Raw genomic sequence first — 72,089 nt, 5'->3', positions numbered from 1 at the left:
GACATCAGAGGTAGGTTCTTTACGCAGAGAGTTGTGAATGCATGGAATGCTTTGCCAGCGATGGTGGAAGCAGAGTCATTAGGGACATTTAAGTGACTGCTGGACATGCACATGGAGAGCAGTGAACTAAGGTTTGCGTGGGTTAGGTTATTTTATTTTAGATTCGGATTAATCCTCAACCCAACATCGTGGGCCAAAGGGCCTGTTCTGTGCTGTGCTTTTCTAGATTCTGTGTTCTATAAAGGTATTCTATTCATATTGTTTGCCATGAGAGATACCCCAAATGAATCTGCTCAGTTTACTCCCTTTGAGTTAATTTTTGGGCATGTCATGAGAGGCCATTTGAAATTATAAAATCATAGAGTCATACAGCATAGAAACAGACCCTTTGGTCCAACCGGTCCATGCTGAAGATAATTCCAAACAAAACTGGTCCCACCTGCCCATTTCCTTCCAAACCTTTCCTAGTCATGTCTTTTTCCAAGTGTCTTTTAAACGTTGTAGTTGTGTCCACATCCAGAAAGCTGCCTGGTTTTAAAATGTGATTTGTTTTTGTAAATCTTAGTCGAGATTTTTATCAGACTGGTATTGTTGAGTGGGAGGTAAAAGATAGATTTAAGACGAAGGTATTGTAAATATTTGTTTGCTCTCTGTTGGATGTAAGAATAAAATTGTTAATTTTTACTTTAAATAGAGAAATCTGGGATAATTCTTTGCCTCTCAAACTGTAACAGATTACGGTTTGAGGTGAGCTTCTCTGTGTGTCCAGATTAAATTAGCAGAGAGGTTCACCCTGTGTCGTAACAGTATATAGGGGTTTAAGAAGAGGGCTGGAGTTTTCGTTAGCAGAATTAAATGTAGACAATGTGTAGTTTTGTTTGTATGTGATCAGAATTTTCTTTTGTAATAAGTAATAGTTTTGAGTCAAGTACAGAAACTTGGTCAGTGATTGATATTAACCTGAGTTCACCACATTGGAAAGCCGTGCCTTTGAGTAACTTGATTAAATCTTTAACTCTTGGGACAACCCTATGAATGGTGAGGCTTGAGAATCTGTGCACATCCCTAGATAGTCATGACATTGTTTTATTTCATCATCAGCATTTTGCTTCCGTGAGCCATTCAGTTACTATTTATATCTTATTCAAAGATGTTGGAACACCCCTTTATGTTGGCTGCCAGTCTTTTCATATAATTCCTTTCTGATTCATTTCTTTGTTTTTCACCTTCTCTCTGATCTTTCTTCATTCCTCCCAGCTCTTAATTGAATATTCTCCCTAAACACTTTTTGAATCAGACATTTTCCTTTGTTATCTTAGTTTCCACCCATTTTATCATTTGGATTTTTTTTATCCAACCTTTTCCTTGGAGAGAATGTAGCTGGATGTCACTGGAACCATTTCCTCTTTGAAAGTGGCCGATTGCTCACTTATGGTTTATTCCACCAAGCTTGGTATTTGCCCCAGCCAGCCGCCCCCCCCCCCCCCCCCCCCCACCCCTCCCAGTTATCTCTCCACCACCGAGGCTCCCAGCCTCATTCCTGATGAAGGGAATGTTGATTTTCCTGCTCCTTGGATGCTGCTTGAGCTGCTGTGCTTTTCCAGCACCACTCTAATCTTGACTCTAATCTCCAGCATCTGCAGTCCTCACTTTCACCCATTGAAGGTACTGCCCATTTGGCAGTGTAGCCCTCACTCACTGCTGCACTGGATAATCAGCTCTGACTTTGCAAGCAAATCTCTGGTGTGTGACATGAATCCATGATGTTTTAACTTCACTGCTCAAGGATGCCCTATTGAGCCAGAACTGTCAGACATTGGAAAATATGAGTGATTTTAATTAAAGTCAATCTGGGCGACACGGTGGCTCAGTGGTTAGCACTGCTGCCTCCCAGTGCCAGGGTCCCAGGTTCGATTCCAACATCCAGGGTGACTGTCTGTGTGGAGTTTGCACATTCTCCCCCTGTCTGTATGGGTTTCCTCCCACAGTCCAACACAATTCAATCTGGGTGGCATGATGGCACAGTGGTTAGCACTGCTGCCTCACAGCGCCAGAGACCCGGGTTCAATTCCCGCCTCAGGCGACTCTCTGTGTGGAGTTTGCACATTCTCCCCATGTCTGTATGGGTTTCCTCCCACAGTCCAACACAATTTGGCTATGCCAAATTGCACATAGTGTTAGGTACATTAGTCAGAGGGAAATGATTCTGGGTGGGTTACTCTTCGGAGGGTCGGTGTGGACTTGTTGGGCCAAAGGGCCTGTTTCCACACTGTAGGGAATTTAATCTAATCTAATTAACATTGCTTGGGTAGAGATGGGTTTTGTGAGGCTCCTAATGAACTCCATATCCCTAATGCACAGATCTGGGGCTATATGCGACCAATGGCAAACATCAAACAAAAAAACCCTTGCACTGACTTTGAGGCGACTTTGTGTGGGTGAACCGTATTTTGTGACTGCAAAGAGATTCTCAGAACAGAATGATTTTGATTGCCTTTGCTCAATGCATTACGAGGTGAAACTAAGAAGTGAAACCATGGTTATGTATTTATTTGTATTGCTCCCAGGGAAGAAACAGCCAGTTTATAAAACAAACAGTTGGAGTTAATTAAATTTATAATCTATGTCCTTGTATTCAATGTAAGAAAAAGTCTTATTTGTCCCTAGAGTGTGACTTACATTACTCTATTCTACACGCCAAACACTTTAAATGTGTTTTTTTCTTTCTCATTGTAGACGTCCATTCTGCATCTTATGGCTGTTAACTTCCCCATATTCCGTCTATTTCATTTTGAACTTTTCTCAGATTCACTCACAATTTGATTTTGTTTTAAAGATTCATTTGCAAAGGGTCATTCTGACTCTAACTGTCCTGACCACCCCAAGCTGACTGTGCCCAAACCCATCGACTGGTATCAGAGGCTGCTTCACACTTTCTATGCTAAGGCCCCCTAACAGAAGGTAATTCTCTTTGTGTTGAGTGAACCCTCCTGGTAACCCTGAGACATGTCCTGGTTATGTATGTACTAAACAACACAGCAAGACAACAGAGCTCTGAACCTACTATCGCTGGCTGCGGAGGCAAAGCACAGACAGTACAAGACAAAGATACTTCGGGGTAGGCTCGGGGAAGTGAGTGAGTGAGTGAGTGATCTGACGGGGAGTGAGGATCCTGGATGGAGATACAGCCTGGGGCAGTCCCTGAGCTGGGGGTGGTGGGGGAGGGGGGTGGTGTGTCCCTGAGCACACAGGGTCCTTGCTGCAGCGTTACAATGAAAGATCCCAGGGCAGCTCGAGGGGCACCATCGAAGGGCAGAAACATCCTGTTAGTGGATTGGGGAGGGACTATGAGGGGTCATCGAGGCTGGCACATATCAGAGGAGAATGTAGGGCGGGAGTGGCTGGTGCCCAGGTGCATGATATGAGATTGTCTGCAGTAGGTAGTGAACTGAAGTCAGCAGGTACCTCCTCTGATTTCCACATCAGGGATTCTCAATGTCTCGGCTGGGTTGACCTGTTTGGTCAGATGGCAAGCTGAATATTAAAGAGGTACGTCAGAGCTTTAATAAACCATTTAACAAGCTATATTCCTCCTTAATGAGCAACTTTCCACAGCCTAGTGAGAAACTCATCACTTGACCAAGTCATAGAGAGGCAGAGAGTGAAACTCGCGACATCAACATGAGACACGTTGGCCTACTCAATCAATCCTGCCACAAATCTCAGCACAGTCCTTCTCACTTCACCTCCTGTAAGATTCTGCCCAAAGATACTATTTACAAGACCAAGAATGATTCCAAAGAGATGTAATTATCTGTTATTTGGGAAACGCACATATTTTGCAACAGGAATTTCTTGCAGACAGAATATTTTCATCTTGACACTGATAGAGAATGATGTAGGTTCAATATTTCTGTTTATAGTTTGAAATTGTTGGATCCTATTTATTTTCTTCCTATCTCTGTGTTTTATTTCTCCCTGATGAGGTTAAGCACAATACTGGCTTCGACATTTGAATATATCTCTGCAGATGGGGTAGATTAGATTAGATTACTTAGAGTGTGAAAACAGGCCCGTCGGCCCAACAAGTCCACACTGACCCGCCAAAGCGCACCTACCCAGACCCATTCCCCTACATTTACCCCTTAGCTAACACTACGGGCAATTTAGCATGGCCAATTCACCTGACCTACACATTTTTGGACTGTGGGAGGAAACCGGAGCACCCGGAGGAAACCCACACAGACACAGGGAGAATGTAAAAACTCCACGCAGACAGTTGCCTGAGGCGGGAATTGAACCCAGGTCTCTGGCACTGTGAGGCAGCAGCGCTAACTAGCCAACTAGCAGTGGTAAACACATCCTTTCTGGGATGTTATTATTGGCCTGTTTTGCAATCAGGTAGGTAAAAACAATGATTGCAGATGCTGGAAATCAGATTCTGGATTAGTGATGCTGGAAGAGCACAGCAGTTCAGGCAGCGTCCAAGGAGCTTCGAAATCGACGTTTCGGGCAAAAACCCTTCATCAGGAATAAAAGCAGTGAGCCTGAAGCGTGGAGAGATAAGCTAGAGCAGGGTGGGGGTGGGGAGAAAGTAGCATAGAGTACGATGGGTGAGTGGGGGAGGGGATGAAGGTGATAGGTCAAGGAGGAGAGGGTGGAGTGGATAGGTGGAAAAGAAGACAGGCAGGTAGGACAGGTCTGGACAAGTCATGGAGACAGTGCTGAGCTGGAAGTTTGGAACTAGGGTGAAGTGGGGGAAGGGGAAATGAGGAAACTGTTGAAGTCGACATTGATGCCCTGGGGTTGAAGTGATCCGAGGCGGAAGATGAGGCGTTCTTCCTCTAGGCGTCTGGTGGTGAGGGTGCGGCGGTGAAGGAGGCCCAGGACCTCCATGTCCTTGGCAGAGTGGGAGGGAGAATTGAAATGTTGGGCCACGGGGTGGTTTGGTTGATTGGTGCGGGTGTCTCTGAGATGTTCCCTAAAGCGCTCTGCTAGGAGGCGCCCAGTCTCCCCAATGTAGAGGAGACCACATCGGGAGCAACGGATACAATAAATGATATTAGTGGATGTGCAGGTAAAACTTTGATGGATGTGGAAGGCTCCGTTAGGGCCTTGGATGGAGGTGAGGGAGGAGGTGTGGGTGCAGGTTTTACAGTTCCTGCGGTGGCAGGGGAAAATACCAGGATGGGAGGGTGGGTTGTAGGGGGGCGTGGACCTGACCAGGTACTCACGGAGGGAACGGTCTTTGCGGAAGGTGGAAACGGGTGGGAAGGGAAATATATTCCTGGTGGTGGGGTCTGTTTGGAGGTGGCGGAAATGTCGGCGGATGATTTGGTTTATGCGAAGGTTGGTAGGGTGGAAGGTAAGCACCAGGGGCGTTCTGTCCTTGTTACGGTTGGAGGGGTGGGGTCTGAGGGCGGAGGTGCGGGATGTGGACGAGATGCGTTGGAGGGCATCTTTAACCATGTGGGAAGGGAAATTGCGGTCTCTAAAGAAGGAGGCCATCTGGTGTGTTCTATGTTGGAACTGGTCCTCCTGGGAGCAGATCCAGCGGAGGCGGAGGAATTGGGAATACAGGATGGCATTTTTGCAAGAGGTAGGGTGGGAAGAGGTGTAATCCAGGTAGCTGTGGGAGTCGGTGGGTTTGTAATAAATGTCAGTGTCAAGTCGGTCGTCATTAATGGAGATGGAGAGGTCCAGGAAGGGGAGCGAGGTGTCAGAGATGGTCCAGGTAAATTTAACGTCAGGGTGGAATGTGTTGGTGAAGTTGATGAATTGCTCAACCTCCTCGCGGGAGCACGAGGTGGCGCCAATGCAGTCATCAATGTAGCGGAGGAAGAGGTGGGGAGTGGTGCCGGTGTAATTACGGAAGATCAACTGCTCTACGTAGCCAACAAAGAGACAGGCATAGCTGAGGCCCATACATGTGCCCATGGCTACCCCTTTGGTCTGGAGGAAGTGGGAGGATTCAAAGGAGAAATTGTTAGGGTGACGACCAGTTCGGCCAAACGAATGAGAGTGTCGGTGGAAGAGTACTGTTGGGGACGTCGGGAGAGGAAAAAATGGAGGGCTTGGAGGCCCTGGTCATGGTGGACGGAGGTGTAGAGGGATTGGATATCCATGGTGAAGATGAGGCGTTGGGGGCTGGGGAAACGGAAGTCTTGGAGGAGGTGGAGGCCGTGGGTGGTGTCTCGAACGTATTTGGGGAGTTCCTGGACTAGGGGGGATAGGACAGTGTTGAGGTAGGTAGAGATGAGTTCAGTGGGGCAGGAGCGTGCTGAGACAATGTGTCGGCCAGGGTGGTCAGGCTTGTGGATCTTGGGAAGGAGGTAGAACCGGGCAGTACGGGGTTCCTGGACTATGAGGTTGGAAGCTGTGGGTGGGAGATCTCCTGAGGTGATGAGGTTCTGGGCCTCCTTCACCGCCGTTCCCTCACCACCAGACGCCTGGAGGAAGAACGCCTCATCTTCCGCCTCGGAACACTTCAACCCCAGGGCATCAATGTGGACTTCAACAGTTTCCTCATTTCCCCTTCCCCCACTTCACCCTAGTTCCAAACTTCCAGCTCAGCACTGTCCCCATGACTTGTCCAGACTTCTCCGACCTGCCTATCTCCTTTTCCACCTATCCACTCCACCCTCTCCTCCTTGACCTATCACCTTCATCCCCTCCCCCACTCACCCGTTGTACTCTATGCTACTTTCTCTTCCCCCCCACCCTCCTCCAGCTTATCTCTCCACGCTTCAGGCTCACTGCTTTTATTCCTGATGAAGGGCTTTTGCCCGAAACGTCGATTTCGAAGTTCCTTGGATGCTGCCTGAACTGCTGTGCTCTTCCAGCACCACTAATCCAGAATCTGGTTTGCAATAAATTAAATCACACATCCATGCAATATTATGTGAGTAAAATGCATATATAAAAGGCACAGACGATTAAGCTGCTCATAAAACTAAATCATCAGTCAAATGATGAATTGAATTCCTGATTTGTTCAGTTTTGGGGTTAGAGTTAGGATTTCAGGTTTGTATTATACTTACAGATTGCTGAAATTTACAATATTGGATGAAAACCCCAACAAATGCCTCTCACTGGGAAAGACAGAATATTTACTCATAAATTCATCAAGGCTCCTTAGATAGCACTTTCCAAACTCACAACTACTTCCATCGAGAAGGACAAGAGCAGCTGACACACCTGCAAGTTCCCCTCCAAGCCATTCACCATCCTGACTTGGAAATATATTGTCGTTCCTTCACTGTCACTGGGTCAACATCCTGGAATCCCCTCCCTAGGGGCATTGTACGTCAACCTACAACAAAGGGACTGCAGTGGTTCAGGAAGGCAGCTCACCACCACCTTCTCAAAGGACAACTAGGGACGGGTAATAAATGCTTGCCCAGCCAGTGATCCCACATCCTGTGAATAATTATTTGAAAGAATCAGATGAAAAGAAAATAGTGAAACAGTGATCTATATTAAAATTAAAGCTCTACCTTTCATTTCATTGATTCTCATGATGCAGTTTTGATGGCAAGACCCATATTTATTGGCCATTCCTAACTGTCTTTGAACAGCTATTGGTGAGACCCCCTTCTCAACTCACTGGAGGTAAGGAGTTCCCGATTGTGGTCCTGCATTGATATATTGCCAGGTCAGGTTGGTTTGCAACCTTTTGATTGAATTGGATTCACTGGTTTGTTTTTTCTTGCACCTTGTGTCCCTGTCCTTGTGGGTGGCAGAGTTTGTGAGCTTGGGAGCTTTCGTCAAAGAAACTTTGGAGAAGTACATCAAACTCTGCATCATTTCACATCAATTTATGACCGTTTGTTATCAAAACACAACGGTGTGTATTTGGAAATTCTTGCAAGAGTTAAGTAAACAAAAGCGCACAGTTTCTAAGCTGTGTGAAGAGCTGTATCGCCTTTGAATACAGTTCTTTCTGCTCTGACAGGTCTAATTATTACTGTTATCCTTGGATACATTGCAAGTTGTGGATTTAGTTGAATTTTCTGCTTCATCTGGCAACCATGCGATAAACTGATAAAACTCAAACAGCAAAGGTGGCAGGATTTGAATTGATTGGCAGAACTAATAAAATTTATATCAAAGTTAAGAGCTTTTGAAGTAGTGACAGTGGGTGCGGCAATCATTCAGCCAGATGTTGGGATATGATTGATAGTGCATCCTTATCCAACAGGACTGAAGTGGGTAAGACAGAATGCTCAGCGATGTTCTTCAATTCAATGATTGTAATGTGGTCAGAATGATTTCTGCACAGCCTCACTTTCTGTTTTACTAGAGGCCTCCTCTCTAAGCACCAGTATCTTCGTCATGCCAAGAAGAAGCTTCACTTTTCAAAGGAGTATTGTTGCAGTAAGAGCCAGTGAGTGCTGGAGAATTGTCCCCTGGTGGTAAAGCGGGAGCTGTGACACAGTAATCAAAGGACAGTACCCCGTTCCCAGTATCAGTGACAGCACAAAAAGGAAACAAAGATCATGGCTACTGCATATCTGAAACAAAACCAGAAATTGCTGGAGAAACTTAGCAGGGCCAGCAGTATCTGCAAGAGAAAAAGCTGATGAAGAGCCACCCAAATGTAAGTGCTTTCTTCCCACAGGTGCTGTCAGACCTGCTGAGATTCCCCAGCATTTTGTGGTTTTATTTCAGTGACAACACTCTGATTCCCAGAGATGCATCGTTACAGGCAGGATGAACCCCAAGTTTCCACTGGAGAAGCCATTGCGATGAACTCTGTAAAGGGGTGGGAGTCGGTGGTGGAGGGCATCACAGCCTTGAGTATGTCACTATGGACAAGGCAAGTGGAGCTATAAGTCCATAAGACATAGGATAGTATAACGGGGGCTGAAAGAACTTTTGATGAGGACTCGTCTACTGAGGTAGTGTGGGCTGAGGTTGGAAACAGGAGAGGAGGTCCCACTGGTTGGAATTTTTTATAGGCCTCCACAGAGTTCCAGGGATGTGGAGGAGAGGATTGGCAAAATGATTCTGGGTAGGAGTGAAAGGAACAAAGTGGTCATCGTGAGAGACTTGAACTTCCCCAACGCTGACTGGAAATGCGAAAGCTCTGGGAAGTCAAATGGATCAGTTTTTCTCCAGCGTGTGCAGGAGGGTTTCCTGATACAATATGTCGAAGGGCCGACAAGAGGGGAGGCCAGTCTGGATCTGGTGCTTGGTAATGAACTAGGCCAGGTGCTGTAGGTGAGCACTTTGGAGACAGTGACCATAATTCAGTTAAGTTTAGTTTAATGATGGAAAGGGATAGGTACATGCCACAGGACAAGAGTTATCGATGGGGCAAGGGCAATTATAATGTGATTAGGCAAGAATTAGGATGCATAGAATGGGGTAGAAAAATGCAGGGGATGCAGACAATGGAAATGTGGAGCTGGTTTAAGGAACAGATATTGCGTGTCCTTGATAGATATGTCCCTGTCAGGCAGAGAGGAAGTGATAAGGTAAGGGAACCGTGGTTTATTACAAAAAGTGCATGTTTTGTTAAGCAGAAGAAGGAGGCGCATGTGTTAATGAGGCAAGATGGTTCAGATGAGGCGATGGAGAGTTACAGATCAGCTAGGAAGGATTTAAAGAGAAAATTAAGAAGAGCAAAAAGAGGACACAAACAGTCTTTAGCAAATAGAATAAAGGAGAACCCTAAAGCTTTCTATAGGTATGTGAGGAATAAAAGGATGATTAGGGTAGGAATAGAGTCGTCAAATTCAGAAGTGGGAAGTTAAGTGTCGACTCTGTGGAGATCGGAGAGGTGCTAAATGAACATTTCTCATCTACTTTCACTCAGGGAAAGGAGAATATTGTAGAGGAGATGAATGAGGTACAAGATATTAGACTAGAAAAGATCGAGGTTAGTTATGAACTGGAGTGAAAGTAGACAAGTCCCCAGGGCCAGATGGGATTTATCCGAGGATTCTCTGGGAAGCTAGGGAGGAGATAGCAGAGCCTTTGGCTTTGATATTTGAGTCATCATTTTCTACAGCTTTAGTACCAGAGGACTGAAGGATTGCAAATGTTTTGCCTTTGTTCAAAAAGGGCAGTAGAGATGACCCAGGTAATTATAGACCAGTGAGCCTTACTTCTAGTGTAGGAAAGGTTTGGAAAGGATTATAAGGGATAAGATTTATAATCATCTAGCAAGCAACAATTTGATTTCAGATAGTCAACATGGTTTTGTCAAGGGCAGGTCATGTCTCACAAACCTCAGAGGTTTTTGAGAAGGTGACCAAGCATGTAGATGAGGATGGTGCAGTTGACGTGGTATACATTGACTTCAGTAAAGCCTTTGGTAAGGTTCTACATGGTAGGCTGTTGGAGAAAATGCAGAGGTATGGGATTGAGGGTAATTTAGCAGTTTGGATTAGAAACTGGCTTTCTGTAAGAAGGCAGTGAGTGGTGGTTGATGGAAAATATTCAGCCTGGAGTCTGGTTATTAGTGGTGTGGAACAAGGATCTGTTTTGGGACCACTGCTGTTTGTCATTTTTATAAATGACTTAGATGCAGGCATAGGTGGATGGGTTAGTAAGTTTGCAGATGACACTAAAGTCAGCAGAGTAGTGGACAGTTTGGAAGAATGTTACAGGTTGCAGGGGGACTTGGATAAACTGCAGAATTGGGCTGAGAGATGGCAAATGGAGTTCAATGCAGCTAAATGTGAGGTGATGCACTTTGGGAAGAATAACAGGAAGGCAGAGTACTGGGTCGAAGTAAAGATTCTTGGTAGTGTCGATGTGCAGAGGGATCTTGAAGTCCATGTACATAGATCCCTGAAAGTTGACACCCAGGTGGATAGTGCTATTAAGAAGGCATACGGTGTGTTAGGTTTCATTGGGAGAGGGATTGAGTTCCGGAACTGCAATATCTGCTGTAACTACACAAAACGCTGGTGCGGCCACACTTGGAATATTGTGTACAGTTCTGGTCGCCATATTTCGGGAAGGATGTGGAAGCATTGGAAAAGGTGCAGAGGAGATTTACCAGGATGTTGCCTGGTCTGGAGGGAAGGTCTTATGAGGAAAGGCTGAGAAACTTGGGTCTTTTCTCATTGGAGAGAAGGAGGCTAAGGGGGGATTTGATAGCGACATACAAGATGATCAGGCGATTAGATAGGGTAGACAGTGAAAGTCCTTTTCCTAGGATGATGACGTCAGCCTGTAAGAGGGGGCATAACTACAAATTGAGGGGTGATAGATTTAAGACAGATGTCTGAGGCATGTTCTTTACTCAGAGAGTGGTAAGGGCGTGGATTGCCCTACCTGCTAATGTAGTTAACTCAGCCACATTAGGGAGACTTAAACACTCCTTGGATAAGCACATGGATGATGATGGATAGTGCAAGAGAAGGAACTGAGAATAGTTCACAGGTTGGCACAACACTGAGGGCAGAAGAGCCTGTTCTGCGCTGTATTGTTCTATGTTCTATAGGAGCAGAAATTAGGCCATTCAGCCCAATAAGTCTGGTCAGCCATTCGATCATAGCTAATACCATTTTCAACCTCCTTTTCCCACTTTTCCCCTGTAACCTCTGATCCCCTTGGCAATCAAGAACTTATCTATCTCTGTTTTAAATATACTCAATGATCTGGCCTCCACAGCCTTCAGTGGCAATAAATTCCACAGAATCATCATGCTTTTGCTGAAGAAGTTTCTCCTTATCTCTGTTCTAAAGGGCCTTCCCTTGACACTAAGGCTGTCCTGCCAAGGGACGGACCTGGTCAGGGTTGGTGTCTGCATCTAGATGTCAGACCCACCATTACCTCCAAGCTCCCATTCCGCTTGAAAAGTAACTCCTACTCTGCACCCAGCAACACAGTCTGATATCCAGGTCTCTCCCCCAATATCCTGATCCACACCGCACCCCTTGTGTATCTGACTATGTATGTTTGTTTCAGGTTATTTTGTAGAGAGTAACCATTTATAGATCCAAATCATCCACTGTGCAACTTCTATTTTGATGATAAAAACAATTCTTATTCATAAATAAACAGAATCTCTCTTTTGTCAGAAGTTGATTAAATAAGGTATTTAATTGGTCACCTCTAGAACTGCAAAATGCATTTTCATTTCATGCTGTGACTCATGGGGTAGGATAACACTGCACTCCAGCCTTGGGGTAAGAACATGGTACAATGTTATTAAACTGTCACAATATCAACAAGTAATCACTTTACAAACTGATCTTTCACTGAAGGAACTTATAAAATCATCGCTGAAAATTACACATTGATCAGGCTAAAGCTAGTAATCCAATTTCTGTAAGTAATTTTTAATTAAATAGAATGAAAAAAAATCCAAGAAATAATAACAATGCAATAATGGTTTACACATAATTGTAATCTGTCTTGAGATGAATAAAGATTATGACATACTGGAGTTCTGTTGTGAAATTTCAATTAAGCTTTTAAAGATCACAGCATTTGTGTGAATCTGTCCACAGAAACTTGCTTTACTGCAATGATGCAAAAAAGAGTCTCACAAAATGGAGACTTAAAACAAGTCCGTTCATGTTATTCCAGACAAAGGTTTACATAGCATTTATGAATAAATCCCTTTTTCTCTACTCTGTATGTCACATAACAATTGGGCATACCATAGAGAAAGCTAAGCTGGAGCAACTGCTCTGCTGTTGGGTATCTGCTGTGGGTGGCTCTTTGAGAGAGGTCAATGTTCAACATTTACCAAAAGCTCTCCTTCAACTTATCTGGGAGCTGGAATATTTCATTCACTAGGTCTGGGAACATCTGTAAATTTGTTTTACAATGTTTAAAGATAGGCCAAGGCTCCTATCTGTCAAAATCAACAGATCAACAGTGCCTTGCAAACTCAGCTTAGAGTTCACAAAAACACTGTCATCACCTGTAAACCCCAGACCATGTGTGTCTGTGCTGTAAATCTATAGATCATGTGTGTCTGTGCTGTAAACTATAGTCCATGTGTGGCATTTAATGGGAGAGATCATTTGCTCTTTGACGAGTTGAACAGCCATTATGATGGTAATTTAAAATATTCTGGAGGCGGTCATATAGCCAAGCTTTCCATTGGTCTGGAATTTGAAGGCATCTGTTTCAGATCTTTCTTCAGGGGAGTCAGAGTTAGGGAGAGAGGGAGGGTGGTGCAGTCCTTTATCCTCCTAAACGCACACAAGGTAGTACTTTTTTTAATCATTCACAGGATGAGGACATCTCTGGCTAGGCCAACATTTATTGCCCAGCCCTAATCACCCAGAGGACAATTAAGTGTCAAACAGATTGCTGTGGGTCTGGAGTCACATGGTGTTCAGACCAGGTAAGGATGGCAGATTTCTTTCCTTAAAGGACATCAGTGAACCAGGTCGGATTTTCCAACAGTCAACGATGGATTCATGGTCATCATTAGACACTTAACTCAGCCACATTGAATTCAAATTCCACCTTCTGCCATAGTGGGATTTGAACCCACAACATTTTCTGAGTTTCAGGATTAATAATCTAATGATAATACCACTAGGCCATTGCCTCCATCTCTTCATCAAAGAACAGCAGAAACTGGAAATTTGAAATCCGTTAACAGAAATTACTGGAGAAACTCAGCAGGTCTGGAAGAATCTGTGGAGAGAAAGCAGAGTTAACTATAAGACAGAGGAGTGGAGTAAGGCCATTCAGCCCATCAAGTCCACTCCGCCATTCAATCATGGCTGATGGGCATTTTAATTCCACTTACCCGCATTCTCCCCGTATCCCTTAATTCCTTGCGAGATCAAGAATCTATCAATCTCTGCCTTGAAGACCTTTAACGTCCCGCCCTCCACTGCGCTCCGCGGCAATGAATTCCACAGGCCCACCACTCTCTGGCTGAAGAAATGTCTCCTCATTTCCATTTTAAATTTACCCCCTCTAATTCTAAGGCTGTGCCCATGGGTCCTAGTATCCCCGCCTGACGGAAACAAATTCTCAGCGTTCCCCCTTTCTAAGCCATGCATTATCTTGTAGGTTTCTATTAGATCTCCCCTCAACCTTTTAAACTCTAACGACTACAATTCCAGGATCCTCAGCCGATCCTCATATGTTCGGCCTACCATTCCAGGAATCCTCTGTGTGAATCTCCACTGGACACTCTCCAGAGCCAGTATGTCCTTCCTGAGATGTGGGGCCCAAAACTGGACACAGTAAACATTTCAAGTTTCAGTTAACATGTCAAGTCCAGTGACCGGTCTTCAGGACTGACACCAACAGAGTCCTGTCAACATCAGCCGGAATAACATGGCTGCAGCCTTTGCTTTTTACCCACCTGTTGAATTGCTTGTTGCTGCTCTCTGATTGCTGAAGTTCCACATGTGACTCCACCACAGGGTGGTGGTGGACAGCCTGACAATAACCAACTTCAGTCAAGGCACTAGTGCCAGCTGTAGAGCAAGGTCAAATAGTTAAATGCTTTTCAATTCATTACAAACCAAATGAAGAATTATATAAAGCTATCTTATTGCAAATATTAGAAATACAGATTCAACCCTTTTACTCTCATAAATAATGTCAGTGAAGGGTCACCCTCACTCCATATCAAAGTTTCCTGCTCAATTGACATATTCGGAATTGATTTCTGGATATTCCTTCCTATTTTAAACTGCAAGAGGCTATCAATAGCCTGGTCAGTGGGCAGAGCAGTGCCAAATGGAATTCAAACTAAGAAACATGACGCAATACAACTGGGGAGGGCTGACAAAGCAAAGGACGACACGCTAGGATTCCATCAATGGTAGGGCTTGGGAAAATACTGAAGATCAGAGGATCCTTGATGTTTATATCCACAGACCCATAAAGGCAGCAGGGCAGATTGAGAATGTGGTTGGAAAGGTATATCGGATAGGTAAAAACAATGACTGCAGATGCTGAAAATCAAATACTGGATTAGTGGTGCTGGAAGAGCACAGCAGTTCAGGCAGCATCCAACGAGCAGCGAAATCAACGTTTCGGGCAAAAGCCCTTCATCAGGAATAAAGGCAGTGAGCCTGAAGCGTGGAGAGATAAGCTAGAGGAGGGTGGGGGTGGGGAGAGAGTAGCATAGAGAACAATGGGTGAGTGGGGGAGGAGATGAAGGAGGAGAGGGTGGAGTGGATAGGTGGAAAAGAAGACAGGCAGGTCGGACAAGTCAAGGACACAGTAACTGAGCTGGAAGTTTGAAACTAGGATGAGGTGGGGGAAGGGGAAATAAGGAAGCTGTTGAAGTCCACATTGATGCCCTGGGGTTGAAGTGTTCCGAGGCGGAAGATGAGGCGTTCTTCCTCCAGGCGTCTGGTGGTGAGGGAGCGGCGGTAAAGGAGGCCCAGGATCTCCATGTCCTCGGCAGAGTGGGAGGGGGAGTTGAAATGTTGGGCCACGGGGCGGTTTGGTTGATTGGTGCGGGTGTCTCGGAGATGTTCCCTAAAGCGCTCTGCTAGGAGGCACCCAGTCTCCCCAATGTAGAGGAGACCACATCGGGAGCAACGGATACAATAAATGATATTGGTGGATGTGCAGGTGAAACCTTGATGGATGTGGAAGGTATATCGGATGCTTGTCTTGGTTAGCCAAGGCATAGAATACAAGAACCAGGAAGTTATGCAGATTTCCTTCTTTCAAGCCAATTAGTGAACCAGATGGGAGTTAAATGTTTCCAACAATCAATGATATCATCACCATCACTGGGGTTCCCTGTTATTTCTGGATTTCATTGAGATAATTTAAATTCTGCCTGTTGTCATGGGGGCAGGGAGGGATTTGAACATTTGTGCTCAAGGCATCAGCCTGTGTCTCTAGATTGTTGGTCAGGTGATATTAGCACTACACATCAATCACTCCTTAAAGTACATCTTGAGGGATAGGTTTTGGCCAGAGCTTCTGTTTTGTAAGATATGTAAGGATTTTTCACATTCACATTTGGGGAGGCGGGGAGGCATGGTGACACAGTGGTTAGCACTGTTGCCTCACAGCATCAGGGGCCTGGGTTCAATCCCTGCCTCAGGCAAATGTCTGTGTGGAGTTTGTGCATTCTCCCCGTGTCTGCATGGGTTTCCTCTGGGTGCTCCGGTTTCCTCCCACAGTCCAAAAATGTGCAGGTTAGGTGAATTGGCCATGCTAAATTGCCCGTAGTGTTAAGTGAAGGGGAGTGAAGTATAGGGGAATGGGTCTGGGTGTGTTGCTCCTCTTTGGAGGGTTGGTGTGGACTTGTTGGGCTAATGGGCCTGTTTCCACACTGTAAGTTATCTAATCTAATCTGGAAGGCCTCGAGAAGAAAGAGCTTCAGGTTAATGGTTCTTATCAAAGATGGTACATTGAACATACAGGCTACCCTCAGTAGTGTGTGAAGTGTCAGTTTGATTTGAATCCTGCAGCTCCAGGAATAATCATTTTAACTTTGCAACCATTGGTCTGTTTTGGTCTTTAATAGAAATATGTTGATAAAGCTGCAGACTGTTGAACACCCTGAGGACTGGGGTTCCTCTGATGCAATTATCATCATGCTTTATGTAGATATTGGGTGACAAGATTCATTTTCCAAGGAGTGTGCTTGGATTGACAAAACAATTTATGAAATTATCAAAACTATTTTGATCAAAAGAATAGAATGAGCAATCTTAATATCTAAAGTTTATTGTTGCAGAGCATTTTGTCAACACGATTGAAGGTCACCAGAAAATCAATTCGAGCTGTTTTCAATAATAGAAGATGAGTATTTCTAAAGTTGTCTGGTTATTAACTATTCTCGTTTTTTTGAAAAAGATGGGCATTAAACAAGAGGAGGGAGGATGAGTTCATTTTCATAACATAATTTCCAGCAAATCTACACAGACAACATTGATCCCCTGGGATGTGAGATGACAACTACACTGCCACAAGGGACTCTACAATGGGAAACACCTCAGTCTGCTCACAGGGAATTACCTTCTGTCTGTTCAGCTTCACTTCAGCTATCTTGAGGCAGGATAACTTTCTCCTAAGATATGGAGGTGATGCAAAAAATGGTTGTGTAAGTTGGTCATGAAAAGAGTGGTTATTGGATGTTGGAGGATATTGAGTTTGAATGATTGGAAAAGTGGCAAATGGAATTCAACCTGAAGAAAGCTGAAGGTTTAGATTTGGAGAGAGTGTACAAACTGAGAAACTGCAAGAAACAGGGAGGAATAAGAGAGGTAGAGAAAGTGAGAGCGATTAGCTCAGGTTCATGGAGATGGTCGAGAGAACAGGTGGATAAGAATGTGGGATAGTTTTTTTTCAGTGCACGAGATACTGACTGGACAGCAGGGATGAAATGCTGGAACTGGAAAAGACACCAGATCAGTCACAGCTGGAGATTTGTGCACAGTTGTTTGACCATTACAAAAGGATATAATTACTCTGGAGAGAGTACAGAGGAGATTTGGAAGAATGTTGCCAGGACTTGAAAGCTGCAACTAAGGAGTGGCCAAGGCACTTTTCCATCGACCACAGCAGGCTGAGGAGTCAATTCATCAAAATACTTTAGCTCCCCCCCCCACCCCCCCCACCCCCCCCTCCCCCCCCCCTCCCCCCCCACCCCCCACCCCCCCTCCCCCCACCTCCCCCACCCCCCCACCCCCACCTCCCCCCCTCCCCCCACCTCCCCCCCACCCCACCCCACCCCCCCCACCCCCCCTCCCCCCCCCCACCCCCCCCCACCCCCCCTCCCCCCCACCCCCCCCACCCCCCCCCACCCCCCCTCCCCCCACCTCCCCCCACCCCCCCACCCCCACCTCCCCCCCCCCACCTCCCCCCCTCCCCCCACCTCCCCCCCACCCCACCCCACCCCCCCACCCCCACCTCCCCCCACCTCCCCCCCCACCCCCCCACCCCCCCTCCCCCCACCTCCCCCCCACCCCACCCCACCCCCCCACCCCCCCCTCCCCCCCACCCCCCACACCCCCCCTCCCCCCACCTCCCCCCCCACCCCCCCCAGCCCCCCTCCCCCCACCTCCCCACCCACCCCCCCCACCCCCCCCTCCCCCCCCTCCACCCCCACCCCCCCCACCCCCCCTCCCCCCCACCTCCCCCCCCCCCCCCACCCTGTACCAGGAGGGAATACATTCCAAGGCCTTCTGCAGCAGCCTGACAGTGCAGATAGTCGTGAACACATTTATTTCAATGGGAAACCTACCTTCCCCGCAGCCCCCTGGGCCCTGGTTCTGGAATGTTCTCTACAGTATGTTTGGGCCGTGATAACTCATGGGTAACTGAAACTGTGGATACGGCAGTCGGCCTGTCCACATAATTGTGAGGGACTTGGATAGAGACTTACCTCCTCCCCCAACAGAGAAGTTCATTATCAGGGCAGGCAGCAGGTGGAAGAGCATAGATTTGAGTTGATTGATATAAAGGTTAGAGGACAATGAGGAAAAACATTTTCTCCCAGAGAGTGGGGCTGTTTAGATTTCACTGCCCAGTTTGTGGCTGAGGCAGAACCCTCAACTCATTTAAAAGGAACCTGTATCTGTGTCTTTCACCCTGGTACCTGTCAGGCTGTGATCCAGGTATTGGTGTGTGGGATTTCAATGGGCTGCTAGTTTATTCAGCAGGTGCAGATGGACTGGGCCAAAAGACCTCATTCTGTGCAGCAATGTTTCTGAAGTTTTATCTCCAGTTTCAGTGTGACAGCCTTTGACGCAGAATGAATTGTTAGCAGTCATTATCTAATACCAGGTCTGTGGAATGCCTTGTGACATCAAGTACCGGTCACTGGCTCAATGTTGAGTTTTGGGACAATTTACCAATATTCCTTTTCTTTTCTGAAATGGAATCCAGCTGTTCTTTTCTCATTCAGCTTTGGAATGCTCGAAACCTTGAAACTCGACCCAATAAAAGTTTGCACTTTGTTTCTTGGTCTCAAATTTCATCCAATCAGAAATTTTTGATGTACAGCACATTGGAAATGTTTCTATTGAACTGAAAATGTCATTGTCTTTATCTGGTCAATCTGCTAATAATTTACAATCCAACCCCATTCTATTTCTGAACGGCTTTGTCTTTTCATGAGTAACAGGTGGACTGTGGATAATTGTACCCAGGGAGTTTTCCGTAAGTTCCTTATCATGTCACCAACAGGAATTCAATCACCATGAGCTGCTTCAGCTTAATCATGTAACACATTAATTTATTCAGACTCTGGTAGAAAGGTAGAAATCAGTGACCCGTGCTGTTGCTTACCCATGTTAAACTTCAGCAATCCATTTTTATTGAATGTATCAATGAACCAAAACTTCTCAACTTCCTTGAGATTTTTAATGGGTAATTTAAAGAATACAATGTCTGGCTCACATATAGGAAACATCTGGACCAGTGCTGCTCACATCAGAATAGAACAAGAATGAGGTTTATTGTCACACGTGCACTCAAGTATAGAAGGATCTGGGATTCCTTGTGGATAAATTACAAGAAATCAGAATCAAAGGAATGATATATAGGCATTGGAAGCAGTATAGTACAGGTTACTAAAGCAGTGCAGTAAAGATTTACTAAGATAGTGTAGTAAAGGTTTACTAAGGCAGTCTCGTAAAGGTTTATTTAGGCACTATAGTACAGGTTACTAAGACAGTGTAGTAAAGGTTTACTAAGGCAATGCAGTAAAGATTTACAAAGGCAGGACAGTAAAGGTTTACTAAGGCGGCAGAGTAAAGGTTTACTAAGGCAGTGCAGTTAAGGTTTACTAAGGCAGCGTAGTAAACGTTTACTAAGGCAGTATAACAAAGGTTTACTAAAGCAGTGCAGTAAAGGTTTACTCAGGCAGGACAGTAAAGGTTTACTAAGGCAGCAGAGTAAAGGTTTACTAAGGCAGTGCAGTCAAGGTTTACTAAGGCAGCGGAGCAAACGTTTACTAAGGCAGTATAACAAAGGTTTACTAAAGCAGTGCAGTAAAGGTTTACTAAGGTAGTACAGTAAAGGTATAATAAAGCAGTAGAGTAAAGATTTACTAAGGCAGTGCAGTAAAAGCCTTACTAAGGTAAAACAATAAAGATTTACTAAGGCAGAATAGTAAAGCTTTACTAAGGCAGTACAGTAAAGGTTTATTTAGGCAGTACAGTAAGGGTTTACTAAGGCGGTACAGTAAAGATTTACTAAGGCAATGCAGTAAAGGTTTACTCAAGTAGGATAGCAAAGGTTTACAAAAGCAGTGCAGTAAAAGTTTAGTAAGGCAGTAGAGTAAAAGTTTACGAAGGCTGGATAGTAAAGATTTACAAAGGCATGGCAGTAAGGGTTTACTAAGGCAGTATTGTAGAGATTTACTAAGGCAGCGCAGTAAAGGTTTACAAAGGCAGAACAGTAAAGATTTACTAAGGCAGCGCAGTAAAGGTTTACAAAGGCAGAACAGTAAAGATTTACTAAGGCAGTATAGTAAAGATTTACTTAGACAGTACACTAAAGGTTTACTAAGGCAGTGCAATAAAGATTTACTAAGGCAGCACAGTAAAGATTTACTAAGGCAGTATAGTAAAGTGCAGTAAAGGTTTACGAAGGCCGGATAGTAAAGATTTACTAAGACAGTATAGTAAAGGTTTACTAAGGCAGTACAGCAAATGTTTAGTAAGGCAGTAGAGTAAAGGTTTACTAAGGCATGGCAGTAAAGGTTTACTAAGGCAGGACAGTAAAGATTTACTAAGGCAGGACAGTAAAGGTTTAGTAAGGCAGTAGAGTAAAGATTTACTAAGGCAGTATAGTAAAGATTTACTTAGACAGTACACTAAAGGTTTACTAAGGCAGTGCAATAAAGATTTACTAAGGCAGCACAGTAAAGATTTACTAAGGCAGGACAGTAAAGATTTACTAAGGCAGTATAGCAAAGGTTTACTAAAGCAGTGCAGCAAAGGTTTAGTAAGGCAGTAGAGTAAAGATTTACTAAGGCATGGCAGTAAAGGTTTACTAAGGCAGGACAGTAAAGATTTACTTAGACAGTACACTAAAGGTTTACTAAGGCAGTACAGTAAAAGTTTACGAAGGCCGGATAGTAAAGATTTACTAAGGCAGTACAGTAAAGGTTTACTAAGGCAATGCAGTAAAGGTTTGTTAAGGCATTATAGTAAAGGCTTACTAAGATGGTGCAGTAAAGGTTTATGAAGGCTGGATAGTAAAGATTTACTAAGGCAGTTAAGAAAAGGATTAGTAAGGCAGTGCAGTAAAGGTTTAGTAAGGCAGAACAGTAAAGGTTTACTAAGGCAGCGCAGTAAAGGTATATGAAGGCCGGATAGTAAAGATTTACTAAGGCAGAACAGTAAAGGTTTAGTAAGGCAGTACAGTAAAGGTTCACTAAGGCTGTGCAGTAAAGGTTTACTAAGGCAGGATAGTAAAGATTTACTAAGGCAGTACAGTAAAGGTTTAGTAAGGCAGTACAGTAAAGGTTCACTAAGGCAGTACAGGAAAGGTTTACTAAGCTGATGCTGGGATTGGAGGGATTGTCTTTTGAAGAGAGTTTTGTTTTTCACATTGAGGTGTTACTTTCGCCATTTCCTCTATTGACTGGGACTTTTCCAGTATTTGAGGACTCCTGGAAGATAACGACCAGTGTATCCATTGTTTCTGTCGCTACTTCTTTTAACATCCCATTAATTCCAGCTCTTGGTCTTTAGTCCACTTAATTCCCTAACATTTTCCTCCAGTGATAGTTATTGAATATACTTCCGGTCCTTTTGCTCCTTAAATATTTAGTAATTTGTGGAATGCTGTTAGTGTCTCTCCTGTGAAGACAAGCATGTTGTACACCTTCCTCACCACCTTCCCTCCTTGTGCTGTCACTCTCAGGGAGCTATGGACTGCACTCCAAGATCCCTCTCTATACCATTGTTCTGAAGAGTCCTGCCATTTACCGTATACTTTCCTGTTGCATTTGACCCACAGAAATACAGGAACATAGAACAATACAGCACAGAACAGGCTCTTCGGCCCTCAATGTTGACTGACCTGTGAACTATTCTAAACTCATCCCATCATCATCCATGTGCTTATCCAAGGATAGTTTAAATCTCCCTAATGTGGCTGAGTTAATTACATTGACAGGTAGGGCATTCCACCCCCTTACCACTCTCTGCATAAAGAACCTGCCTCTGACATCTGTCTGAAATCTATCACCCCTCGATTTGTAGTTATGCCCCCTTGCACAGGCTGATGTCATCATCCTAGGAAAAAGGCTTTCACCCAACCCTACATAATCCTTTGATCATCTTGTACGCTTGTGTCAAATCCCCACTAAGCCTTCTTCTCTCCAATGTGAACAGACCCAGGTCCCTCAGCCTTTCCTCATAAGACCTTCCCTCCAGATCAGGCACCATCCTGGTAAATCTCCTCTGCACCTTTTTCATTGCTTCCACATCCTTCCCGAAATATGACAATCAGAACTGTACACAATATTCCAAGTGTGGTCGCACTAGCGTTTTGTATAGTTGTAGAATGACGTCACGGCTCTGGAACTCAATCCCTCTACCAATGAAACCGAACACATTGTATGTCTTCTTGTGGCAAGAACAGGAAGGCAGATTGCTACCTAAATGGAATCAATTTAGGTAAAGGGGTGGTACAAAGAGATCTGGGTGTTCTTGTACACCAGTCAATGAAGGTAAGCATGCAGGTACAGCAGGTAGTGAAGAAGGCTAATAGCATGCTGGCTTTCATAACAAGAGGAATTGAGCATAGAAGCAAAGAGGTTCTTCTGCAGTTGTACAGGGCCCTGGTGAGACCACATCTGGAGGACTGTGTGCAATTCTGGTCTCCAAATTTGAGGAAAGACATTCTGGCTATTGAGGGAGTGCAGCGTAGGTTCACGAGGTCAATTCCTGGAATAGCGGGACTACCTTATGCTGAAAGACTGGAGCGACTGGGCTTGTATACCCTTGAGTTTCGAAGACTGAGAGGGGATCTGATTGAGACATATAAGATTATTAAAGGATTGGACACTCTGGAGGCAGGAAACATGTTTCCGCTGATGGGTGAGTGCCGAACCAGAGGACACAGCTTAAAAATACAGGGTAGACCATTTAGGACAGAGACGAGGAGAAACTTCTTCACCCAGAGTGTGGTGGCCGTGTGGAATGCTCTGCGCCAGAGGGCAGTGGAGGCCCAGTCTCTGAATTCATTTAAGAAAAAGTTGGATAGAGCTCTCAAGGATTGTGGAATCAAGGGTTATGGAGATAAGGCAGGAAGAGGATACAGATTAAGGATGAGCTGAAAATGTGTGGCTGGAAAAGCGCAGCAGGTCAGGCAGCATCCAAAGAGCAGGAGATTCTCTTGCTCCTTGGATGCTGCCTGACCTGCTGCACTTTTCCAGCAACACATTTTCAGCTCTGATCTCCAGCATCTGCAGTCCTCACTTTCTCCGAGAAGATTTTAACCTACTGATTAAGGATGATCAGCCATGATCATATTGAATGGTGCTGCAGGCTCAAAGGGCAGAATGGCCTACTTCTGCACCTATTGTCTATTTTCTTAACAGCACTATCCATCTGGGTGGCAACCTCCAGGGATCAATGTACATGGACTCCAAGATCCCTCTGCACATCCACACTACCAAGAATCTTTCCATTGACCCAATATTCTACCTTCCTGTTATTTTTCCCAAAGTGCATCACCTCACATTTTGTTGCATTGAACTCCATTTGCCACCTCTCAGCCCAATTCCGCAGTTTATCCAAGTCCCCCTGCAACTTGTAACATTCTTCCAAACTGTCCACTACTCCACTGACTTTAGTGTCATCTGCAAATTTACTAATCCATCCACCAATGCCTGCATTTATGAAAATGACAAACAGCAGTGGTCCCAAAACAGATCCTTGTAGCACACCAATAGTAAACTGACTCCAGGCTGAATATTTTCCATCAACCACCACTCACTGTCTTCTTTCAGAAAACTAGTTTCTAATCCAAACTGCTAAATCACCCTCAATCCCGTGCCTCCGCACTTTCTCCAACAGCCTACCATGTGGAACCTTATCAAAGGCTTTACTGAAGTCCATGTATACCATGTCAACTGCCTAACCTTATCCACATGCTTGGTCACCTTCTCAAAAAACACAATGAGGCTTAGAACAAAGATCAAAGAAAATTTACAGCCCAGGAACAGGCCTTTCAGCCCTCCAAGCCTGAGCCGATCCAAATCCATTGTCTAAATCTATGCTCCAATTCCTAAGCATCTGTATCCCTCTGCTCTCTCCGTACAGGTTTGTGAGACATCACCTGCCCTTGACATAACCATGATGACTATCTTCAAGCAAATTGTTGCTTGCTAGATGATTATATATCCTCTCTCTTACAATTCCTTCTAAACCTTTTCCTACAACAGAAGTAAGGCTCACTGGTTTATAATTACCTGGGTCATCTCTGCTGTCCTTCTTGAACAAGCGCATAACATTTGCAATCTTCCAGTCCTCAGGTACTAAAACAATAGACAATGATGACTTAAGTATCAAGGCCAAAGGCTCTGCTATCTCCTCGCCAGCTTCGCAGAGAATCCTCAAATAAATCCCACCCGGCCCAGGGGACTTATCTGCTTTCACTTCTTCTAGAATTGATAACACTTCTTCTTTACTAACATCGATCCTTTCTAGTCTAATATCCCATATCTCATTCTTCTCCTCTACAATATTCTCCTTTTCCTGAGTGAAAACCAATGAGAAATGTTCATTTAGCACCTCTCCGATCTCCACAGAGTCCACACTCAACTTCCTACTTCTGTCTTTGATTGGCCCTATTCCTACCCTAATCATCCTTTTATTCCTCACATACCTAAAGAAAGCTTTAGGGTTCTCTTTTATTCTATTTGCTGGAGACTGCTCGTGTCCTCTCCTTGCTCCTCTTAACTCTCTCTTTAAATCCTTCCTAGCTACTCTGTAACTCTCCATCACCTCATCTGAATCATCTCGCCTCAACGTCACATTAGTTTCCTTCTTCCGCTTAACAAGAGATGCAATTTCTTTAGTAAACCACGGTTCCCTTCTCTTATCACTTCCTTCCTGCCTGACAGGGACACACAATATCTGTTCCCTAAACCAGATCCACATTTTGATTGTCCCCATCCTCTGCATTTTGCTGCCCCATTCTATTCCCCCACCTATAACTCTTGACCTGTGGCATGTACCTATCCCTTTCCATCACTAAACTGAACGTAACCAAATTATGGTCACTGTCTCCAAAGTGCTCACCTACCACTAAATCAAACACCTGGCCTGGCTCATTACCAAGCACCAGATCCAGTGTGGCCTCCCCTCTTGTCGGCCCTTCGACATACTGTGTCAGGAAACCCTCCTGTACACACGGACAAAAACTGATCCATCCGACGTACTAGAGTTATAGCATTTCCAGTCAATGTTGGGGGAGTTAAAGTCCCCTATAATGACCACCCTGTTCCTTTCACTCCTACCCAGAATAATTTTGCAGATCTTCTCTTCCACCTCCCTGGAACTCTGCGGAGGCCTATAAAAAACTTCCAGCAGTGTGACCTCTCCTCTCCTGTTTCTAACCTCAGCCCATGCCACCTCAGTAAATGAGTCCTTGTCAAAAATTCTTTCAGTCACCGTTATACTGTCCTTGACTAACAAAGCTACACCTCCCACTCTTTTACTGCCTTCCCTGCTCTTAATGAAAGATCTAAACCCTGGAACCTGCAACATCCATTCCTCACCCTTCTCTATCCATGTCTCCAAAATGGCCACAACATCGGAGTCCCAGGTACCTATGCATGCTGCAAGCTCACCCACCTTATTCCAGATACTCCTGCGTTGAAGTAGACACTCTTCAAACTAGCTTGCTGTCTACCAGTATGTTCCTGTAACCGTGAAATTATGTCCATGCCCTCCCTTTTCTTATCCTCATGTGCACTGGAACTACACCTCAGATTCCCATCCCCTGCTGAGCTAGTTTAAACCCATATACTTGTTTTTCAGGGGATGACAACAGTGGATCCCTGCATTGACTGTATTTTCCCCCTTCGAACTGTCACCCAGCTTTCTTCCTGCTGAGAAGTAATTACTTCCCTGTAACTCCCGAATGATCTGAAGTTCATCCAGCTCCCACTCCAGTTCTTTAGTGCGGTCTTGGAGGAGCGAGAGTTGGGTGCACTTCCTGTTAATGTACTTGGATAGACATTAATGATGCCCCTCACCTCAAACATCCTGCAGGAGGGACAGTCCTCTCCCTGCACTGCCATCCCTGCTAGTCCCCTTGTCAGACTGTAAAAAAGAAGAGACACTTCCCTGATGTGGTGCCTGGTCTTTAAGGTTCGAGGAGGTGGTTGGGTGGGAGGCTCTACAAGAGTAGGGTCTCAGGTTTAGAAAACACTCACTTATAAAGCTAGAGAGAAATAAAAAAAGTTCCTCCTTTCCCAGAAACCTCTGCTCTCCGATGTCAGATGTAAAAACTCAAATCAGTGACTCACCGGTCCCGACAGGCCCCTGGTTCAAGCTCCCACCCATCATACTACTGCTGTTTATCCAAATATGCAAAATCCACATATGGAGATTTGAGTGAATTAATGACTTGTGTGTTATCTTTCTTCCCTGTAAATGAAAGGGAAACCATTATCTGGAGTGTTGTCTGTTGGTTGATAACTATTACCTCTGATGTCCTCTCTTTGGACCATTTTCAGCTTCTGTTCCAGGACAATTGGATACCACACCCACACCTTTCAAGAAATGAAGTGTCTTCTGTGTTTGTTAATGAAGGAAAGTATAAAGTTATACAAACAGTCCTTCTTAATAAAGCATCATAGTGATTGTGAATTATCTCCTCACCTCTATATCAAGCTGTTGTCTGCATCTGGCCACTTTAAGTTTTTGTTCAATGTTCACCCCAAGGTTTAACGCAACATTGTCTGATGATCTCTGGCCTCAACCATGGAGAAACTCTGAAAGGACCAATAGAACACCTCCAGCATCTGACTTTAAACTCATTTTTCTGCCTTGTACTTTAATCTCTACACACCAAAGGTATTGTTAAGGAATTCGAATAGTTGCTGTTGGCCTGTCACATTCCACAAGCAAAGTATATCCACACTCTTTCCATACTCGACTTCTCGGACTCTGACTGACTGCTGTGTCTGTTTTCACTTTCCTGTGTTGCCACTGTAGCCTGATTTTGGTCTCTGTCTTTGCCCCTAGAACGCGGTCTAATACAGCTCACATTAGGCTCTCAACTTCGGAATTTCTCATGAACATTTGTTTGTCTGCTGACTGGGTGGAAAGTTGATTTTGATTGTAATGGAGAAACCAATGCCAGAATTTCTATCGTGTAGACACAGGCCATTGGCCCATTGAGTTCACACAGGCTCTCTAAAGACTGTTTTGCTCGGACCCAATACCACTACTCTATCCCTGTAACCCTACATTTCCCATGGCTAATCTACTTAGCCTGCACATCTCTGGACACTATGGAGCAATTTTTGAGAAGATTTGTAGTTCAGGTTGGAGTTCAGGTTGTAAGTTAGCTCACTGAGCTGGAAGGTTTGTTTGCAGATGTTTCATCACCATGCTCGGTAACATCATCAGTGAGCCTCCAGTGAAGCTCTGGAACAATGGGAGTGATGACTGAGGGCTGCTTGGAAGGTAAATCACTGCTTTAAAAACTTATCTCATGAATAGGCAGAATGCACACGGAGCAGGAGCGGACGCAGGACTGTTGGGAAAGTGAACTCATATATTTGGGTAGCTTCATTACCCAAAACACTCCTTAGCTAGTGTCCACTACTCATCCTCCTCCTCTAACCAAATCAAAATCAATAACAAGTCCATCGTTTTGGATACTGTTAAGGGGGACGACATACCAGGGGTAAGTAATGGGGCACAGGTCTCTGGCACAAAGTCTGTCCGTGCTGCGCAGAAGGGAAGAGGGAAGAGGAGCAGAGCATTAGTCATTGGGGACTCCACAGTTAGGGGGACAGACAGGAGGTTCTATGGGGACGAGAGAGACTCACGGTTGGTGTGTTGCCTCCCAGGTGCCAGGGTTCATGATGTCTCGGATCATGTTTTCGGGATCCTTGCAGGAGAGGGGGAGCAGCGCCAAATCGTGGTTCACATAGGCACCAACGACATCGGTAGGAAAAGGGATGGGGATTTAAGGCAGAAATTCAGGGAGCTAGGGTGGAAGCTTAGAGTTGAAACAAACTGAGTTGTTATCTCTGGTTTTTTGTCAGTGCCACGTGCTAGTGAAGTGAGGAATAGGGATTCCTGAATAATTGGGGCTCATTCGGGGGAAGGTGGGACCTCTACAAACAGGATGGTTTTCACCTGAGCCAAAGGGGTACCAATATCCTGGGGGGAAATCTGCTAATGCTGTTCAGGAGGGTTTAAACTAATTCAGCAGGGGGATGGGAACCTGAATTGTAGCTCCAATATACAGGAGGTTAAGGGTAGTGAGGTCAGAAATATGGTTTCAAGGTTGCAAGAGTGTACCGGCAAGTAGGAAGGTGGTTTCAAGTGTGTTTACTTCAATGCCAGGAGCATCCGGAATAAGGTGGGTGAACATGCCGCATGGGTTGGTACCTGGGCCTTCGATGTTGTGGCCATTTCAGAGACATGGATAGAGCAGGGACAGGATTGGTTGTTGCAGGTTCCAACACTCAGATGTTTCAGTAAGAACAGAGAAGATGGTAAAGGAGGGGGAGGTGTGGCATTGTTAATCAAGGACAGTATTACGGTAAGAGAAAGGATGTTTGATGTAGTATGGTCTAAGGTTAAAAACAGGGAAGGAGAGGTCATCCTGTTGGGAGTTTTCTAGAGGCCTCCAAATAGTTCCAGAGATGTGGAGGAAAGGATTGCAAGGATGATTCTCAATAGGAGCAAGAATAACAGGACATGTGTTATGGGGTCTTTAACTTTTCAAATATTGACTGGAAACGCAATAGTTTGAACATTTCAGATAGGTCAGTTTTCGTTCAATGTGTGCAGGATGGTTTCATAGAACATAGAATATAGAACAATACAGCATAGAACAGGCCCTTCGGCCCACTATGTTGTGCTGAACATTTGTCCTAGCTTAAGCACCTATCCATGTACCTATCCAATTGCCGCTTAAAGGTCACCAATGATTCTGACTCTGCCACTCCCACAGGCAGCGCATTCCATGCCCCCACCACTCTCTGGGTAAAGAACCCACCCCTGACATCCCCCCATACCTTCCACCCTTCACCTTAAATTTATGTCCCCTTGTAACACTCTGTTGTACCTGGGGAAAAAGTCTCTGACTGTCTACTCTATCTATTCCTCTGATCATCTTATAAACCTCTATCAAGTCACCCCTCATCCTTCACCGTTCGAATGAGAAAAGGCCTAGCACTCTCAACCTATCCTCGTATGACCTATTCTCCATTCCAGGCAACATCCTGGTAAATCTCCTCTGCACCCTCTCCAAAGCTTCCACATCTTTCCTAAAATGAGGCGACCAGAACTGCACACAGTACTCCAAATGTGACCTTACCAAGGTCCTATACAGCTGCAACATTACCTCACGACTCTTGAATTCAATCCCTCTGCTAATGAACACTAATACACCATAGGCCTTCTTACAACCTCTATCCACCTCAGTGGCAACTTTCAAATATCTATGAATGTAGTCCCCAAGATCACTCTGCTCCTCCACCTGACTAAGAACCCTACCATTAACCCTGTATTCCACATTCTTATTTGTCCTTCCAAAATGGACAACCTCACACTTGACAGGGTTGAACTCCATCTGCCACTCCTCAGCCCAGCTCTGCATCATATCTAAGTCCCTTTGCAGCTGACAACAGCCCTCTTCACTATCCACAACTCCACCAATCTTCATATCGGCTGCAAATTTACTGACCCACCCTTCAACTCCCTCTTCCAAGTCATTAATAAAAATTACAAACAGCAGAGGACCCAGAACTGATCCCTGCGGAACTCCACTTGTAACTGGGCTCCAGGCTGAATACTTACCATCTACCACTACTCTCTGACTTCGACCGGTTAGCCAGTTTTCTATCCAATTGGCCAAATTTCTCACTATCCCATGCCTCCTGACTTTCCGCATAAGCCTACCATGGGGAACCTTATCAAATGCCTTACTAAAATCCATGTACACTACATCCACTGCTCTACCCTCATCCATATGCTTGGTCACCTCCTCAAAGAATTCAATAAGACTTGTAAGGCAAGACCTACCCTTCACAAATCCATGCTGGTTGTTCCTAATCAAGCAGTGTCTTTCCAGATACTCATAAATCCTATCCCTCAGTACCCTTTCCATTACTTTGCCTACCACCGAAGTAAGACTAACTGGCCTGTAATTCCTGGGGTTATCCCTATTCCCTTTTTTGAACAGGGGCACAACATTCACCACTCTCCATTCCCCCTGTTTCTTGACACAGTATGTAGACAGGCCAACAAGGGGCAAGGCCACGTTAGATTTGGTACTGGGTAATGAACCAGGTCTGGTGTTAGATTTGGAGCAAGGTAAGCACTTCGGTGATAGTGACCACAATTTGGTTACATTTACTACATTTACATAATGGAAAGGGATAGGTACATACTGCCGGACAAGAGTTATAGCTGGGGGAAAGGCAAGTATGATGTGATTAGGCAAGACTTAGGAATTGAATTGAATTCAATTTATTGTCACATTTACTGAGACACAGTGAAAAGTTTTGTCTTGTGAGCAATACAGGCAGATCACAGAGTTCAGTAGCATAGATAAGTAAATAATAGGTAAACAGCGGCAAAAACAAAAACACAGGTACAAGCAAATGTTAAGAGTTTGTGAGTCCATTCAGTATTCTAACAACAGTCGGGTAATAACTATTTCGAAACCGGCTGATGTCTGTGTTCAGGCTTCTGTACCTTCTCCCCGATGGTAGAAGTTGTAGAAAACATTGCCAGGGTGGGATGGATCTTTGAGAATGCTGGTGGCCTTTCCTTGACAGCGGGCCTGGTAGATGGATTCTATAGATGGGAGGTTGGCCTTTGTGATTGTCCGGGCCGAGTTCACCATTCTCTGTAACCGTCTCTGACCTTGAATGGTACAGTTGCCATACCAGGTAGTGATACATCCAGACAGAATGCTCTTGATGGCACACCTATAAAAGTTGGCAAGTGTATTCACCGTCATGCCAAATTTCCTCAGGTACCTGAGGAAGAAGAGACGTTGTTGGGCCTTTGTAACCAGTACGTCCACATGAAGAGTCCAAGAAAGCTTGTTGTGGATGACCACTCACAGGAGCTTAACACTTTCCATTCGTTCCACCTCTGTGCTGCTAATGTGTTGGGGGGGCATGAGTAACATCCCGCCGAAAGTCAATATTGAGTTCCTTGGTTTTGCTGGCATTGAGAGCTAGCCCCTGGGGGGCTCCAGTGTTGAGTGTTAGTGAGGATGAAATATTGTCCCCAATCTTCACTGATTGTGGCCTGTGGGTCAGGAAACTGAGGATCCAGTTGCAGAGAGTGGGGCTTAGTCCGAGATCACTAAGTTTAGTAATCAGTCTCGAGGGGATAATAATATTGAAGGCTGAAATGTCGTCAATGACTAAGATTTTTGCATAGCTGTTCTTGGTGTCAAGATGTTCTAGGGAGGAGTGAAGGGCAAGTGATATGGCATCTGATGTGGAACTGTTGGTCCGATAGGCAAATTGAAGTGGGTCAAGGGTAGTGGGGAGGCTGGAGTTGATTAATGTTATGATCAGGTTGGTAAAAACAAGGACTGCAGTTGCTGGAAACCAGAGTCCAGATTAGAGTGGTGCTGGAAAAGCATAGCAGATCAGGCAGCATCCGAAGAGCAGGAAAATTGACGTTTCGGGCAAAAGCCCTTCATCAGGAATAGAGTCAGGGTGCCTGCAGAGTGGAGAGATAAATGAGAGGGGGGTGGGTGTGGGGAGAAAGTAGCATAGAGTACAATAGGTGAGTGGGGGTGGGGTGGAGTTGATAGGTCAGGAAGAAGGTTGGGGGAAGGTCGAGTCTGTTTCAGGACATGGTTGAAGAGCTTCAGGGCAGAGGAGATGACCTGGGGGTTGCAGTGAGAGAGAGACTCACTAAGCTTCTTGTAGAGAGAGGAGGAAAACTTCTTCAAGGTAGGCATCCTTACAAGAATGCCATGACCAGCCTTTCAAAACACTTCATGACCACCAAAGTTAGGCCCACTAGGCTGTAGTCATTGAGACATGCTGCATGAGCCTTCTTAGGCACAGGGATGATGTTGGCCTCTTGGAACAGGCAGGGATAGTGGTCTGCTGCAGGGAGACGTTGAAGATGTCCGGGAGGACCTCTGCCAGTTGATCTGAGCATGCTCTGAGTGCACAGTCTGGTACTCTGTCTAGTCCCATCGCTTTCCTTGGATTCACATGAAGGAAAACTGATCTGACCTCTGATGCAGTGACTGTTGGGATAGGTTCGTAGGATGCGTAGGATGGGGAAGGAAACTACAGGGGTTGGGCACAATTGAAATGTGGACCTTATTCAAGGAACAGCTATTGTTTGTCCTTAATAAGTATGTACCTGACAGGCAGGGAGGACGTGTTCGAGCGAGGGAACCTTAGTTTACCAAAGAAGTTGAATCTCTTGTCAAGAGAAAGAAGGAGGCTTATGTAACGATGAGACATGAAGGCTCAGTTAGGGTACTTGAGAGTTACAAGTTAGCCAGGAAGGACCTATAGAGAGAGTTAGGAGGGGACATGAGAAATCTTTGGCAGATAGAATGAAGGAAAACCCTAAAGCTTTGTATAGGTATGTCAGGAATAAAAGAATGACTAGAGTAAGATTAGGGCCAGTCAGGGTCAGGAGTGGGGAGTTATGTGTGGAGGTCCGAGGAGATAGAAAAGACGCTAAATGAAACTTTTTCATCAGTATTCACACTGGAAAATGAAAATGTTGTTGAGAAGAATACTGAGTTACAGGTTTTTAGACTAGATAGGATTAAGGTTCATAAGGAGGAGGTGATAACAATTTTGGAAAGTGTGAAAATAGACAAGTCCCCTGGGCTGGATGGGATTTATCAAAGTACTCTCTGGGAAGCCAGGGAGGAGATTGCAGAACGTTTGGCTTTGATCTTTATGTCATCATTGTCTACAGGAATAGTGCCAGAAAACTGGAGGATAGCAAATGTTGTTCCCTTGTTCAAGAAGGGGAGTAGAGACAACCCTGGGAATTACAGACCAGCAAGACTTACTTCGGTTGTGGGTTAAGTGTTGGAAAGCATTATAAGAAAAAGGATTTATAATCATCTAGAAATTAATAATTTGATTAAGGAGAGTCAATACCATTTTGTGAAGGATAGATCATGCCTCGCAAACCTTATTGAGTTCTTTGAGAAGGTGACCAAACAGGTGGGTGAGGGTAAAGTGGTGGATATGGTGTATATGGATTTTAATAAAACATTTTATAAGGCTCCTCACAGTAGGTTATTGCAGAGAATACAGAGACATGGGATTGAGGGTGATTTCATGTTTGGAACAGAAATTGGCGAGCTGAAAGAAGACAGAGGTTAGTGGTTGTTGGGAAATGTTCATCCGGGAGTTTAGTTACTAGTGGTGTACTGCAAAGATGTGTTTTGGGTCCACTGATGTTTGTCATTTTTATAAGTGACCTGGATGAGGGTGTAGAAGGATGGGTTAGTAAATTTGCGGATGATACTAAAGTCAGTGGAGTTGTGGACAGTGTGGAAGGATGTTGCAGGTTACAGAGAGACATAGATAAGCTGGAGAGCTGAGCTGACAGGTGGCAAATGGAGTTTAATGTGGAAAAGTGTGAGGTGATTCACTTTGGACGGAGCAACAGGAATACAGAATACTGGGCTAATGGTAAGATTCTTGGCAGTGTAGATGAGCAGAGAGATCTCGGTGTTCATGTGCATAGATCCCTGAAAGTTGCCACCCAGGTTGATAAGATTGTTAAGAAGGCGTATGGTGTGTTAGCTTTTATGTACAGGGATTGAGTTTCGCGGCCATAAGGTCATGCTGCAGCTGTACAAACACTGGTGTGGCCGCACTTGGAGTATTGCATGCAGTTCTGGTCCCACATTATAGGAAGGATGTGGAAGCATTGGAAAGAGTCCAGAGGAGATTTACCAGGATGTTGCCTGGTATGGAGGGGAGGTCTTATGAAGAAAGGCTGAGGGACTTGAGGCTGTTTTCGTTAGAGAGAAGAAGGTTGAGAGGTGACTTAATAGAGACATACAAGATAATCAGAGGATTAGATAGGGTAGACAGTGAGAGCCTTTTTCCTCAGATGGTGATGGCTAGCACGAGGGGACATAGCTTTAAATTGAGGTGTGATAGATATAGGACAGGTGTCAGAGGTAGTTTCTTTACTCACAGAGTAGTAGGGGTGTGGAACACACTGCCTGCAACAGTAGTAGACATGTCAACTTTCAGGGCACTTAAATGGTCAATGAATAAACGTATGGATCATAATGGAATGGTGTAGGTTAGATGGGCTTCTGAGTGGTTCACAGGTTGGCTCACCATCGAGGGCCAGTATTGTGCTGTAATGTTCTATGTTCTAATGTGCAAACAGGCCGTCGCCCAAGGGTGGTTACGAAGGTGGTTGCCTGGTGTTGTGAGGCAGCAGTGCTAACTGCTGAGCCACTGTACTGCCCTGATAAATGGTAAAGCAATGTTAAAGCATTAGCTCACAAAGCTGCTTGACAATTCAAGCAGCTCTTTCAGTCATTCCAGAGAAGCACAGGGAATACTTCACCAACCAGTGGCTCGAAACACTGAATACAGTATCTGTTGTTGGGTGTGATTGGGCAAGACTTACTGAACAATCCCAAGTTGTAAATAAAAGTGACATGTTCAGGCTCTGCTCTTTCTTTGATTTTTCTAGAACATGGGGCCTGTAGTTACGCTCTGTCTTCTGTTTGACAACGTGTCAGCCAATCAAAGCCAACTTGTCAACAAATCAGCAGCTAGCCTCCTGTACCATAAATCATACTTATTTGAAGTTTGAGAATCTTGCCTTTATTCTGATGAGTGCATGATGAAACATTTAAGCAATATCTTATCCTTCCCAGTAACATTTAAGCTCAGTTCCACTAAACAATGGTTAATGTTAATAAACTATGGATTTCTTGGGTCTGTGTATGTGGAGAGAATCTGTTCCATCCAATTGTAAAGGGAAACTAGATCACTGTGTATTTTTTAAAACTGAATTAAATATACTTATTGGTTTTAAAGGTTGATCCTCTGTCTCATTCACACTCTTCGAAGATGTCAACTTGAAATTTGATCCTCCAATTTTGTGTTTCTTGTTCCACTTTATAAGTTACTTTTCCAATGACATTTCCTAATTCATTTGTTGCCAGTTTCTTAATATTTCACCCTCTGAAATGTGGAGCTCATCCTGATTCTGCAGCCTGTATCCGAACTCACAGCAGGTCCTGTTCCATTCCTCATTGTCATGGCTTCCTGACTGACTCAAGCTCAGACATTGGCAGAATCTCAACTTTAAAACTCTCTCAATTGTTTTCTTATTCTTCCATGGTGTCACTCTTCTCATGAGGTGTCAGTGGGGGAGCACTTTAAAAAAAGTGGGCGGCACGGTGGCACAGTGGTTAGCACTGTTGCCTCACAGCGCTAGAGATCTGGGTTCAATTCCCGCCTCAGGTGACTGACTGTGTGGAGTTTGCATGTTCTCCCCGTGTCTGCGTGGGTTTCCTCTGGGTGCTCCGGTTTCCTCCCACAGTCCAAAGGTGTGCAGGTCAGGTGAATTGGCCATGCTAAATTGCCCGTAGTGTTAGGTAAGGGGTAGATGTAGGGGTATGGGTGGGTTGCGCTTCAGCGGGTCAGTGTGGACTTGTTGGGCCGAAGGGCCTGTTTCCACACTGTAAGTAATCTAATCTAATCATATTCTCCAGCCACAGATCCCAGATTTTCATTGCTTCATCACTGGTGGAGATGCCTTTAGCTGCTCAGGCTCTTTGATCGAGCTTTGGATCCCTCAATCTAATATCTTCCATTGTAGATAAGTGAGGAGTTCTGCTTGATAACATTCCTGGGATGCACTTGGGATGCTTTACTCTACAGCAGATGCTATACAAGGCATTATTGTTGTTGTTGGCACTTTTGTTTGGTCTTTCAGTTCTCTCCTTTCAGGACATGAAATGCTGTTGTTTCTCTATGGTTCTGTTCTCCAACAGGAGGGGTACATTTAAGGCCCTAGTCTATACTCGGAATATTTTGCGAAGAAAACAGCTGGAGTGAGAAGTTTGTACATTCTCACACTCCACTGGCCCTTGTAGGCAGAGTCCTGCATTTTGTTGAAAGTTGCTCTGCAGTGATTGGCTGGTTTGCTAACATCTCAGATGACTTCCAAAACACTCTAACTTTGTTTAAGGATTGAAGGATTTAAAGATTGAAATCTCCTGATCATGTATTCAAAATGACCCAGGTGAAGATTATGAAAATACAAAGATGAAGTTATTTGAAATATGTTTTTCTAAATGCGAGAGTTTAAAAATTTGATTCAAATATAATACACAATAGACAATAGGTGCAGGAGTAGGCCATTCAGCCCTTCAAGCCAGCACTACCATTCATTATGATCATGGCTGATAATCCTCAATCAGTATCCTGTTCCTGCCTTATCCCCATAACCCTTGATTCCACTATCCTTAAGAGCTCTATCCAACTCTTTCTTGAAAGTATCCAGAGACTGGGCCTCCACTGCCCTCTGGGGCAGAGCATTCCACACACTCACCACTCTCCGGGTGAAGAAGTTTCTCCTCATCTCTGTTCTAAATGGCCTACCCTTATTTTTAAGCTGTATCCTCTGGTTCGGGACTCACCCATCAGCGGAAACATGCTTCCTGCCTCCAGAGTGTCCAATCCTTTAATAATCTTATACATCTCAATCAGATTCCCTCTCAGTCTTCTAAACTCAAGGGTACACAAGCCCAGTCGCTCCAATCTTTCAACATATGATAGTCCCGCCATTCCGGGAATTGACCTCATGAACCTATGCTGCACTGCCTCAATAGCCAGAATGTCCTTCTTCAAATTTGGAGACTAAAACTGCACACAATATTCCAGGTGCAGTCTCACCAGGGCCCTGTACAGCTGCAGAAGGACCTCTTTGCTTCTATACTCAATCCCAGCATGAAGGCCAGCATGCTATTAGCTTTCTTCACTACCTGCTGTACCTGCATGCTTGCTTTTATTGACTGATGTACAAGAACACCTAGATCTCATTGTACTGCCCCTTTACCTAACTTGACTCCATTTAGATAGTAATCTGTCTTCCTGTTCTTGCTACCAAAGTGGATAATCACACATTTATCCACATTGTCCTGCATCTGCCATGCATCTGTCCACTCACCTAGCCTGTCCAAGTCACCCTGTATTCTCATAACATCCTCCTCACATTTCACCCTGCCACCCAGCTTTATGTCATCAGCAAATTTGTTAATATTACTTTTAATGCCTTCACCTATATCATTAATGTATATTGTAATCAACTGCTGTCCCAGCACTGAACCTTGTGGTACCCCACTGGTCACCGCCTGCCATTCCAAAAGGAACCTGTTTATCACTACTCTTTGTTTCCTGTCAGCCCGTCAATTTTCAATCCAAGTCAGTACTTTGCCCCTAATACCATGTGCCCGACTTTTGCTCATTAATCTCCTGTGTGGGACTTTATCAAACACTTTCTGAAAGTCCAGGTACACTACATTCACTGGCTCTCCCTTGTCCATCTTCATCGTTACATCCTCAGGAAATTCCAGAAAATTAGTCAAGCGCGATTTCCCCTTCGTAGATCCATGCTGATTCTGACCTATCCTGTTACTGCTATCCAAACAAGTCGCAATTTCATCTTTTATAATTGACTTCAGCATCTTTCCCATCAATGACATCAGGCTAACTGGTCTATAATTCCTTGTTTTCTCTCTCCCTCCTTTCTTGAAAAGTGGGACAACATTAGCCACCCTCCAATCTGCAGGAACTGATCCTGAATCTATAGAACATTGGAAAATGATTACCAATGCATCCATGATTTCTAGAGACAGCACCTATCCAGTCTATCCAACACTATTTCCCACCGAATATAAATTCCCTTCAGTTCATCCATTACCCTTGGTCCTTCAGCCACTATTATATCTGGGAGATTGCTTATGTCTTCCCCAGTGAAGACAGATTCAAAGTACCTATTCAACTTTTCTGCCATTTCCTTGATTTCCATAATAAATTCACCTGTTTCTGTCTTCAAGGGACCGTAGAACATAGAACATAGAACATTACAGCACAGTACAGGCCCTTCGGCCCTCGATGTTGCGCCGCCCTGTCATACCAATCTGAAGCCCATCTAACCTACACTATTCCATGTACGTCCATATGCCTGTCCAATGACGACTTAAATGCACTTAAAGTTGGTGAATCTACAACCAATTCTTTTCTTTTTCACATACCTAAAAAAACTTTTACTATCCTCCTTTATATTTTTGGCCAGTTTGCCTTTGTATCTCATTTTTTTCTCTGTATATTGCCTTTTTAGTTATCCTTTGTTGCTCTTTAAACGTTTCCTAGTCCTCCAGTTTCCCGCTCACTTTGCTATGTTATACTTCTCTTTTATCTTTATACAGTCCTTAACTTTCTCGTCAGCCACGGTTACTCCTGCCTCCCCTTAGGATCTTTCTTCCTCTTTGGATTGAACTGATCCTACATCTTCTGCATTATATCCAGAAATACCTGCCATTGTTGTTCCACTGCCATCCCTGCTCGCGTATTGAACCATTGAACTTTGGCCAGCTTCTCCCTCATAGCTCCATAGTTCCCTTTGTTCGACTGCAATACTGACACTTCCGATTCTCCCTTCTCCCTCTCAAACTGCAGATTAAAACTTACCATATTATGGTCACTACCTTCTAATGGCTCCTCAAATCCGGCGATGTGACAGCAATTTAAATCCTGCAGATTTCTACTCATGTTGCTGTATACAAATATGCTGAAAAATTCAAATCATGAATTTCAAATTCAAATTCAAAGAAAAGATTGGGATTTTAAAAATGACATTTTGCAGCAATCCATCAAGTTTGTCTCATTGGTACATTCATGATAAACTCTATTTAGCTCCTCACACAGAATATACAGCAGATACTTGTTAAATCTAAATTGATGGTAACCAGGAGTGTGAGATGAGTCTATGAAACTAATTTGCTGCCTGTCAATCCTCTGGGACTCAGCTCTTCTGATTTTTCCACAACATACAAACAGAAACCTTTACCCTGTTGTGGGATTCTAGCTGACTGCAAATACAGATGTTTGTTAAATGAGGCTCCAGGTTTCCATGCTTGGAGTAAATAGGGTCTTGTAAATGCCACAGGGAATAACTACTTAGTAGCTACAAATTGGATAATGGAACAGTTTGAGTGAGCCTGGCTAAACCTCATGGATCATGTGCATGAGTACAGGTTGTGGAGAGCTTGTTAGTAAATGTGGTCAGGGAAGAAACATCTGCATGAGAGGGCAGCATAATACTCACATCCCCAGGGATATTTAGTTGCATCTATCACCTAATCAGACTTCACTCTTATTTCTTCACCAAATAGTTTCCAGCTCATCAAACCACGAATGGATATAGTTCATTCATTGAGTGACTGGCCTGGTTCAATTACTGTGAAATAATGTTTTGTGATATACTGTGGAGATGTTAAGACCAGACAAGTCAATCCCAGTCTGAAATCTGGTTTGGTAGATCTTTTGTTTTTTATTTAATGAAGTAGTTTTTCATGAAAGGTAAACATTTAATGCTGCAGATTTGGTTTTAATAATAAAGCAGAAGTTTATTGCACAAAAGAAATGAAGATAAAATAGAACAAACCAAAATATTTACATAATTTAAAAGATTTCCAATCACACAGCAAAATACAATCATATCTATTCCATACTTTACAGTACTCAAATACCAGAAAGAGACAAAGATGTTCTTTCTCCATCACATCTATAGGTTTGACTTGTTCTGAGGAAGAGTCACTAGACCTGAAATGTTAACTCTGATTTCTTCCACAGATGCTGCCAGACCTGCTGAGCTTTTCCAGCAATTTCTGTTTTTGTCTCGGATTTACAGTTGCATCAATTTTTAAAGGTTTGACTTAACTGCTTCTCTCAATGCCTAACTTTGACATCTTTCTTAACTTCAAATAACACCTTTTGGTTTCAAAATAAAGAATTCAGGTATGAAAATTTCAAATGAAATTGTTACACTGAAGTCACCTTTCCTCCTAACAGTTGTGAGTGAAGTCCTTTCTCCAGCAGAAACCTTTCTCACTTCAACATCAGCCAGTTCCTCTGAAAACTGAAACCAAACCTTTTTCAAATTATCGGTTTTCCAAAACTCAAATATCAATTCTTGATCCTCCTAAATCAATAACAAGCTAATGCATATCAACATTTTCTCTCAATGGAAATGGGATTAGAAGACCATAAAGGGGAGCAGAAGTGGGCCATTCAGCCCATCGAGTCTGCTCCACCATTCAATGAGGATCATGGCTGATCTGATCATTCTTAGCTCCACTTTCCTGCCTTTTCCCAAAACCCTTGACTCACTTTCTGATTAAAGATCTGTCTGTCTCAGCCTTCTATATACTTAATGACCCAACCTCGATGGCCTTCTGCAGTAAAGAATTCCAGATTCACTCCCCTCAGAAGAAATCCCTTCAAATTTCTGATTTAAGCTGTCATCCTCTTAGACTGAGGTTCTTCCCATGTATCTGCAGCCTTTGTCCTTTTAGATGGACGCAGTCATAAGTTTGGAAGGTGCAGTCTAAGGATCTTTGGTGAATTCCTGCAGTGCATCTTGAGGATAGTCCACACTGCTGCAACTAAGCGTCAGTTGTAAAGGGCATGGATGTTTGTGGATGTGGTGCCAGATTGCTTTGTCCTGCATGGTGTCAAACTTCTTGAGTATTGTTGGAGCTTCCCCCTCAGATAAGTGGGGAGTATTCCATCACAATCCTGACTTGTGCCTCATAGATGGTGGACAGGCTTTGAGAGTTAAGATGAGTTGCGCACTGTAGAATTCCTAGCCTCTGACTTGCCCTTTTAGCCACTGTATTTATGTGGCGAGCCCAGTTCAGCTTCTGGTAAATAATAACCCCCAGAATGTTCATAAGTGGGGACACTGATGGCAACACCGTTGAGTGCCAAGGGGCTATGGTGAGATTGTTTCGAATCAGTGATGGTCATTGCTTGGTTTTTATGTGGTGTGAATGTTACTTGCCCAAGCCTGGATATTGTTGTCCAGATCAGGTTGCACTTGAACATGGACTGCTTCAGTATCTGAGGAGGCATACCTGGAATAGATGTGGCAATAAATTGAATATTCTCCAAAAGAACTGCAATCGGAAAACCAGCAGAAATTGTTGGAAAAACTCAGCAGGTCTGGCCAGTGATCAGTTCTCAAAAAGCAAACATCAAATCTGCTTTCTGTCCACTAATGCTGTTAGACCTGCTGAGTTTTTCAGTCATCTCTGTTTGGGTTTCAGTATCTGTGTATTCGCACATGGAGCTGAACATTATGCAATCATTGTCAAATATCAACTTCTAACCTTTTGATGGAGGGAAAGTCATTGATGAAGCAGTTGAAAATGGTTGGGCCTCAGACACTACCCTAATGTACTCCTGCAGAGATGGAACTGAAATAACTGACCTCCAACAATCCCAGTTATCTTCCTATATACCAGGTATGACTCCAACCGCAGTGTTTGCCCCCTAATATCCATTGATTCCAGTTTTGCTCAGGCTCCTTGATGCCACACTTTGTCAAATGGAGCTTTGACGTCAAGAGCTGTCACTCTCACCTCGCCTCTGGAATTCAGCTCATTTGTCGATGTATGAACCAGGACTGTAATGATCGGTCCAAGGTTTGAACTCTTCCATCATGCCAGCTCATTATAGCCCTGAACACTCCACTATTTAACCTTTAATCTGGCCTCCACAGCTAGAAGAATAGAAGAAATAGCAGCACCATGAGCAGAAGTTAGGGTCAGTATTCATCTGGAGTGATTGCAGCCTAATCAATTCACAGAAAGTCTTTAGAGAGAAAACATTCCACTCATTTTGAAAATGGGTCTCAAGATTAAAGTAATCAACAAGTTTTTCAGTGATCATTGCTTTCCAGGTCTATGAAACCTCTGTTTAAGTGTCTCCAAATCTGTGGGATAAAGATAATGAAAAGGGACTTTGTGGAAGTTTCAAAGAGGCTTATTGTTGAACATGGTGATTTTTAAATATTCTTTCAAATGATGTGAGCATTGTTGCCAACATTTGTTTCCAATCCCTGATTTCCCTTGAACTGTATGATAGGCTCGGTCATTTCAGAGACAGTTCAGAGTTAACCATTTTGCTGAGAATTTGGAGTCACATGAAGGCCAGACCACGTAAAAAATAGACAAGCAGGTAAAGACGGAGGCTTTCCTTCCCCAGAGGACATTAGTGAATTAGATGGGTTTTTATAACAATTAACAGGAGTTGTGTTGTAATCATTAGGCCAGGTATTACTCCTAATATTGATTGAATTCAAATTTCACCAATGAACTGATGCCTCCAGAACGTTAATCTGTGGTATCTGATTACTCATTCAGTGACATTATCACTACAGTACTGGCTCCCCATTGTCCTTAGTTGCTGTAATTTGACCACTTTGGAACCTGGTGTAGTACTGGTCAGATCAATGTAATCCCATTTTGGGACATGGTGTAAATATACTTCTAAGGACTTAAGTTAAACCAAAGCCGATCACTAACCAGTTCAACAAAACGTCAGCTCTATTAGTTCCTGGGCTTGCGATCAGTCAGAAACACCTGCAAGAAAAAAAAATCTCCAAGTGACATTATCTGGAAATAGACTCCTCTGCAAATAGAGTCCCACATTATTGATTCGCCAATCCTTGTGCTATGGAACAGATCAAACCCCCTCAAGATAGTTAAAGAAAGTAACTTAGACACTTTTTCTCAGTTTAAAGACAAATTTAACGTACTGTGTTCCAAATCCTATTTGAAGGGTCCAACTACTCGACTTTAGGCAAAAACTAATTTATTTAAACATTATTAGAAAACTTAATAATATAAAAGATACAGTATTTGTTGCAAATTAATTGCTCCAATATAAGAACATCGGCTTCGTCAAAAAGGAAAATTCCGCAAAATAGATTTCTCTTACGAGTAACCAGGTAGAGAGGGATTCCCCAGTTTCCATATCTGTGAAAGCTGGCCACACCCACCCAGGCTGCATCTATTGTTCCAACTTTTTAAAACAACCCAAGGCTTCACAAGCTGTTTCTGGCTTTCCAAATAGACAGCTCGACACATTTGTCTGAAAACCTCTTTTTAAAAAAAAGACAAAATAACCTCTTGGAGCCATGGCATCATCATACTGAGTGTAATAGCACACTTTGGTCTAAGAAGTAACACGTCTAAAATTCTGGCAGCCAGTTGGTTTGACCTTATAAAGCTGTCTTGTATGGCAGAGGAAAACCGATACAGAAAAGTCCTGAGTCAGGGAGTCACGTGGAGAAAACACTTAAAACTTAAAGGGCAGATGTGGTAAAATCTGACATCACAGCACTCACCCATCCCCGAAATTTGCCCTTTATTCATTGTGTGCAGTTCTGGAATTACAGGATGGATGTGATAACACTGGAGAATGTGCAGAGGAGATTTACCAGGATGTTGCCCAGTCTGGTGAGTTTCAGTGAGGAAGAGAGATTGGACAGACTGAGATTGTTTTCCTTCGATCAGAAGGGATTTAGAAGGACATAGAGTCATAGAGATGTACAGCATGGAAACAGACCCTTCAGTCCAACCCGTCCATGCCGACCAGATATCCCAACCCAATCTAGTCCCACCTGCCAGCACCCGGCCCATATCAGCCCAAACCCTTCCTATTCATATACCCATCCAAATGCCTCTTCAATGTTGCAATTGTACCAGCCTCCACCACATCCTCTGGCAGCTCATTCCATACACGTACCACCCTCTCCGTGAAAAAGTTACCCCTTAGGTCTCTTTTATATCTTTCCCCTCTCACCCTAAACCTATGCCCTCTAGTTCTGGACTCCCCAACCCCAGGGAAAATACTTTGCCTTTTTGCTCTATCAATGCCCCTCATAATTTTGTAAACCTCTATAAGGTCACCCCTCAGCCTCCGAAGCTCCAGGGAAAACAACCTCTCTCTGTAGCTCAGATCCTCCAATCCTGGCAACATCCTTGTAAATCTTTTCTGAACCCTTTCAAGTTTCACAACATCTTTCCGATAGGAAGGAGACCAGAATTGCATGCAATATTCCAACAGTGGCCTAACCAATGTCCTGTACAGCCGCAACATGACCTCCCAACTCCTGTACTCAATACTCTGACTCGATAACGGAAAGCATACCAAACGCCTTCTTCACTATCCCATTTACCTGTGACTCCACTTTCAAGGAGTTATGTACCTGCACTTCAAGGTCTCTTTGTTCAGCAACACTCTCTAGGACCTTACCATTAAGTGTATAAGTCCTGCTAAGATTTGCTTTCCCAAAATGCAGTACCTCGTATTTATCTGAATTAAACTCCATCTGCCACTTCTCAGCCCATTGGCCCATCTGGTCCAGATCCTGTTGTAATCTGAGGTAACCCTCTTCGCTGTCCACTACACCTCCAATTTTGGTGTCATCTGCAAACTTACTAACTGTACCTCTTATGTTCACATCTAAATCATTTATGTAAATGACAAAAAGTAAAAGGCCCACACCAATCCTTGTGGCACTCCACTGGTCACAGGCCTCCAGTCTGAAAAGCAACCCACCACCACGACCCTCTGTCTTCTACCTTTGAGCCAGTTCTGTATCCAAATAGCTAGTTCTCCCTGTAATCCATGAGATCTCACCTTGCTAATCAGTCTCCCATGGGGAACCTTGTCGAATGCCTTACTGAAGCCCATATAGATCACATCTACTGCTCTGCCCTCATCAATCTTCTTTGTTACTTCTTCAAAACATTCAATCAAGTTTGTGAGACATGATTTCCCATGCACAACGACATGATTTCCCACACACAAAGCCATGATCTTTCTGGACAAGACCTTCAGCGAGGTTATTACACCAATCATGCCAGAAGAGAGCAGACGATGAGGAGGGCAGAGAGGAGACAGGTGCAAGAGACCCCGGGAGAAGTACCTGTCAGGAACAAGTTAAAGCTTTTGGAAACAGTAGAGACTGATGACACTGCCAGTTCACAAGGCGGCCAGGTCTGTCAATCAAAAGTTGGTGCAGAGGCAGAGTGGAAGAGTCGGCCATCGCACAGAGCCGTGGGAATAGGGGACTCCATCGTGAGAGGAACTGACCGGGGTTTTTGTGGCAGCAGACGGGATTTAAGGATGGTGTGTTGCCTTCCTGGTGCCAGGGTTAAAGACATCACAGACAGAGTGCAGGACAACCTCAAGGATGAAGGTGAAGAGCCAGAGGTGGTGGTACATGTCGGCACAAATGATGTTGGGAAGAAGAGGAGGAACATACTACAGCAGAACTTTGGAGAACTAGGAAGAAGGCTGAAAAGCAGAACGTCCAGGGTGGTTATCTCCGGTTTGCTGCCAGTTCCTCGGGCTGGTGTGGCCAGAAACAGGGAGATAATGGACTTGAACGTGTGGCTGGGGAACTGCTGCAGGAAGCAAAGATTTAAGTTCTTGGATCACTGGGGTATATTTTGTGGTAAGCATAAATTCTACAAGAGAGACGGTTTGCACCTAATAAGTTAGGGACCAGCATTCTGGCAGGCAGGTATTTTACTGCAACACCGCTACATTTAAAGTTAGTAACGGGGGGGGAGGGGACAAACTGGATGTTTAAAAAGGAAATTGAAGGGAAAGTTAGCACAAGAGAAGTCAAGAAAGACAACTGTATCAATGAGGCAGAAAACTCGGAAAGGGATCATGCTGTAAGGTTGAGTGAAATATGGGGTTGATGGGAAGGGTGAGAGCAGTAACAAATTAAAAATACTATACATGAATGCACGAAGCATTAGAAATAAGATGGATGAGCTTGAGGCTCTTTTGGAAATTGGCAGATACGATATTGTGGGGATAACTGAGACGTGGCTTCAAGTGGACAGGGCCTGGGAAATGAATATTCAAGGCTACACATGCTATCGTAAGGACAGACTGACGGACAGAGGGGGTGGGGTGGCCTTGTTGGTAAGGGAGGATATTCAGTCCCTTGCGTGGGGGGACCTAGAGTCAGGGGATGTAGAGTCAGTGTGGATAGAGCTGCGAAATACTAAGGGTAAAAAGACCCTCTTGGGAGTCATCTACAGGCCCCCAAACAGGAGTCTGGATGTCGGATGTAAGTTGAATCAGGAGCTGAAATTGTCCTGTCGCAAAGATGTTACTACAGTTGTTATGGGGGATTTTTACATGCAGGTAGACTGGGAGAATCAGGATGGTATTGGACCTCAAGAAAGAGACTTTGTGGAGTGCCTCCGAGATGGATTCTTAGAGCAGCTGGTGATGGAGCCGACCAGGGAGAAGGCAATTCTGGATCTAGTGTTGTGCAATGAACCAGAATTGATCAGGGACCTCGAAGTGAAGGAGCCATTGGGAAATACTGACCATAATACATTAAGCTTCAATCTGCAACTTGAGAGGGAGAGGGTACAGTCGGAAGTGACAGTACTTCTGTTGAATAAAGGGAACTATGGAGCTATGAGGGAGGAGCTGGCCAAAGTTCAATGGTGCAATACCTTCGCAGGGAGGACCTTGGAGGACAATAGCGGATATTTCTGGGTATAATGCAGAAGTTGCAGGATCAGTACATTCCTAAAAGGAAGAAAGATCCTAGGAGGAGGCATGGGCGGCCGTGGCTGACGAGGGAAGTTAAGAAACATATAAAATTAAAAGAGAAAAAGTATGACATAGCAAAGATAAGTGGGAAAAATGAGGACTGGGAAACTTTTAAAGAACAACAGAGGATTACTAAGAAGGAAATACGCAGAGAGAAAATGAGATATGAAGGTAAACTGGCCAATAATATAAAGGAGGATAGTAAAAGCTTTTTTAGGTATGTGCAAGGCAAAAAAATGGTTAGGACTAAAATTGGGCCCTTGAAGACAGAAACAGGGGAATATATTACAGGGAACAAAGAAATGGCAGAAGAATTAAATGGGTACTTCAGATCTGTGTTCACTGGGGAAGACACAAGCAATCTCCCTGAGGTAACAGTGGCTGAAGGACCTGAACTTAAGGGAATTTATATTTGCCAGGATTTGGTGTTGGAGAGACTGTTAGGTCTGAAAGGTTGATAAGTCTCTGGGGCCTGCTGGTCTACATCCCAGGGTACTGAAGGAGGTGGCTCGGGAAATCGTGGATGCGTTGGTGATTATTTTCCAGATTTCGATAGATTCAGGGATCAGTTCCTGCAGATTGGAGGGTGGCTAATGTTGTACCACTTTTTAAGAAAGGTGGGAGAGAGAAAGCAGGAAATTATAGACCAGTTAGTCTGACCTCAGTGGTGGGAAAGATGCTGGAGTCTATTATAAAGGATGAAATTACGACACATCTGAATAGTAGTTACAGGATAGGTCAGAGTCAGCATGGATTTATGAAGGGGAAATCATGCTTGACTAATCTTCTGGAATTTTTTGAGGATGTAACTCTGAAGATGGACAAGGGAGATCCAGTAGATGTAGTGTACCTGGACTTTCAGAAAGCTTTTGATAAAGTCCCACACAGGAGGTTTGTGAGTAAAATTAGGGCGCATGGTATTGGGGGCAAAGTACTGGATTTGATTGAAAATTGGTTGGCTGATAGGAAACAAAGGATAGTGATAAATGGCTCCATTTCGGAATGGCAGGCAGTGACCAGTGGGGTACCGCAGGGATCAGTGCTGGGACTGCAGCTTTTTACAATATATGTTAATGATATAGAAGATGGTATCAGCAATAACATTAGCAAATTTGCTGATGATACAAAGCTGGGTGGCAGGGTGAAATGTGAGGAGGATGTTAGGAGATTACAGGGTGACCTGGACAAGTTAGGTGAGTGGGCAGATGCATGGCAGATGCAGTTTAATGTGGATAAATGTATGTTTGGAGGCAAGAACAGGAAGGCAGATTACTACCTCGATGGAATCAATTTAGGTAAAGGGGCAGTACAGAGAGATATGGGTGTTCTTGTACGCCAGTCAATGAAGGTAAGCATGCAGGTACAGCAGGTAGTGAAGAAGGCTAATAGCATGCTGGCCTTCATAACAAGAGGGATTGAGTATAGAAGCAAAGAGGTGCTTCTGCAGCTGTACAGGGCCCTGGTGAGACCACACCTGGAGTATTGTGTGCAGTTCTGGTCTCCAAATTTGAGGAAAGACATTCTGGCTATTGAGGGAGTGCAGCGTAGGTTCACGAGGTCAATTCCTGGAATGGCGGGATTATCTTACACTGAAAGACTGAAGCGACTGGGCTTGTATACCCTTGAGTTTCGAAGACTGAGAGGGGATCTGATTGAGACATATAAGATTATTAAAGGATTGGACACTCTGGCAGGAGGAAACATGTTTCCGCTGATGGGTGAGTGCCGAACCAGAGGACACAGCTTAGAAATATGGGGTAGACCATTTAGGACAGAGATGAGGAGAAACTTCTTCACCCAGAGAGTGGTGGCTGTGTGGAATGCTCTGCCCCAGAGGGCAGTGGAGGCCCAGTCTCTGGATTCATTTAAGAAAGAGTTGGATAGAGCTCTCAAAGATAGTGGAATAAAGGGTTACGGAGATAAGGCAGGAACAGGATACTGATTAGGAATGATCTGCCATGATCATATTGAATGGTGGTGCAGGCTAGAAGGGCAGAATGGCCTACTCCTGCACCTATTGTCTATTGTCTATGATTTCCCATGCACAAAGCCATGATTTCCCACACACAACGCCATGACTGAGCAGTATACAATTTTGGAAGGCACAGAGAGGGTCGACCGGAAAGAACTTCTCTCCTTGGGAGAGGGATCAATGACTAGGGGCAAAGTTTAAAGGTCAGGGGCAAAAGGTGTTTAGGAGATATGAAGGTGATGGGAAATGTGGAAGTGATTGCCTGTAAGGCATAACATTGAGTAAGGATTTAAATGTGCACCTGTGATACCAAGGCCTACAAGACTATCGGCCTACTGCTGGAAAATAAGATTCAAATAGTTCGGTGGATGATTTGGACTGGAGCAAGCTTGATGGGCCAAAAGGCCTTTTCTGTGCTGTAGACAAGGATGTGGTGGAAATGTGGGACTTTTTCAAGGAGCAGATACGACGTGTCATTGATATGTATGTACCGATCAGGCAGGAAAGAAATGGTCGTGTGAGGGAGCCTTGGTTGACGAGGGAGGTTGAATGTCTAGTAAAGAGGAAGAAGGAGGCTTACATAAGGTTGAGGAAACAAGGTTCAGACAGAGCAGTGGAGGGATACAGGATAGCCAGAAGGGACCTGAAGAAAGGGATTAGGAGAGCTAAGAGAGGGCATGAAAAATCCCTGGCGGATAGGATCAAGGATAACCCCAAGGCATTCTATGCGTATGTGAGAAACCTGAGAATGACGAGAACGAGGGTAGGTCCGATCAAGGACAGTGGTGGGAGACTGTGTATTGAGTCGGAAGAGATAGGAGAGGTCTTGAACAAGTACTTCTCTTCAGTATTTACGAACGAGAGGGACTGTATTGTTGAAGAGGAGAGTGTGAAACGGACTGATAAGCTAGAAGAGATATCTGTTAGGAAGGAAGATGTGTTGGACATTTTGAACAACTTGAGGATAGACAAGTCCCCCGGGCCTGACGGGATATATCCTAGGATTATGTGGGAAGCAAGAGAGGAAATTGCAGTACCGTTGGCAATGATCTTCTCGTCTTCACTGGCAACGGGGGTGGTACCAGGGGACTGGAGAGTAGCGAATGTTGTGCCCCTGTTCAAAAAAGGGAATAGGGATAACCCCGGGAATTACAGGCCAGTTAGTCTTACTTCTGTGGTAGGCAAAGTAATGGAAAGGGTACTGAGGGATAGGATTTACGAGTATCTGGAACGGCACTGCTTGATTAGGGACAGCCAGCACGGATTTGTGAAGGGTAGGTCTTGCCTTACAAGTCTTATTGAATTCTTCGAGGAGGTGACCAAGCATGTGGATGAGGGTAGAGCAGTGGATGTAGTGTACATGGATTTTAGTAAGGCATTTGATAAGGTTCCCCATGGTAGGCTTATGCGGAAAGTCAGGAGGCATGGGATAGAGGGAAATTTGGCCAATTGGATAGAAAACTGGCTAACCGGTCGAAGTCAGAGAGTGGTAGTCGATGGTAAATATTCAGCATGGAGTCCAGTTACAAGTGGAGTTCCGCAGGGATCAGTTCTGGGTCCTCTGCTGTTTGTAATTTTTATTAATGACTTAGATGAGGGAGTCGAAGGGTGGGTCAGTAAATTTGCAGATGATACAAAGATAGGTGGAGTTGTGGACAGTGAGGAGGGCTGTTGTCGGCTGCAGAGGGACTTAGATATGATGCAGAGCTGGGCTGAGGAGTGGCAGATGGAGTTCAACCCTGCCAAGTGTGAAGTTGTCCATTTTGGAAGAACAAATAAGAATGCGGAATACAGGGTTAATGGTAGGGTTCTTGGTCAGGTGGAGGAACAGAGGGATCTTGGGGTCTATGTACATAGATCTTTGAAGGTTGCCACTCAGGTGGATAGAGTTTGTAAGAAGGCCTATGGAGTATTATCGTTCATTAGCAGAGGGATTGAATTCAAGAGTCGTGAGGTGATGTTGCAGCTGTACAGGACTTTGGTTAGGCCACATTTGGAGTACTGTGTGCAGTTCTGGTCGCCTCACTTTAGGAAAGATGTGGAAGCTTTGGAGAGGGTGCAGAGAAGATTTACCAGGATGTTGCCTGGAATGGAGAGTAGGTCGTACGAGGATAGGTTGAGAGTTCTTGGCCTTTTCTCGTTGGAACGGCGAAGGATGAGGGGTGACTTGATAGAGGTTTATAAGATGATCAGAGGAATAGATAGAGTAGACAGTCAGAAACTTTTTCCCCGGGTACAACAGAGTGTTACAAGGGGACATAAATTTAAGGTGAAGGGTGGAAGGTATAGGGGAGATGTCAGGGGTGGGTTCTTTACCCAGAGAGTGGTGGGGGCATGGAATGCGCTGCCCGTGGGAGTGGTGGAGTCAGATTCATTGGCGACCTTTAAGCGGCATTTGGATAGGTACATGGATGGGTGCTTAATCTAGGATAGAAGTTCGGCACAACATCGTGGGCCGAAGGGCCTGTTCTGTGCTGTATTGTTCTATGTTCTATGTTCTATGTTCTATGTTCTATGTTCTATGTTCTATGTTTCTATGATTCTATAAATGAATAGTTGGTATGACAATCAAGTGTGAATCATTACTGCAACGTACGTTGGCCCAGATATTCTGATCACATTATTGGGGGATGGTAGGTTGGGTTCAGGTCAGGGATGGAGTCTAGGCGGGGTGGTTTTCAGCCATCCAGAGGTTGTAAAGGGAGGTGGAAGTGAAGGCTTAGTGATCGGTTGTGGGATTAATTTTCACTACCCAGGAGTTATAATATCTTTATCAATCTCTGATTGGTCCATGATTAACTATTAAGCTTGAGGAAGTCAGAGCCCTTGATGGATTCTTTCAGAGGTGATGCAGCTGAATTGCTCTTTGGAAAGTCAATTTCCAAGGTCAGTCAATGTCAAGATTCCTGATGTTTAATGCTAGTTTATGTTGTTCCAACAACTTTCTGACTATCTGAATATCTGGTCCATTGTCTCTGAGAGCAGTTCAGAGCTAGAATCAGACAGATACACCAGATAAAGCAGAAAATTCAATCAAAAGTTACAGATGGAATGAGTCTTTTTTTTTGGAGAAAATGTTTCTTTAGACTCAGGCTGGAAGTTTGGGGCAAAACAAAAGGAATCCTCTTTGGAACAGGAAACCACTGATTGCAGTTAAATCTGTAACTAAATGAAAACAAGGGCTATGTATAAGTCACTAATAACCCAAACATTTGTGCAACATTTAATTTCAGAGAGAGATGTAATATAACACCATCTACTGCCCATTTGTGCAGGTATGAAAATCTGAGTAAACTTGTTTCATTTGCTTATTTGTCTCCAGGTGTATGCTCCAATGTTTCTGTCGTGCAAAGCAATCACAACTATTAATCATTCTGCATAATTTGTTTAGGTAACAAAATGTTTGATGACAATTACACAATCCTAGTGAACCAGAAACTCCAGCAAAGGTTCTGGAAGCATCAGTTCAAATCTCATCACACAGCTAGTGGCTTTTAAATTTGATGAATTAATAATTAAGACTTGGAAAATTACTCTCAAAAATAATGATCATTCAACTACCATCAATTCTCAAAATCTGTCTGGTTCATTAGTGTCCTTTAGGGAAGGATGTCTGCCGTCCTTACCTGGTCTGGTCTATGTGCAGCTCCAGATCCTCACAGCAGTGTTTGACTCTTCACTGCCCTCTGAAATGGTAGAGCAAGAGGCTCAGTTGAAGGGCAATCACTATGGGTAACAAGTGCTGGCTGGGTCTACTCATTCCATGCAAAAGAGTTTTGAAAAAGTATTTTTACAAATACCCCAGGTTATCTTTAATGTATCGGAATTGAATATCTGATATCACCCCTGGATCAAGGGATATGAGGACATGGTGGCAAGGTGGGTTTGATGTAGATAATTAAGTATGATCATATTAAATTGAACAGCAGACTGAGGGCTGTCCAATTTTTTCCTGGTCCTGCTCTTTACGCTCATATTTAAGTTTCCATCTGCTATGAAATAAATATTGCATTCAATAGGACATTGTGCAGAATTCCATTTCGACTGTGTTTACATTGATCGTTTGAAATTGAAAAAAGAATGAGTTCTTTGACTGAATTACTTACACAGTCATTTCTCATATTGAGCATTCAACAGTTTCTTTTCCATTTGTCATGGAAGGAATATCCCAAATTCTCATCGGCAGCCTGTCCATAGACATTTCTGTAGTTAGCCTGAACACTCAATAGAGGACGATTTCTCCCAGTCACAATGTGTAATTACATTATAAATGTAGTCATGAAGGTGTTACAAAGTGAGATTCAAAACATTTTCCTTCATAAATCAAGGAAGATCTGAATAAACAAAACTGCTCTTCTATTGCATGTGGTATCCAGAATAAATCTTACCCATGTGACAACAAAACCTTTTATTTCAGTTTTATCCTTTGTGTACTCAAATATCCCAAAGGCAATTTACAGGATCAGTATCAAACGTAATTTGACACTGATCCATGTAAAGTGATATGAGGACAACTGATTAGAAGTGATGAAGCAAAAGGTACAATATTCATTTCTGAAGTTAAATGTAGAGCTCAAAAAGTGGGCAGGATCTTCCTTAAGCGAAAGGAGCAGAAGCACACCAGACACCATCAAATCTGCTCCACCATTCGATCATGGCGAATATGTTTTCCAACCCCATTCTCTTGCTTTCTCCTTCTCATCCTTGATCCTCTTACAAATCAAAAATCTATTTCTCTCTGTCTTAAAGACACTCAATGACTTGGCCTCTACAGCCTTATGTGGCAATAAGTTCCACAGAGTCATCCACTCTTTGGCTGAAGAAATTCCTCCTCATCTCAGTTTTAAAGGGTAGTCTCTTCACTCTGAGGCTGTGCCCTTGGGTTCTAGTCTCTCCTACTCGTGGAAACATCTTCTCCACATCCACTCTATCCACGCCTCTCAGTATTCTATAAGTTTCAATTGGCTTCCCCCTCATCCTTCAAAACCTTATCAAGTACAGACCCAGAGTCCTCAACCGCTCCTTATATGACAAGAACTTCCACCCTGGGAACCTTCTTATAAACCTCCTCTGTTCCCCTCCAATATGAGTGCTTCCTTCTTTAGGTACAGGGGCCAAAACTGCTTACAACATGTCAAATGTGGTGACCAGAGCCTTATACAGCCTCAGCAGTACATTCTGGCTCTTGTATTCACACCTTTTGAAATGAATGTGAACATTTCATTTGTCTTCCTAACTGCCAGCTGAACTTCAATGTTAACCCTAAGAGAATCCTGACTCCTACCTACCACTGTGGGGAGCACATGGGTGGCACAGTGGCTCAGTGGTTAGTACTGCTGCCTCATAGCACCAGGGACCCGGGTTTGATCCCCCCCTCAGGCGACTGTCCATGTGGAGTTTGCACATTGTCCCCATGTTTGTGTGGGTTTGCTCCGGTTTCCTCCCACAATCACAAGATATACAGGTCAGGTGAATTGGTCATGCTAAATTGCCCATAGTGTTAGATGCATTAGTCAGAGGCAAATACAAGATGGGGGAATGGATCTGGGTGAGTTACTCTTCAGTGGGTCAGTGTGGACTTGTTGGGCCAAATGGCCCGTTTCCATACTGTAGGGAATTCAGATTAGTCTAATTTGTGCTTCAGATTTCCAAGTATTTTCCCTACTTAGAAAATAGTTTATATCCCTATCCTTCCTACCAAAGTACTTAAACTCACACATTCCCACTTTGTATTCCATCAGCCAGTTCTTTGTCCATTTGCCTGTCCAGATCCCTCCGCAGTCTCTCTGTGAAGATTATAACATTGAGAAGACCTTTCAGTCAGCCTTCCTGTAGAAGAATCAGGTCTCACCCTGATCACATGGCAAAGGTGTTTCAGAAACACAAGGTTCAAGCTGAGTAGCTTTGTCTATGATAGGTTTTCCCCAACTAAACATCCAAACACAAACTCCATGCCTGCAAATATCTTTCAAATAGAACAGCCATAAAATCCAGCTGTAAAACTCTGGGCATTTTCCCTAAAGTGAGTTCCAGTGACCAAGACCATCAATTACCTGGAACTGCATAACTCCCAAAAAATACTCTGCTTAAAGAAAAAAGTCCCCATGTGTATTTCATTGCCTTAAAAAAAACAATTCAGGCATCTCCACAATCCTTCTCCTGTATTGTCCACAAAAATTCTTAAATATGAACTATCTTCATAACTGCATGAAAACTGTTTAAATTTTATGCTGAGCTGAGCATAAGAGATGAGTAAATAAGTTTTTCTTTTGAAAGAAAAATGCATTCCTGCTGCTGCTGTATCCCAGGAGAGAAACTCTGACAGTAGGTGCCAGCACTTCCCATTTATAACACAAGTTTTATTTACTAATTTCTTGCACTCAGCATAAAATTTAAATTCCTGAATTTACAATGATTGAAAAACAAAGAATACTTCCCGTGCTTTGTACTAAAGACCTGAGCTCAAATATTTTGAATTGACCCTTGAACTTAATGCCTCCAAATGGCCATTTGTGGTCAGGAATAGATTGCACTTTTGAAAAATTGTGTTGTGTTTTCACTTCCAACAATGATCCTTCAGAAACCAAAGAAAATACATTGGCAAAGTTTGACAATTTATTTCAACCTGATTACATCTTAGAAGCTAAATTACAAAACTAATATGTACTTCCTTCCTCTCAACCTTCTCATTAGGTAGGTAGTCTTGAGCTGTTACTATATGGATAAACTTCAATTCCTTACAATTTTTTAAAATCATTTTACTTATACTCAAAGCAAATCTCATTTCTTAGTTGAATGCTCAAGACTTTATGAGAAATATATTTCTTTGAGTACACCAACCTTCCTTTTTGCTGTAATACCTGATATCAAGTAACATTTAAACTGTCATACCCACTGTCACAAGATGATTACTCTGTCTTCTGGGATATAATGAACCTGGAGGACAGAAATATAAAAATAACATTCCCTGGGCACACTGACAGTTTACTGCTTATAATACTGCAATTTCTTTCGCTCTATACTCAAAAGGTTTTAAATCAGCTTCTGGGGCAGCATAATTTCAGTCCTATAATGGCAATCTGGAGGCCCAGTATGGTACAATTATTACTGGATTGTTGTGGTTCTGTTCGCCGAGCTGGGAATTTGTCTTGCAAACGTTTCGTCCCCTGTCTAGGTGACATCCTCAGTGCTTGGGAGCCTCCTGTGAAGCGCTTCTGTGATGTTTCCTCCGGCATTTATAGTGGTACTTTACTGCCTGAGAGGATGGTGGAGGCAGTTATACTCACAACATATCAGAAACATCTAGATGAGAACTTAAAATACAAGGATATAGTAGACCACGGAACAAGTGCAGGTAAATGGGATGAGTGTAGATTGGTGTTTGTTGGTCAGCACAGACATGGTGAGCTGAAGGGCCTATTTTTGCACTGTATGACTCAATCATATTGTTGTGCGGCTAGATCAGCAAGACTAGGGAAGAATGACAGAATTCGGTAAGGGACATTGTGAACTATATGGGTTCTTACAACAAGGTCATTTTTTGGCTTGCCTTTTCATTCCAGAGTTTCATTTCATTCAAATTTCACAACCTCCAAGCATTGAGATTTAATTCTCTGTCTCCTCGGGCTAGTGCAGTGGCATTACCTCTGCCTCCACTCCCATTCATGTCAATTAGATTAGATTAGATTACTTACAGTGTGGAAACAGGCCCTTCGGCCCAACGAGTCCACACCGCCCTGCCAAAGCGCAACCCACCCATACCCCTATATCTACCCCTTACCTAACACTATGGGCAATTTAGCATGGCCAATTCACCTGACCTGCACATCTTTGGACTGTTGGAGGAAACCGGAGCACCCGGAGGAAACCCACGCAGACACGGGGAGAATGTGCAAACTCCACACAGAGAGTCGCCTGAGGCGGGAATTGAACCCGGGTCTCTAGCGCTGTGAGGCAGCAGTGCTAACCACTGTGCCACCGTGCCGCCCATGTGAACCGTTAATTTGAAAATCAGCAAAACAACCAGAAAGTGTAACATATCAACTGGAGGTTTGTGGGATTAGGGTTTTCAGAAATTGTAAAATTGTAAGTGAGGATGAGGTGGCAATGCTACACTTGTCAAAAGGTGCTGTCCTATGAATACAGAATAAACTGAGACATCATCAGGGTCTCTGCTTGTTGTTCATTATCCCATCGCTCGAGCTTCACCAGTATCCAGGCCATAATTTATTCATCACCCTTCATCACAAAAATATGGACTCACCAGTCATTGCAACATTTCCACTTGTGGGATCTTGCTGTTCATTGGAACCAAAGCCGTTGGTGAAGATTTTTTTCCTTTTATTCCTTCATGGGATGAGGGTGTCACTGGTTAGGCAGCATTTATTGCCTATCCCTAATTGTCCAGAGGGAAGTTCAGGGTCAACCACATTGCTGTGGGTCTGGAGTCACATGTAGGTCAGACCAGGTAAGAATGGCAGTTTCCTTCCATAAAGGATATTAACATAGAACATAGAACATAGAAGAATACAGCGCAGTACAGGCCCTTCGGCCCTTGATGTTGCGCCGATCAAAGCCCACCTAACCTACACTAACCCACTATCCTCCATATACCTATCCAATGCCCGCTTAAATACCCATAAAGAGGGAGAGTCCACCACTGCTACTGGCAGGGCATTCCATGAACTTACGACTCGCTGAGTGAAGAACCTACCCCTAACATCAGTCCTATATCTACCCCCCCTTAATTTAAAGCTATGCCCCCTTGTAATAGCTGACTCCATACGTGGAAAAAGGTTCTCACTGTCAACCCTATCTAACCCCCTAATCATCTTGTACACCTCTATCAAGTCACCCCTAAACCTTCTTTTCTCCAATGAAAACAACCCCAAGTGCCTCAGCCTTTCCTCATACGATCTTCCTACCATACCAGGCAACATCCTGGTAAACTTCCTCTGCACCCGTTCCAGTGCCTCCACATCCTTCCTATAGTATGGCGACCAAAACTGCACACAATATTCCAGATGCGGCCGCACCACGTCTTATACAACTGCAGCATGACCTCAGGACTCCGGAACTCAATTCCTCTACCAATAAAAGCCAGTACACCATATGCCTTCTTCACTGCACTATTTACCTGGGTGGCAACTTTCAGAGATCTGTGTACATGGACATCAAGATCCCTCTGCTCTTCCACACTATCAAGTATCCGACCATTAGCCCAGTACCCCATCTTTTTGTTACTCTTACCAAAGTGAATCACCTCACACTTAGCTACATTGAACTCCATTTGCCTCCTTTCTGCCCAGCTCTGCAGCTTCTCTATATCCCGCTGTAACCTGCCACATCCTTCCTCACTGTCTACAACTCCTCCGACTTTCGTATCATCCGCAAACTTGCTCACCCAACCTTCTAACCCTTCCTCCAGGTCATTTATAAAAATGACAAACAGCAATGGTCCCAAAACAGATCCTTGTGGAACACCGCTAGTGACGGCACTCCAAGATGAACCTTTGCCATCAACTACTACCCTCTGTCTTCTTCCAGCCAGCCAATTCCTAATCCAAACCTCCAACTCACCCTCAATGCCATATCTCTGTATTTTCTGCAGTAGCCTACCATGGGGGACCTTATCAAACGCCTTACTAAAATCCATATATACCACATCTACCGCTTTCCCCTCATCTACCTCCTTAGTCACCTTCTCAAAGAATTCAATAAGGTTTGTGAGGCACGACCTGCCCTTCACAAAACCATGCTGACTATCCTTGATCACATTATTCTTATCCAGATGTGCATAAATCCTATCCCTTACAATTCTCTCTAAGACTTTGCCCACAACAGAAGTGAGACTCACTGGCCTATAGTTACTAGGATTATCCCTACTCCCCTTCTTGAACAAGGGAACCACATTTGCTAGCCTCCAGTCCTCTGGCACTACTCCTGTAGACAAAGAGGACGCAAAAATCAAGGCCAATGGCTCTGCAATCTCCTCCCTTGCTTCCCAGAGAATCCTAGGATAAATGCCATCAGGCCCAGGGGACTTATCTATTTTCACCCTTGCCAGAATTTCCAACACCTCTTCTCTACATATCTCAAAGCCATCCATTCTACTTATTCGTGCCTCAGTATTCATATCGACAACAATGTCCTGTTCCTGAGTGAATACTGACGAAAAGTATTCATTCAGTGTCTCCCCAATCTCTTCAGCCTCCACACGCAACTTCCCATTACTATCCTTGATTGGACCTATTCCTAACCTAGTCATTCTTTTATTCCTAACATACCTATAGAAAGCCTTAGGATTTTCCCTAATCCTACCAACTAAGGACCTTTCATGTCCCCTCCTTGCTGCTCTTAGCTCTCTCTTCAGGTCCTTCCGGGCTACCTTATAACTCTCAATCGCCCCAATTGAACCTTCACGCCTCATCTTAACAAAGGCCGCCCTCTTCCATTTAACAAGGGATTCCAATTCCTTATTAAACCACGGCTCCCTCACACGACCCTTTCCTCCCTGCCTGATAGGTACGTACTTATCAAGGACACTCAATAGTTGCTCCTTGAACAAGTTCCACATATCAATTACGCTCTTGCCTTGGAATCTACTTTTCCAATCCACACATCCTAAGTCATGCCTCACCGCATCATAATTTCCCTGCCCCCAGCTATAACTCTTGCCCTGTAGTACACACTTATCCCTCTCCATCACTAGAGTAAAAATCACCGAATTGTGGTCACTGTCCCCAAAGTGCTCACCTACCTCTAGTTCTAATACCTGGCCTGGTTCGTTACCCAGAACCAAATCCAGTATGGCCTCACCTCTTGTTGGCTTATCTACATATTGTGTCAGGAAACTCTCCTGCACACATTGGACAAACACTGACCCATCTAACGAACTTGAGCAATAGCTTTCCCAATCAATATCAGGAAAGTTAAAGTCCCCCATAACAACCACCCTATTACTGTCACTCTTCTCCTGAATCATCTTCGCAATCCTTTCTTCAACGATTCTAGGACTATTAGGAGGCCTGTAAAAGAGTCCTAACAGGGTGACCTCACCTCTCCTATTCCTAACCTCAACCCAAACTACCTCAGATGGCAAATCTTTGTCCATCTTCCTTTCCACCACTGTAATACTATCTTTGACAAGCAAAGCCACACCCCCCCCCTCTTTTACCCCCACCTCTGACCCTACTAAAACATTTAAACCCTGGAACCTGCAACAGCCAATCCTGTCCCTGATCTAACCATGTCTCCGTAATAGCCACAACATCGAAGTCCCAGGTACCAACCCACGCTGCAAGTTCACCTACCTTATTTCGTATACTTCTGGCATGAAAGTATACACACTTCAAGCCACTCTTCTGTTTACAGGCACCCTCCTTTAAGATTGATGCCATATTCCTAACCTCCCTACACTCCAGGTCCTGCACCCTAAAGCTATAGTCTGGGTTCCCATGCCCCTGCAGAGTTAGTTTAAACCCCTCCCCCCAAGAGCACTAGCAAACCTCCCCCCAAGGATACTGGTGCCCCTCAGGTTCAGACCATCCTGTTTATAGAGGTCCCACCTTCCCCAGAAAGAACCCCAGTTATCCAGATACCGAAATCCCTCCCTCCTGCACCATCCCTGTAGCCACGCATTTAACTGTTCTCTCTCCCTATTCCTCGACTCTCTATCACGTGGCACGGGTAACAAACCAGAGACAACAACTCTGTTCGTTCTAACTCTGAGCTTCCAACCTAGCTCCCAAAAAGCCTGTCTAACATCCTCAGCACTCCTCCTACCTATGTCATTGGTGCCAATATGGACCACGACTTCAGGCTGCTCCCCTTCCCCCTTAAGGACCCGGAAAACACGATCAGAGACATCACGTACCCTTGCACCTGGGAGGCAACATACCAAACGTGAGTCTCTCTCGTTCCCACAAAACCGCCTATCTGTGCCCCGAACTATCGAGTCCCCAATTATTATTGCTCTGCTCTTCTCCACCCTTCCCTTCTGAGTAGCGGGGACAGGCTCCGTGCCAGAGGCCTGAGCCCCGTCACTTACCCATCGTAAGTCGTCCCCCCCACAAGTATCCAAAACGGTATACTTGTTCTTGAGGGGAACGACCACAGGGGGTCCCTGCACTGGCTGCTTCCTCCCAGTCCCCCTCACTGTCACCCATCTATCTGCCATCTTTGGAGTTACTACTTCCCTATAGCTCCGATCTATGACCCCCTCTGCTTCCCGAATGATCCAAAGTTCATCCAACTCCAGCTCCAGTTCCCTAACACGGTCTTGGAGGAGCTGGAGATGGGTGCACTTCCTGCAAGTGTAATCAGCAGGGACGTCCATGGCATCCCTCACCTTATACATGTTGCAGGAGGACCCAGATGGGTTTTTCTAACAATTACCAATTGTTTCATGATCATCATTCAATAGTTATTAGACCCTTAATTCCAGATATATCTTTTTGGAATTCAAACTCCACCACTTGCCATGACAGGATTTGAACCAAGGTCCCCAGAACATTTCCTGGGTTTCTGGATTGACAGGCCAGCAACAACACCACTAGGCCATTCCCTCCCCATGAAACTAGAACAAAATCCTTTAAATTATGATCAGTTTGCTCACACAAAGTAGTAACACATACATCCTCATCCTCACCCTCACCCCCTCATCCCTACCCTCACCCTCACCCCCTCACCCGCACCCTCCCCCTCACCCCCTCATCCTCACCCCCTCATCCTCACCCTCATCCCCTCATCCTTACCCTCACCCTCACCCCCTCACCCTCACCCCCTCACCCTCACCCCCTCACCCTCACCCCCTCATCCATACCCTCCCCCTCACCCCCTCACCCTCACCCTCACCCCCTCACCCTCACCCCCTCACCCTCACCCCCTCATCCGTACCCTCCCCCTCACCCCCCCATCCTCACCCCTCATCCTCACCCTCACCCCCTCATCCTTACCCTCACCCTCACTCCCTCACTCTCACCCTTACCCCCTCATTCTCACCCTCACCTCCTCACCCTCACCCCCTCACCATCACCCCCTCATCCTCACCCTCACCCCTCACCCTCACCCCCTCACCCTCATCCTCACCCCCTCACCATCACCCCCTCACCCTCACCCCCTCACCCTCACCCCCTCACCCTCACCCCCTCACCCTCGCCCTCACCCCCTGATCCTCACCCTCACCCTCACCCCCCTCACCCTCACCCCCGATCCTCACCCTCACCTCCTCATCCTCACCCTCACCCACACCCACACCCCCTTACCCTCACCCCTCATCCTCACCCCCTCACCCTCACCCAAACCCCCCTCACCCCCTCGCCCTCACCCTCACCTTCACCCTCACCCTCACCCCCTCATCCTCGCCCTCATCCCCTGATCCTCACCCTTACCCTCACCCCCTCACCCCCTCACCCCCTCACCCTCACCCTCACCCCCTCACACTCATCCTCATCCTCATCCCCATCCCTATCCCCCATTAACCCAGTGGACCAGCAGTCTCCATAAGTGCTCCACAAAGTTAATTAAGCAATGGCCAATCACCTAGAACCTTCAAAATATAAGCCATTAACACTGCCTGTGCAAAAACAGGACATAGAACAATACAGCACAGTACAGACGCATTGAAGTACAGAACTTCAATGTTGTGCCAGCCTTCCATCCTACCCTAAGATCAGACTAACCTACATCCCCTTCATTGTGCTATCATCCATGTGCCTATCCAAGAGTCACTTAAATATCCCTAATGTATCTGACTCTACTACCACTGCTGGCAATGCATTCCATACATCCACCACTCTCTGAGTAAAGAACCTACTCTGGCACCTCCCCTAAACCTTCCTCCAATCACCATAAAATTATGCCCCCTTGCAATAGCCATTTCTGCCCTAGGAAAAAGTCTCTGGCTATCCACTCTATCTATGCCTCTCAACATCTTGTACACCTCAATCAAATCACCTCTCATCCTTCTTCACTCCAATGAGAAAAGCCCTAGCTCCCTCAACCTTTCCTCATAAGACATTCCCTCCAGTCCAGGCAGCATCCTGGGAAATCTCCTCTGCATTATTTCTAAAGCTTCCAACATCTTTCCTCTCATGAGACGGCCAGAACAGAACACTATATTCTGAGTGTGGTCAAACCAGGACACTGTAGAGTTGTAGCATAAACTCACATCTCTTAAGCTCAATCCCTCTGCTAATGAAAACCAACACCCCATGCACCTTCTTAACAATCTGACCAGACTGGTTGGCAACTTTGAGGGATCGATGGACATGAACCCCGGATCCCTCTGTTCCTCCACACTGCCAAGACTCCTGCCTTTAACCCTATATTCTGTATTCAAATTCAACCTTCCAAAGTGAATTACCTCACACTTTTCCAGGCTGAATACCTTCCATCTACCACCATCCTCTGTCTTCTATGGGCCAGCCAATTCTCTATCCAGTTAGACAGGTTTCCCTGTAGGTAAAAACAATGACTGCAGATGCTGAAAATCAAATACTGGATTAGTGGTGCTGGAAGAGCACAGCAGTTCAGGCAGCATCCAACGAGCAGCGAAATCGACGTTTCGGGCAAAAGCCCTTCATCAGGAATAAAGGCAGTGAGCCTGAAGCATGGAGAGATAAGCTAGAGGAGGGTGGGGGTGGGGAGAAAGTAGCATAGAGTACAATGGGTGAGTGGGGGAGGGGATGAGGTGATAGGTCAGGGAGAAGAGGGTGGAGTGAATAGGTGGAAAAGAAGATAGGCAGGTCGGACAAGTCAAGGAGACAGTAACTGAGCTGCAAGTTTGAAACTAGGATGAGGTGGGGGAAGGGGAAATGAGGAAGCTGTTGAAGTCCACATTGATGCCCTGGGGTTGAAGTGTTCTGAGGCGGAAGATGAGGCGTTCTTCCTCCAGGCGTCAGGTGGTGAGGGAGCGGTGGTGAAGGAGGCCCAGGACCTCCATGTCCTCGGCAGAGTGGGAGGGGGAGTTGAAATGTTGGGCCACGGGGCGGTTTGGTTGATTGGTGCAGGTGTCTCGGAGATGTTCCCTAAAGCGCTCTGCTAGGAGGCGCCCAGTCTCCCCAATGTGGAGGAGACCACATCGGGAGCAACGGATACAATAAATGATATTGGTGGATGTGCAGGTGAAACTTTGATGGATGTGGAAGGCTCCTTTAGGGCCTTGGATAGAGGTGAGGGAGGAGGTTTCCCTGTATCCCATGCTCCTTACTTTCTGAATGAGTTTACCATGGGGAATCTTATCAAACGCTTTACTAAATCTATGTACACAACATCCATCTACTTTCATCAACATGTTTTATCACATTCTCAAAGAATTCAAGAAGGTTTATGAGGCATGACCTGCCCCTCACAAAGCCATGCTGACTATCTCTAATCAAACTATTGTTTCCCAAGTAATCATAAATCCTGTCTCTCAGAATCCTCTCCAATACTTTGCACACCAACAGACATAAGACTGACTGGTCTGTAATTCCCAGGGTTATCCCCATTCACTTTCTTAAACAAAGGAATAATATTTGCCACCCTCCAATCATCTGGCACTACTTCAGTGGACAGTGAGGACGCAAAGATCATCACCAAAGGCACAGCAATCTCTTCCTTTGCTTCCTGTAGTAACCTTGGGTATATCCTGCCTGTCCCAGGGGATTTATCTATCCTCATGATTTTTAAAATTTTTGGCACATCCTCCTTCTTCACATCAGCTTGTTCATGCTATCCTCACAAACATTAAGGTCCCTCTCAGTAGTGAATACTGAAGCAAAGTATTTATTAAGGAGCTTCCCTACTTCCTCTGACTTCAGGCTCAAGTTCTCTCCACCACCATCATTGGGCCTACCCTCACTCTCGCCATCCTCTTGTTCCTCATATAAATGTAGAACACCTTGGGGTTTTCTTTAATTCTACTCACTAAAGCTTTTCCATGCCCCCTTCTAGCTTTCCTCGTCCATTTTTCAGTTCATTCCTGGCTAACTTGTAACCCTCTATAGCCCTGTCTGATCCTTGCCTCCTCAACCTTAAGTAAGCTTCCTTCTTCCTCTTGACTAGATGTTCCATGTCCATTGTCACCCAAGGTTCCTTCACCCGACCATTCCTTTCTTGCCTCAGTGGGACAAACCTATCCAGCACTATCAGCAAGTGCTTCCTAAACAACCTTCATATTTCTTTCATGCATTTCCCTGAGAACATCTGTTCACAGTCTAGCTGCCCTTGTTTCTGCCTAATAGTCTTGTCATTCCCCCTCCCCCAATTAAATACTTTCCCATACCGCCTGGTCCTATCCCTCTCCATGAGTATAGTAAAGGTCAGGAAGTTGTGATCACTATCACCAAAATGCTGTCTCACCGAGAGATGTGACACTGGCATGGTTCTTTGCCAAGCACCAAATTCAATATGGCCTCCCCTCTAGTCAGCTTATCTGCATCTTGTGTCAGGAACCCTTCTTGGACACACCTGACAAAAACTGCTCCATCGAAACTATTTGAACTAAGTAGGTTCAAATCAGTATTAGAGTCAAAAAGTGTGGTGCTGGAAAAGCACAGCCGGTCAGGCAGCATCCGAAAAGCAGGAGAGTCGACTTTTTGAGCATAAGCTCTTCATTAGGAATGCGTGCCACACATTCCTGATGAAGAGCTTATGCCCAAAACGTTGATGCTCCTGCTCCTCAATGCTGCTTAACCAGCTGTGCTTTTCCAGCACACTTTTTGACTCTGATCTTCAGCATCCGCCATTCTCACTTTCTCCTCGTTCCAATCGATATTAGGGAAGTTGAAGTCACCCATGACAACAATCCTGTTACTTCCACATGTTTCCAAAATCTGCCTCCCAATCTGTTCCTCCGTGTCTCTGTTGGTATTGGGCAGCCTGTAGAAAACTCCCAGTAGACTACTCCTTTCCTGTTTCTGACTCCCAACTATACTGATTCAGTTGACAAACCCTCCTCGATGATCTCCCTTTCTGCAGCTGTGATACTCTCCCTGATTAGCAAAGCAACTCTGCCACCCCTTTTAAGTTCATCCCTATTCCTTTCGAAATACCTAAACCCTGGAACATCCAACAACCATTCCTGCCTCTGTGATATCCAAGTCTCCGCAATGGCCACAACATCATAGTTCCAAGTACTGATCTGTGCTCTGAGTTCATCTCCCTTACTCCTGATACTTCTTGAGTTAAAATAGACACAATTCAGCCCATCTCACTGACTGCACCTTTGCCCGATCAAGTGCCTATCCCTCCTCACAGACTCTCTGCAGGCTGTATCTGTCTGTTCACTACCTGTTGCATCCTCTGACCTGTAGCTCTGGTTCCCACCTCCCTGCCAAACTAGTTTAAACACTTTGGAAGAGCTCCAGCAAACCTTCCAGCCAGGATTTTGGTGCCCCTCCAGTTCAGGTGCAACCTGTCCTTCTTGTGCAGGCCCCACCTTCCCCAGAAGGTATCTTGGTGGTTCACATTACTGAAGCCCTCTCTTCTACGCCAACCCTACAGACATGTGTTCATCTTCACTCACTGTCTGTTCCTAGCCTCACTAGCACGTGGCACCGGTAGCAATCCTGAGATTATTACTCTGTTCGTCCTGCCTTTTGGCTTCCAACCTAACTCCCTATATTGCCTTTTCAGGTCATTCTCCCTTTCCTTACCCACGTCATTGGTACTGATGTGTACCACAACTTCAGGCTGCTCTCCATCCCCTTAAGAATTCTGTAGATGTGATCGAAGAGACCCCTGACAGTGCCACCCGGGAGGCAACATATCTGGGAGTCTCGCTTACAGCTACAGAATCTCCAGTCTGTCCACCTTATGATTGAGTCTCCCATCACCATCACTCTCCTATTCTTCCCCCTTTCCTTCTGAGCCACAGGGCCAGGCTCAGTGCCAGAAACCTGGTAGCTGTGTCATCCCCCACCTCCCCCCCAACAGTATCCAAAAAGGTATGCTTATTATTGAGGGGAATGGTCACAGGGCTCCCTGCATTGTCTGCCTATTCCCTTTCCCTCTCCTGACAGTCACCCAGCTACCTTTGACCTGTAACTTTGATCTGACTACCTTCCTATAACTCCTCTCTATCACCCCCACAGCCTCTCGAATGATCTGAAGTTCATCCAGTTCCATGAGAATTGGCTGCCATGTTTTCTGCATGACAACAGTGATGATCAAACAAAAAGTGTTTGTTTTATCCTGGTGCTTAGTCCTCTTTACCTTTGTCCTGCTATTAATATTCCACAATTATCAAATATTCCAATTACTATTGGCTAACAGTAATCAACTTTAAAATTGCCCACTTTATCTGTTAGCAATGTCTCTAGCCAACAGTCTGTGTCTCCCTTTTCCCCTTGCAACCATTGGAGGAAGCAAGAGGGGTATTCACTCAGTGCAGGAATGATATTGCAGGGGAAGGTGCACCTTGTTTTATTGACACTTGCTGTCATATTTCAGGATTTAAAGTCCCAAAGACACTTTGACAGTGACTGAGGCAAGAGAGGTTTGTAAGGTCAGTGAGGGGTCGATTGGCAGGAGGCAGGTATGGAGTCATGTGCAAGATGAGTGAAGAGTGGGAAAGCAGGTACATGATGGTGTAGGGTGTCAGGTATGTGAAGGGGATAGGGTCTAAATGGCAGCGTGCCATGTAAGTGGCTGAGTGCCCGAGTATGCTCAGAGCATCAGGCCAGAGGGGTATGTGGCCTGGCGTGTTCAGGTCAGCTTAGAGGCTGTTAGTGATCGGGTGGGAGGTGTAACTAGGGGCAGTCCGTGATGAACTGGGGGATGGGGTTTTGTTAGTTTAATAGGTACCCTGAACATAGAGTAAATGCTTAATATTCAACATTTCCTAGATAACTGCAGTTCAAATGGGTTATATCTCTCCAAATTCTCAACCTTTAATGAATATTTATGAAAGATTCCAGATGCAGGGGATTTTTCTCACCGAAAATTCAATTTCCCAGGCAATTCCCGAAAGGTCAAGGATATCACATGGTCCTAACTCACAACTCCAGTCTGTGCTGCTGCAACAAGTCTCTGATCATTGTGATATCAAAGTCAATGTTTCCTAGTGTCAGGAAGTATAAGTCTGTCCTTCACAAGTCTTACAACCTGGTTTCTAACATCACTGCAGAGATCCCTTCCTATCTATTCCTCTCCCTTTCTGAGAGTGTTCATGCCTCTCTTTATGCCTGACACTAATACTGTTAGAAGCAGCACCTCTTACATGTGGGCTAATGGGGTGATAGTGGAAACCGATGTGTGTTAGTTGTATTCTGCAGAGTTGGGCTTGAATCTATTCCACGGCTCAAAGTTAATTTGTAAGCCGTGCAGCGAATCTGTTGCAGGTTGAAGATCCAAACGTTAGTCTTCAGCTATGCTTAATTCCATTTATGTCATTGCGTGAGTCATGAGTCATAATATGTGGTAAAAACACTATCTGTTGCCCATCTCTAGTTACTCATGACAAATCACTAGACCATGTCAAAGAGAGTAAAAGTCAAAATAAAGACAAAATACTGCAGATGCTGGAAATCTGAAATGATTTAGAAACTGCTGGAGAACTCAGCTGGTCTGACCATGGAGAGGGAAACAGAGTTAATGCTTGGAGTCCAGTGACTCTTCTTTGGATCCTCAGGGTGGACTCTGTTTCTATGCATTTTCTATTTTTATTCCTGACTCAGCCATTTTACTGTGGGACTGCTGTACATCACACTGGTCTTTAACAACGTGACTGAATCAGACATACTTTTACAGCAGGCCAATAGATTCATAGTCACTGTGACCGAGGGGTGTTCTTGAGACTGAATTGTACAAAATTAATTGATTCTAATTCCAACTGCTGTGGTGGGAATTAATATTTTTATTTCTGTGTTATGATTCTAAAGTTCTGAATCACTAATTCAGTAACACAAACATCAGGTTTCCATGTCTCAGGCAAATCAATGCATTTTGATCAAGAAGGTGAATCTTGACTGCTTTGTTAAATCCTCCCAATTTTTTTTAAAATGTGCTTCTGCTGCTGGTTTAGCTTCGCCACAGCTTATCAAACTGTGAGGGGTTCTACACAGCTAGAACAATTAGCAACTGGACAGATATTGTCCCAAAAGCAAAATAAACTATTCATTTTGGCTCAAGCTTATGCCTGAAACGTCGATTCTCCTGCTCCTTGAATGCTGCCTGGCCTGCTGTGTTTTTCCAGCACCACATTAGTGAGACTTCACCTGGATTGCTGTGTAAAATTTTGGTTCCCTCACTTAAAAAGAGACTGAGTTGAAATTTGAAATGTACGCTCATGGTGGCAGTGGAGCAGCAGCAAGTGGGCGGGCTCCTGAGCCTAGAGTTCATCTGCTTCAAGGACTTTTACCTATCTTTCCTCTTTTTTTACACTTAAACCTTACTCACATTCTGTGGAGAGCTCAGACGTTAGCAAGGTAACGAGGCAAGTTGGAGGCAAAGTTCGTTCCCAGCAGCTGTGATAGTGGAGGGATTAGAGTTTGTGTTCCCGGTGGATGGGGGTGTGTTTGTGTTCCCAATGGATGGGGGTAAGTTTGGGTTCCCAATGGATGGGGGTGAGTTTATGTTCCTAGTGGATGGGAGTGAGTTTGTTTTCCTAGTGGATGGGGATGAGATTGTGCTCCCAATGGATGGGAGTGAGTTTGTTTTCCTAGTGGATGGGGATATGTTTGTGTTCCCAATGGATGGGGATGAGATTGTGTTCCCAATGGATGGGGATGAGTTTGTGTTCCTAGTGCATGGGGATGAGTTTGTGTTCCCAATGGATAGGGGTGAGTTTGTGTTCCCAATGGATGGGGGTGAGTTTATGTTCCTAGTGGATGGGAGTGAGTTTGTTTTCCTAGTGCATGGGGATGAGTTTGTGTTCCCAATGGATGGGGGTGAGTTTGTGTTCCTAGTGGATAGGGATGTGTTTGTGTTCCCAATGGATGGGGAGAAAGTGAGGACTGCAGATGCTGGAGATTCCTGAAGAAGGGCTTATGCCCGAAACGTTGATTCTCCTGTTCCTTGGATGCTGCCTGACCTGCTGCGCTTTGCCAGCAGCACATTTTCAGTTCCCAACGGATGGGGGTGAGTTTGTTTTCCTGGTGGATGGGGATGAGATTGTGTTCCCGGTGGATGGGGAAGAGTTTGTAGAGCTGGAGGATGGGGGTGAGTTTGTGTTTTTGGTGGATGGAGAAAAGTTTGTATTGCCGGAAGATGGGGGTGAGATTGTGTTCCAGGGGAATGCGAATGAGTTAGTCTTCCTAGTGGAATGAGATGAGATTTTGTTCCCAATGGATGGGGATGAGCTTGTGTTCCCAATGGATGGGGGTGAGTTTGTGTTCCTAGTGGATGGGGATGAGATTGTGTTACTAATTGATGGGGATGAGTTGTGTTCCCAATGGATGGGGGTGAGTTTGTGTTCCTAGTGGTTGGAGATGACTTCATGTTCCCAATGGAATGGGGTAAGTTTGTTTTCCTAGTGGATAGGGATGAGTTTGTGTTCCCAATGGATGGGGGTGAGTTTGTGTTCCTAGTGGATGGGGATGAGTTTGTGTTCCCAATGGATGGGGGTGAGGTTGTGTTCCCAATGGATGGGGATGTTTTTATGTTCCCAATGGATGTGGGTGAGTTTGTGTTGCCACTGGATGGGGATGAGTTTGTATTCCCAATGGATGGGGGTGAGTTTGTCTTCCAATGGATGGGGGTGAGTTTGTGTTCCCGATGGATGGGAGTGAGTTTGTTTTCCTAGTGTATGGGGATATGTTTGTGTTCCCAATGGATGGGGATGAGTCGGTGTTCCCAATGGATGGGAGTGAGTTTGTTTTCCAAGTGGATGGGGATATGTTTGTGTTCCAATGGATGGGGATATGTTTGTGTTCCCAATGGATGGGGATGAGATTGTGTTCCCAATGGATGGGGATGAGTTTGTGTTCCTAGTGCATGGGGATGGGTTTGTGTTCCCAATGGATGGGTATGAGCTTGTGTTCCCAATGGATGGGGGTTAGTTTGTCTTCCAATGGATGGGGGTGGCTTTGTGTTCCCAAGGGATGGGGATGAGTTTGTGTTCCTAGCGGATGTGGATGACATTGTGTTCCCAATGGATGGGGGTAAGTTTGTTTTCCTATTGGATGGGGATGTGTTTGTGTTCCCAATGGATGGGGGTGAGGTTGTGTTCCCAATGGATGGGGATGTTTTATGTTCCCAATGGATGTGGGTGAGTTTGTGTTGCCACTGGATGGGGATGAGTTTGTGTACCCAATGGATGGGGGTGAGTTTGTCTTCCAATGGATGGGGGTGAGTTTGTGTTCCCAATGGATGGGGGTGAGTTTGTGTTCCCAATGGATGGAGATGCGTTTATATTCCCAATGGATGGGGGTGAGTTTGTCTTCCAATGGATGGGGGTGAGTTTGTCTTCCAATGGATGGGGGTGACTTTGTGTTCCCAATGGATGGGGGTGAGTTTGTGTTCCTAGCGGATGTGGATGACATTGTGTTCCCGATGAATGGGGGTAAGTTTGTTTTCCTATTGGATGGGGATGTGTTTGTGTTCCCAGTGGATGGGGGTGAGTTTGTCTTCAAATGGATGGGGGTGAGTTTGTGTTCACAATGGATGGGGATGCGTTTGTATTCCCAATGGATGGGGGTGAGTTTGTCTTCTAATGGATGGGGGTGAGTTTGTGTTCCCAATGGATGGGGATAAGTTTGTGTTCCCAATAGATGGGAGTGAGTTTGTTTTCCTAGTGGATGGGGATATATTTGTGTTCCCAATGGATGGGGATGAGTTTGTGTTTTCATAGTGCATGGGGATGAGTTTGTGTTCCCAATGGATGGGGGTGAGTTTGTCTTCCAATGGATGGGGGTGACTTTGTGCTCCCAAGGGATGGGAATGAGTTTGTGTTCCTAGCGGATGTGGATGACATTGTGTTCCCGATGGATGCGGGTAAGTTTGTTTTGCTATTGGATGGGGATGGAGTTTGTGTTCCCAAGGGATGGGGATATGTTTGTGTTCCCAAGGGATGGGGATGTGTTTGTGTTCCTAGCGGATGTGGATGACATGGATGGGGGTAAGGTTGTTTTCCTATTGGATGGGGATGAGTTTGTGTTCCCAATGGATGAGGGTGAGGTTGTGTTCCCAATGGATGGGGATGTTTTTATGTTCCCAACGGATGTGGGTGAGTTTGTGTTGCCACTGGATTGGGATGAGTTTGTGTTCCCAATGGATGGGGATCAGATTGTGTTACCAATGGATGGGAATGAGTTTGTGTTCCCAATGGATGGGGATGAGTTTGTGTTCCCAATGGATGGGGGTATGTTTGTGTTCCCAATGGGTGGGTATGAGCTTGTGTTCCCAATGGAT

Source organism: Chiloscyllium punctatum, chromosome 20 (genome assembly GCF_047496795.1).
Source record: "Chiloscyllium punctatum isolate Juve2018m chromosome 20, sChiPun1.3, whole genome shotgun sequence".
Lineage (NCBI taxonomy): Eukaryota > Metazoa > Chordata > Chondrichthyes > Orectolobiformes > Hemiscylliidae > Chiloscyllium > Chiloscyllium punctatum.
The sequence above is the reverse complement of the archived record's forward strand: the minus strand, read 5'-3'. Positions refer to the sequence as shown.